At 49.7% G+C, this 67,481-nt stretch overlaps 6 protein-coding genes and 1 long non-coding RNA gene across 16 annotated transcripts; 5 read left to right on the forward strand and 2 right to left on the reverse strand.

The window, feature by feature from the left end:
• The first annotated feature begins 16,936 nt into the window (after positions 1-16,936).
• Positions 16,937-28,049, forward strand: ALOX12 (arachidonate 12-lipoxygenase, 12S type). Its single transcript, XM_081115708.1, has 14 exons — positions 16,937-17,145; positions 17,668-17,869; positions 19,033-19,114; positions 19,224-19,346; positions 19,463-19,566; positions 19,854-20,014; positions 20,907-21,050; positions 21,848-22,057; positions 23,985-24,071; positions 24,293-24,462; positions 24,935-25,056; positions 26,933-27,033; positions 27,156-27,326; positions 27,448-28,049. Exons 1-14 carry the CDS (start codon positions 17,011-17,013, stop codon positions 27,583-27,585), a joined length of 1,950 nt encoding a protein of 649 aa, XP_080971834.1. The 5' UTR covers positions 16,937-17,010; the 3' UTR covers positions 27,586-28,049.
• LOC308546587 lies at positions 21,962-29,773 on the reverse strand. Its single transcript, XR_013997356.1, has 3 exons — positions 29,334-29,773; positions 27,259-27,339; positions 21,962-22,117 (listed from the first exon to the last, which is right to left on the reverse strand). It is a non-coding gene; the product is annotated as an uncharacterized lncRNA (long non-coding RNA).
• Positions 29,774-32,952: 3,179 nt separating this feature from the next.
• Positions 32,953-34,490, forward strand: RNASEK (ribonuclease K). The gene is made up of 3 exons (XM_081161890.1): positions 32,953-33,037; positions 33,703-33,779; positions 34,198-34,490. The coding sequence occupies exons 1-3, from the start codon at positions 32,960-32,962 to the stop codon at positions 34,337-34,339; spliced, it is 297 nt and encodes a 98-aa protein (XP_081018016.1). The 5' UTR covers positions 32,953-32,959; the 3' UTR covers positions 34,340-34,490.
• Positions 34,491-34,610: 120 nt separating this feature from the next.
• Positions 34,611-37,510, forward strand: BACC1 (BPTF associated chromatin complex component 1). 6 transcript variants are annotated; one of them, XM_081161884.1, is made up of 6 exons: positions 34,611-34,838; positions 35,043-35,137; positions 35,713-35,814; positions 36,487-36,677; positions 36,891-36,995; positions 37,249-37,510. In XM_081161884.1, exons 1-6 carry the CDS (start codon positions 34,818-34,820, stop codon positions 37,251-37,253), a joined length of 519 nt encoding a protein of 172 aa, XP_081018010.1. In that variant the 5' UTR covers positions 34,611-34,817; the 3' UTR covers positions 37,254-37,510. The 6 variants fall into 6 exon arrangements, with proteins under 6 accessions (XP_081018010.1, XP_081018009.1, XP_081018012.1 ...); XM_081161883.1 differs by having other exon boundaries at positions 34,703-34,838; positions 37,245-37,510; XM_081161886.1 differs by lacking the exon at positions 36,891-36,995 and having other exon boundaries at positions 34,703-34,838; positions 37,245-37,510.
• Positions 37,511-43,015: 5,505 nt separating this feature from the next.
• Positions 43,016-48,967, forward strand: BCL6B (BCL6B transcription repressor). 2 transcript variants are annotated; one of them, XM_081162315.1, is made up of 9 exons: positions 43,016-43,163; positions 43,676-43,866; positions 44,087-44,308; positions 44,421-44,771; positions 45,081-45,205; positions 45,773-45,937; positions 46,031-46,161; positions 46,277-46,414; positions 46,845-48,967. In XM_081162315.1, the coding sequence occupies exons 2-9, from the start codon at positions 43,688-43,690 to the stop codon at positions 46,959-46,961; spliced, it is 1,428 nt and encodes a 475-aa protein (XP_081018441.1). In that variant the 5' UTR covers positions 43,016-43,163; positions 43,676-43,687; the 3' UTR covers positions 46,962-48,967. The 2 variants fall into 2 exon arrangements, with proteins under 2 accessions (XP_081018441.1, XP_081018442.1); XM_081162316.1 differs by lacking the exon at positions 44,421-44,771 and having other exon boundaries at positions 43,073-43,163.
• A 2,189-nt stretch (positions 48,968-51,156) lies between these two features.
• Positions 51,157-54,261, forward strand: SLC16A13 (solute carrier family 16 member 13). Of its 2 annotated transcripts, XM_081162480.1 has the most exons (5): positions 51,157-51,540; positions 51,686-51,829; positions 52,502-52,926; positions 53,065-53,239; positions 53,955-54,261. In XM_081162480.1, exons 1-5 carry the CDS (start codon positions 51,342-51,344, stop codon positions 54,152-54,154), a joined length of 1,143 nt encoding a protein of 380 aa, XP_081018606.1. In that variant the 5' UTR covers positions 51,157-51,341; the 3' UTR covers positions 54,155-54,261. The 2 variants fall into 2 exon arrangements, with proteins under 2 accessions (XP_081018606.1, XP_081018605.1); XM_081162479.1 differs by having other exon boundaries at positions 51,159-51,540; positions 52,502-53,239.
• A 596-nt stretch (positions 54,262-54,857) lies between these two features.
• On the reverse strand, positions 54,858-57,504 carry SLC16A11 (solute carrier family 16 member 11). Of its 3 annotated transcripts, none has more exons than XM_081162477.1 (5): positions 57,301-57,504; positions 56,812-57,019; positions 56,420-56,563; positions 55,485-56,252; positions 54,858-55,398 (listed from the first exon to the last, which is right to left on the reverse strand). In XM_081162477.1, exons 2-5 carry the CDS (start codon positions 57,011-57,013, stop codon positions 55,169-55,171), a joined length of 1,344 nt encoding a protein of 447 aa, XP_081018603.1. In that variant the 5' UTR covers positions 57,014-57,019; positions 57,301-57,504; the 3' UTR covers positions 54,858-55,168. The 3 variants fall into 3 exon arrangements, with proteins under 3 accessions (XP_081018603.1, XP_081018604.1, XP_081018602.1); XM_081162478.1 differs by having other exon boundaries at positions 57,289-57,354; XM_081162476.1 differs by lacking the exon at positions 57,301-57,504 and having other exon boundaries at positions 56,812-57,275.
• Between the last annotated feature and the right edge of the window lie 9,977 nt (positions 57,505-67,481).

Below are 67,481 nucleotides of genomic sequence, written 5' to 3' on the forward strand. Positions count from 1 at the left end.
ACAGGGCAGGAGTCGATCAGATGGCCTCTGGGGAGATGCACTACAGGAAGCAATCCTGTTAGGACCGGGACCTAGCTGGAGGGTCCCGCAGTGGCCACATCGTGGAACAATCTCTCCTCCACAGCAGACACGCTGCTGCTGCTTCTTTCAATTGTTTTTATTTGAAGAGGACATTTTTTAAAGCTGGGGGCAGTGAACCAAGAAAGGGCTTGCGTAGAAGAAGCAACAGGAGAGCGCCTAGGTGGGGCTGCTTTGACTCCCTGGGAAATCAGAGAGAAGGAGCCTGGGAGGCAGGGCACAGGCTTAGCCGGAGATGAGCTGCTGCGGCCCATTGCTCCCCTGGTTGCAAGTCTCACAGGGATCCTTAGAACTTCAGGAGAAAAAGCACGTCTGAGAAAGAGAGCGGGGAGAAAGGCGTGGGCATGACCCCGCAGGGAGCTCACCCAGAGATGCTTCTTTAACAGAGATTCTCTCTCAGTGTGGGTGGGAAAGACCAGCAGGTCTAACTCTGACTTGGTACTTTCTTCTCTGATCATAAAACATAACAATAAACCTGCAAGACTGAGCCCTGGCTGGTGTTGCTCAGTGGTTGGAGGGGTGTCCCACACACCAGAAGGTTGTGGGTTTGATTCCCAGTCAGGGCACACGCCCAGGTTGCAGGTTTGATCACTGGTTTGGGTGCCTAAGGTCAGGATGTGTATGGGAGGCAACTAATCGATATTTCTCTTTCACATCAATGGTTCGCTCTCTTTCCTCCCTCTCTAAAATCAATAAAAATTAAAAATAAATTTTAAAAAATGCAATACTGACAGGTCATGTTGATTCATAATAAAATGTCAAGGCATTAATTTCTCACATGCTTCACTTCAGAGGAAATTCACAATCTTTCTCTTCTCACATAAAGCACTCCTTGAGCCCAAGGAACAAACTCTTGAGGGAGCTACCCAACCCTGACTAAACAGAGGCTTTGGCAGGTGTAAGCAGGTGGAAAGCAAAGCAGGTTGCTATGACTCACTGACGGCCATCAGAACAGTTGAACACCTAGGAAACTATTTTGTTTTGACTCTTCCAGGCCCTTTGTACCGGATTATATTGGATCACATGCAGAATAGAGGCAGGCTTTCGCTGTGTTCTCACTTGCAATGCGTATTGCCTGCCTTAAGCTCTTCTGTGAAAACTGCTTATTAATTATTTAAACCCACTATTTGATTATTTTCGGCTATACTTTTTTTGTTCTCATTTTCAATAGTTCACTTTATCTCCAATGACTTTTCTGCCTTCATCTTTGCAGCTTTAGTTTAGCCTTGCATCCTACTTATCTTCCTTCTCCTATTAATTGAGCTTTTTTTTTTACTTGTTTTCTCAGGATTCTAACCCATGCCTCAGCTTTAATATGCCTTTAAATCTCTCAGTCTCTCAGCTAATAAATTTTCCAGAACTCCTAAGACTATTTAATTAAGTCATTAAACAGTGAAAAATGCCTCCAGCTCCTATAAACAATCCCAAGAGCCACCTGCTAAATGTAAACATACGTGTATGAGCCAGAGAGGTTTTCTGCTGATCACTACTGACTTACCCATCTGTGATTATGTGAAGACCTTAACAACTGAGCCATCCCCCCTTTTTATGGTTCCAGCACCAGCTTTTTAAAGTTATTAAATGATAATATGAACTATATCAAACACACAAAAGAATATAAGCATTTTATATAAATATCACAAGATAAATCTCTCATAACTCTCTTATATCTTATATTATTCTGAATGACTTACAGTTTCAATTTAAAAGATCTGGGGAGCCAGACAAACACAAATACTGCATGATATCACTTATACATGTGAAATCTAAAATACATTTTTTTGTCGAACTCATAGAAACAGAGAATGAAATAGTGGTTGCCAGGGCTGGGGGTCGGGACAAATGGGGAGAGACTGGTAAAAGGGCCCATGTTTTCAGTCATAACACCCTGGCTGGTGTGCCTTAGTGTGTCGGCCTGCACACTGAAGGGTCTTGGGTTTGATTCCTGGTCAAGGGCACATACCTCTGATGTCAGTTTGCTTCCTGCCCCCGTCAGGGTGCGTGCAGGAGGCAACCAGTCGATGTGTCTCTCTCACATCAATGCTTCTTTCTCTCTACCCCACCCCTTCATTCCTCCCTTCTACCCTCTCTGGAAAAAGTATCCTCAGCTGAGCATTAACCAAAAAAAAATTGAATAAAGTCTGAGGATCTAATATATAACATGTTCACTATAGTTGATAGTGCTGCCTTGTACAATTAAAATTTGCTGAGAGTAGAACTTAAGTGTTTATGTGAAAAAATAAAAGGTAACTATGGGAGGTGATGGGTGTGTTAACTTGACTATGGGATTCCTTTCACAATGTGAACATAAATGAAATCATCATGGTATACACTTTACATATATTACAGTTTTATTTGTCAATTATACCTCAATAAAGCTGGAAAAGTTTGGAGGCCAAAGTACTTCTATGGGGGTTGGCCGCTTCCTTACGTATCTCGCTGCGCACAACATGCTCCCCATTCTCTTCCACTGGCTTCTGATCCGGCATGCTAGCAACTTTCCCCTCATGCCAAAATAACCCACGTCCATTGTAGAAAATGAAGGTAATTTGGATAAACATAAAAGAAGATAATATAAAAATTTTCCGCAATTCTACCTCCCAGAGATGTTACCTTTTTGTACATTTCCTTTCTGTGTAACCAGGGAGGAGGCCTACAGTGCTAACTCTGCCTTCCAAAGGAATTTACCCTTTTACAGCCCCTGTTGCTGCTGCGTCTTAGTTTATGCCAGGTAACTGCATCCCACAAGTCCCTCAGATTTGACCAACGATGATGAACACGCTACTTGTACGAGTCAGGGTTTGGTCAGGAAAACAGACACCACCCTGGACTTTCCAAGCCAAATAAAGAAAATTGGTTACGCAGGAAATGGAAAAGCTCAGAGGCCAAACACAGGATGGAGATTAGCGACAGCTCTCATCAGAAGACACTCAAAGACACTGAAAAGACAAGCCACAGACTGGAAGAAAATATTTATAAAGCGTATAGCATCTAATGAAAAAAACTGTAACCAGATTGTATAAAGAACTTTTATAACTGCATAATAAGAAGACAAACGGCCCAATAAAACAAAATAGACCAAATATTTTAATAGACACATTACCAAAGAAGATCTATGAACGGCACATAAGCCCATGAAAGACAGTCAACGTCATCAGCCACCAGGGAAATGAAAATTAAAACTAGAATGACTAAGACTCAGAAGACTGTCGATGTCACGTGTTGGTGAGGGTGGAGGAAAATGGAACATTGCTGATTGAGACTAAAATGGCACAACTTCTTTGGAAAACAGTTGGACAGTTTCTAAGAAAGTTAAAGGTATAGTTACCACATGACTCGGCAATTCCCCCTCTAAGTGCTCATCCAAGAGAAATGAAAGCACCCGTCCACACAAAAATCTGATGATATATGCTCATAGAAACAGTGAGTCATCTTCAAAGCAGCATTATTCATAAAGCCAAAAACTGGAAACAATCCAAATGTTTATCAACAGGTAAGCAGATAAACAAATTGTGATATTTCTATACAATGAAATATCACTAGGCCAAAGAAAGGAATGGACTGAACAGGAGCTGGATGCAGGTCTCCTTATACTGCCCATTAAGTCAGCTCAGAATCCTGGGCATTATGTATAAAACAAACACAAGAAGACTCTAAACAGTAGAGATAAGAAGACAGACCTGCCAGGGGCCCTGGGACCTCAGGAATGACATGGCAGAGAGTTACCTGGTTTTCCTTTTTGCCTCATATAACTGGGTCTGTATGCTGGAGAAGCTGCCAACTGGGAAACACCAATTGGCACAAACAAAACCCCCCGAGAAATCTCTCTGGCCAAAGGAAAAAGAAAGGGGCCAATTAACAAGACAGAAAACTTTTAGGCATTATCGCTCTATCCCAGCCAAACATCACAGAAAGACCCACAGTCCTGTCACACACTCATCAGAAAATGCTCAATGGGGAGCCTAGACTTCCAGCCTTGCCTGGCTGTAAAGAGACACCTCTCAAGTCCCCCTCCTAGGGTGGTATCAGAAGACTGGGTGGAGATTTAGGACTTTCACCCCCGTTTGGTGTTGCTGAGGCCTCCCTTCCAAAATGTCGGGAGACCACATGGGGATCTAGACTTCCATCCCACCCAGCGATAACAAGGTGCCACTCTCCCTCCCCACCAGAGTCAGAGGAGGCCAAGTGGATTGGCAGAGAGGATTTGAAAACATGACCCAACTATAAGCCAGAGCACTAAGCTGAGTTTATGTGGGGGGAAAGCCAACCTCAAAAGGTCACATGTTATAAGATTCCATTTATATAACATTTTAGGAATGACAAAAGTATAGAGATGGAGAATGGATTAGGCATTGCCAGGGGTTAGGGACAGTGAAGGGTGGAGAAAGAGTGTGAAACCAGGAAGGGCTTTGTGTTAATGGAATAGTTCTGGGTCTCACTTGCAGTGGGGTTTACACAAATCTACACCTGTGATAGGGCATAGAACGACACACACTCCTTGTGTTTCTGTTGATTTCCTGGTTGTGCTTTTGTCCTGTAGTTATCATTAAGATGTGCATGGGGCCTCTGTCTGATCTTTGCAATTTTCTGAGAACCTATAAATATTTCAAAATAAAATGCTTAATGAACCACTAATACCCATAAGAATGTGGATAAATCACAAAGACATTATGCTGAATAAATAAAGCCACATGCAAAAGAGTATATGATGTATGATTCCATTTATATATAACTATAGAAAAGACAGATCTAACCTCTGGTGACAGCAAGCAAACATGGTTGCCTGGGAACAAAGAGGTTGAGTGATGTGGGGCACAAAGGAACACTGTGGGGCAATGAAAACTTTTCATACATTTATGTGGTCATAAATACAAGGATGTATAAATCTGTAAAAATTCATGGGAATGTTCATTTAAAATGAATGCATTTTGTCCCGGAAATAGACCCATGCCATTATGGTCAGGTTGTATTTGAAAAAGGAGGCAAAAGCATCCAATGGAGTAAAGACAGTCTCTTCAATAAGTGGTGCTGGGAAAATCGGACAGATACATGCAAAAAAATGAAACTAGACCACCAACTTTCACCATACACAAAAATAAACTCAAAATGGATAAAAGACTTAAATGTAAGTCACGAAACCATAAAAATCCTGGAAGAAAACATAGGCAGTAAAGTCACAGACATCCCACGTAGTGGACTTTTCACTGATATATCTCCTAGGACAAGAGAAACAAGAGAAAAAATAAACATATGGGACTATACCAAACTAAAAAGCTTCTGCACGGCAAAAGAAAACAGCCTCAAAATACAAAGGAACCCCAGAGCCTGGGAAACCATATCTGCCGAGAAAGTATCTGATGAGGGGCTAATTTTCAAAGTGTACAAAGAACTCATACTACTCAGCAAGAGGAAGACAAACAACCCAATTTAGAAATGGGCAAAGGACCTGAACAGACACTTCTCCAAAGAGGACATACAGATGGCCAAGAGGCACAGGAGAAAATGCTCAACATCACTAATCATCAGAGATGCAAATTAAAACCACAATGAGCTATCACTTCACATTGGTAAGAATGGCTACATCAACAAATCAAACAACTGGTGCTGGCCAGGGTGTGGAGAAAGGGGAACCCAGAACACTGCTGGTGGGAATGCAGACTGGTGCAGCTACTAAGGAAAACAGTATGGAGTTTCCTCAAAAAATTAAAAATGGAGCTGCCTTTAACCCAGTGATCCCACTTCTGGGAATATATGCTAAGAATCCTGAAACACTAGTCAGAAAGAATATATGCGCCCCTATGTTCATAGCAGCGCAGTTTACAATAGCTAAGATCTGGAAACAGCCCAAGTGCCCATCAGTAGATGAGTGGATAAAAAAGCTGTGGGGCATTCACACCATGGGATACTACGCAGCTGTAAAGAAGAAGGACCTCATACCCTTAGGGACAGTATGGATGCACCTGGGGAAAATTACGCTAAGTGAAATAAACCAGGCAGAGAAAGAAAAACATCACATGATCTCGCTTATACGTGGAATCTAAAGAACTTAATAAACTGATGAACGGAATAGATTCAATGACATGGAAGCATAGATCAGACTGACGAATATCAGAGGGATGGAAGAGGGCGGGTGGGTGGAAGGGGGGGGAGAGTAACCAAAGCATTTATATGCATATATGCACAACCCAAGGACATGGACAATGGTGGGGAGAGGGACCGGGGAGGGGGATGGGACAGGATGGAATGGGTCATTGAAGAGAAAAAGGGATATCTGTAATATTTTAAACAAAAATAAAAAAATAAAAATAAATAAAATGTGCATTTTGGACAAACAAGATGGCGGCATAGGTAACAGCTGCACCTGCTGCGTCTCGCGACTACATCAAAATCACAACTAAAATACAGAAACAGCATCACTCAGAACCTCCTGAAATCTAGGTGAAAAGAAGCCCCACAACCAGGGAACTGAAGCAGCACCAAGACCGGTAGGAGGGGAGGGGACGTGGAGGGATGGGGCTGAATTGGGGAGACACAGCTGCGAGCCCACACCTGGTGCCTCAGGTTAAACCTGGGAGGGTTCTCGATGGTGGAGGTTTCCCAGAGAGAGGGGTCCCAACCCCACAGCAGGCCCCCAACCCAGGGCTTCAGGGCCGGGAAGATATGTCCCCACAATTCCGGGCTGTGAAACCAGCGGGGACTGTCTCTGAGGGTCTCAGAGGCTGGGGGAGCCCCAGCAGCTCCTCTCAAGGGGCCCCGCAAGGACTCACTCGGACGCGCCCCCTCTGAGCCCAGCGCCGGGCAGCAGCCTGAAAGGACCTGGGACACTCAGGGAGGAACTAACCTGCCTGGAATCCGGGCGAGAACTGGAGGGGCGGCTTCCTCCCGGGCAGAAGGGCTGGCAGAGGCCATTGCTCCTTTGGCGAGTCCTCCCCGCACACAGCCACAGGCAGGCGCCATGTTTGAATCGCCAGCACCTGACTCACACCTTTGGCCCCGCCCCGTGATTCCCGGAGGTCCCGCCCCTCCCCACCTGCAGGTTCATCCAGGCCATTTCCAGGGGCTTTTCTGTCCAAGTGGCCTCTAGAGCCTTATGCTCAGGACTTTCCTAAAATCTCTCAAACAAGCAGCAGCGGGCCCCATACAGCTTGATAAGCGGCCCCAGGCCTGGCACTAGCGGCAGCCTGCACTGGCTCATAGGTTGGCCTCTCCTAGGCACCTCCAAACACAGCAGAAGTAGCAGCCAACTACGGTTTGCTGTGTAGCTCATGCTGGGTGGCCCTGGGCAAGGCACAGGCACAGGCTGACTTTGCACCTCCTGGGAGGGCCCCTAGATAGTGTACCTGGAGGTGAGACTCCACCACGCTGGATTACAACCTTGCCACATCCACAAGTGACACACTCAAGGGCATAGTTAGTCAACACCAAAGCTCCACTGATGTAAATCCTGCTCCATAGGGGTGTCTCCAGCACAGCAGCTCTTTGGCTGTAGTGGCAGCTGGTCCTCACAGCTGATTGGCTGGGGGGTCATTTCCTCCCAGTGACACCAACAGCAACCAAGGCTCAACTACAACAGGACAGTGCACACAGTCCACACAGGGGAGCACTTAGAAGGCCCAGCTCAGGTGACTGGGGAGGCTGAACCACTGGACCCTACAAGACACCTACTACACAAAGCCACTCTACAAATTCTAGGAGACATAGCAGCTCTACCTAACACACAGAAACAAACACCTGAAAGCAGCCAAAATGTGGAGACAAAGAAACATGTCACAACGGAAAGAACAGAAGAAATCTCCAGAAAAGGAACTAAGTGAAATAAAACCAAGCAGGTTATTAGACACAGAGTTCACAATTTTGGTTATAAGGATGATCAAGGATATTAGTAAGACTATTATGAAAACAACTGAGACCATCGATGAGCTAATGAAGTACCAATCAATAATAAAGGCTACATGAACTGAAATGAAGAATAATTTACAGGGAATCAACAGTAGAATAGAGGACACAGAATCAAATCAGCAATTTGGAACATGAGGAAACAAAAAACACCCAACCAGAAGAGCAAAAAGAAAAAAGAATCCAGAAATATGAACATAGCATAATGAGCCTCTGGGACAACTTCAAGAGGCTCAACATTCGTATTATTGGGGTTCAGAATGAGAAGAAAGAGAGCAAGAAACTGAAAACCTTTTTGAAAAAATAATGACAGAAATCTTCCCTTACCTGGGGAAAGAAATAGACTTACAAGCCAGGAAGCACAGAGAGTCTCAAACAAGAGGAACCCAAAGAGGCCCACAGAAAGACACATCATAATGAAAATGCCAAAGGTTAAAGACAAAGAGAGAATCTTAAAAGCAGCAAGAGAAAAGCAGTTAGTTACCTAGAAGGGAGCTCCCATAAGACTGTCAGCTGAGTTCTCAACAGAAACCTTGTAGGCCAGAAGGGAGTGGCAAGAAGTACTCAAAGTGATGAAAAACAAGAACCTACAACCAAGATTGCTTTACCCAGCAAAGCTATCATTTAGAAGTGAAGGTCAGATAAAGAGCTTCACAGATAAGAAAAAGCTAAAGGAGTCCATCACCACCAGACCAGCACTAGAGGAAAATTTGAAGGGTCTTCTTCAAGAAGAAGCTAATGAACAAAAGAATCTGACAAACTAAATAGTTCCAGAAACATTGTTGCATGTAAGAGACGATCATATTTCAGAGGAAAGAGGGAAGGGGGTGGAGGGTGGGAAGAGATTAACCAAAGAAGTTATATGCATATATGCATAACCCATGGACACAGACAGTGATGGGGTGAATGCCTGGGGAGCGGGTGGGAGCGAGGTGGAGGGGGTCAATTGGGAAAAATGGGACACCTGTAATACTTTCAACAATAAAGAAAAATAAATTAATAAACTACTAATGATCAACAACAACAAAATCTATATTGTGGGGTTTCTTTGCTATGGAGCTGAGCCTATACTTTCACTAACAAGAATACCTTTAAAATTCTGAGGGAAGTGTGTTTTCCATCTAGGACTCTATTCCTAGGCAAATTACCAATCAAGTGTCAGTTGAATAAGGCCTTTTTAAAATATGAATGATATAAAAAAAATGTACTTCTTAAGCACTTCTTTTCAGAAAATTTCCAGAACAGATGCTCCTGTCAAGCTCCATGTGCTGTGCTTACACAAGAAACAAATATGTAAGTACTACCTCACTAACCATGGTTCTAAATATTCACGGATACACTATGGTCCCTCACATGGGCCCATGATTTGTGTAATACCTTTTTTAAAAAAAAATCCTCACCTAAGGATACTTTTTCTGTTGATTTTCTTAGAGAGAGTGGAGTGTAGGGAGGAGGCAGAGAGAGAGAGAGGGAGGGAGAAAGAGAGAGAGGGAGAGAGAAACATCAATGTGAGAGAGACTTATCGATTGGTTGCCTCCAGCAGTAATGCATTTTTAATCACATTGTTTATATAGATACAGGGCCTGCAAAAAAATATTTGCTTGAGACCCTGCACATCCTAGAGGCGGACCTAGGCAAAGTAACAGAGACTTTTACAACAATGAGCACACAGGGATGCAAGAATGAAGAGGTCATAAGTAAGATTTAGGATAGGATTCATCACAGTCATTAAGGACAGAAGGTTTCACTGAGTGTCAGAGAATGGCTGATGACAATATGAACGAACGAACCTATGACACTTTCAGGGCTAATCCACCCATTCCCTTCCTCGAGCTTTATATCCCTCATTTATAAAGCAGGGATTACAAAATCTACTCTGAGTTTTGTAGGATTAAAGTAGACATTCATTCTCTTTTCACACACACACACACACACACACACACACACACCTGATTGTCAGCCATTTGCCAATTGTTGTTTAGAGATGGGGATGGAAGTGTATGAATCTCAAGAAAGTCAATCTTTGCTTCTTTCACTTTACAAACACTAATAAAAAAGACAGTGAAAGAAGAATCTCGTACCCTTTGGGACAGTATGGCTGGACCTGGAGAATATTATGCTAAGTGCAATAAACCAGGCAGCAAAAGACAAATATCACATGATCTCACTTATACGTGGAATCTAAAGAACTTAATAAACTGATGAACAGAATAGACTCAATGACATGGAAGCATAGATGAGACTGACGAATGTCAGAGGGATGGAGGAGGGCAGGTGGGTGGAGGGGGAGAGAGTAACCAAAGAATTTATATGCATATATACATAACCCAAGGACATGGACAATGGTGGGGAGAGGGACTGGGGAGGGGGAAGGAATGGGTCATTGGGGAGAAAAAGGTACATCTGTAATATTTTAAACAAAAATAAAAATTTAAAAAAAAAAAAAAAGACAGTGATGCCAGAGAATTAATTCTGAAAATCCTTTGTTTATGGTGCTAAAGTAGCAACAGGCCTATAACTATTTACAAAACATCTGAAGAGCCACTTTTGTTTTGGAAAGCCAGGAGGCAGAGCAGAGGAAAGGAGAGGAGACTATGAGAGACAAGTTGTTTTACATAATAAAGCAGGAATACTGACTCTCCTCAAGTATGCCATTGCTGGGGACAGGATGGAGGAGGGGAGGGGTGAGACAGCCTGGGAATCAGCCAAGGGAAGAGAAAGTACCATATTTCCACAACAAGGAACCTGTGGGCAGGCCGTGGGGTGCTGGGGCTCAGCTACAGGGAAATTTCTGGTGGCAGGAATGACTGCAAAAAATGTTAAGATTATAGATGGTAATTTCAACCCTTACAAATGACCCTGTCTTTATTTAAAATTTTGATATTTTGTTCTTCATGGTTATTACCTTGATTACTGGGGTTTGGTGGGCCCTTCAATGTTGCACCTGAGGCTAAGTGCCTCGCTCGCCTCACCCTGGTTATTACCCAGGTTGGTGCCTTTTCAAACCTCCCGTGTGAGTCTGTTAGGTGGAGCAGCTCTGGGTCAGTGAGAGCTTTTAAACCTGGCTGAGCACAGGGTGGAGCAAGGTCCTCTACAGTGGGCAAGACATAAAAATTATCTAAAATCAGTGTGAGTAAGAAATTTGCATAATGAAGGATTACATGGTAAACCTCAGAAAGAGGTGGAAACAGAGGGTGGGATGGTTGGGGGTGTTGGCAGGGACCCCGCAGAAGGAATGGGATTTCTCTATCCCCCGGACCCTCTGAGGGACCTCACAACTCACTCGCCCTTGATCCTTACTTCTCAGAAACGGAGCGGGAAGTCCAAGATGCTGTGGGTCTGTCGTGCTTGCTGGTGAGGCCTGAAATGAAAGGCCCCACATTGGATGCTGGGTCCCTGAGGAAAACAGGTTCCAGTGTGTGTGTGGGGGGGGGGGGGGACCAGGGTTAACCTTTCAACCTCTTTATGGAAACAATGAGAAGAGCAGCGTCAGAACCAGTTAATCCAAGTCATCTAGAGGTTCTAATCTCATGGCAAGAGGGTTTAGGAGGCTTATCTTGACACCACGTTTGCTTAAAACACAACTTGATAACAGATAAGAATGGAGCCTGGCGCCCATGCCTGCTCCGCCACTGAAGCTGGCAGGCTAAGGACAAGGGAGGGGCTCATGTCACCCCCTGCCCGACAGAGCCCCTGGATCCCTGTTCCACTCCCTGTTTTGGATGAACCCAACCTTTCATTTTCTTGTGTCAGCAACCAAGCAGCGAGCCCTGCTAGGGAAATCGCCCTGAGCCATGTTTCTCTACCTTTTTTCCATTACTGCCCCTTACAACATGTTTTTCCTAGTCGCTCTCTGCCCTGGCTCCATGCGCTTGAACACGTTGCCATGTCTGTTTATGTGCAGGGCCCTGGGAGGGCCACGAGCACTTGCTGTCGCCCCACTTTGAGAGTGGACACCCTGAGGCCAGTTCCGTCACACACTTTCCAGGTTCTGTCTCCTCCCCAGGGTCTTCTCATCACTTGCCCTCCTTCCCCTGCCCCTCAGCCTCTCCCTCTCGCTGGCTCTGCTGGCCACCCGCCTCCAGCTATGGCCCTTTCTCGGTTCCCTTCCTGGCCTTATTTCTTAAATATATTTTTTTTATTGACTGTAGAGAGAGGAAGGGACGGAAAGAGAGACAGAAACATCGATGAGAGAGAAACATCGATCGGTTTGCCTCATGCATGTCACCAATTGAGCATTAGGCCCAAAACCCTCATGTGAGGGCATGAGCCCTCACAGGGCATCATACCACGACCTCCTGATTCATGGGCCAATGTTCAACCACTGAGCAACACCGGCAGGGCCTGCCCTTATTTCTTGAAAGGCCGGCCGCACTCCCATCTGCATTCTGTCTGCATCTCTCTACTGTTCTCCATAATTTCACAAATGAACTGTCTCCCACACACGTGCCCTTTCTCCCAGCAATCCCAGGGGAAAGAACTTTTGGCAGCACCTGCTAGGAGAGAGCAAAACTGAATGCTGGTTGTTCACCACAACTGTTTCTGGCAAGCTGGAGGTGTCAAGTAACCATGGACATCGAGTAACACTGTCTTTAGTGGACCTAAGACCCCATCAGGTAAAGAACAACAAGACTTGTTTTCAACATGCACAAACCTGTGTTGTCAATCCAGCCTCTCCACGGAATAAGCTTAGAACTTTAATTAACATGAACATAATGAACACCCCCTTTGAAAATCCTTGACTTGTCCTGATCGGTTTGGCTAAGTGGTTAGAGCATCAGCCCTTGGACCGAAGGGTCTGGGGTTCGATTCCAGCCAAGGGCTCCTACCTCAGTTGCAGGCTGGATCCCTGGCCCCGGTCAGGGTGTGTGCAGGGTTAGGCTGGGGGGAACCAACCTCTCTGTCTCTCTCACATCGATGTTTCTCTCTCTCTCTCCCTTCCACCCTCTCTGAAAAGCAATGGAAAAAACATCCTCAGGGGAGGATTAGAAACAAATCCTTGGCTTATCCCTCCTCCTGACAACTCAGTCAGTCTTCTGCGGGCTGTGTCCCTCTGTCTGACAAGTAAGGACAGTCAGCTGTGTCGATTGTTCCTCTTTCATTTGCTTGTTTTATTTTGTTCCTGGTTTTTGGTATTTTTAATTCTGGTAGTCTTTTATCCTTTGCACCCTTTTCTTGGACTCTCACCCAGAGAAGTAAAGCCATCAAGCACATAAGGATATAAGTGCAAACATGCCCTTTGTAGCGCTCATCATGTCGTAAAAGTGGAAACCACTGAATGCTCATCAGCAGAGGAGTGGCTCAGTGCACCGTGGAGCACCGTGCAGCTGCGGAAAACAACGGGCCAGATGTGTACCTACTGAGCTGCAGAGGGTCCGGGAGATCGACCTCTAGGTGAGACAAGCAAGCTTCTGGAAAGTGTATACAGTGCAGCTCAGGTTTTGTTTAAACAACCCAAACCATCAACTCCTAGAACTGTATCCATGATTCAAGATGATTCTATGAATCCATAGAAACTTGAGAAGACTCTTTGGCCTTGACCGGGGCACACCAGCTAGGTTTGGGGCAGCAAAGGTGAGGAAACAGGGGGCCGGGCAGCAAATGGACAGGACTCTGCCAGCTTTTGTTCCTTCTGAATGGACACAGCTCCTGGAAGAAAACACTCTCTGACTCTTCCCTGAGCCTGACGGTCCCCTCTCCAGCACTCTTTTGTGGCCCCACAAAGACTGTCCCTTCCCCACCACAGCTGCCCCATGTCCCAACCCCCACTCCAATACTCCCTTGGGATCCAGAGTTGGTAAATGAGGAGGGGGGTGGTGTAAATCTGCATAAAGAGACTGAGACTTGAATTATTTTTTACATTGTTCCATACTAATCAAGTCCCTCTGAGAGATTGAGAAGGTTGTAACAGAGATCCACCAGCAGGAAAGACCCTAAGAGTACCAAGAGGGAACCCTCTGGAAGGAAGGTGGCCTGGTTAAATGACCAGGCTCAACAGCAAGGCCTAAGGTTTAAGAGGCTGAGGCTGGAGAGGGCCCTAGCACAGCCCCTTAGCGCTACAGTCAGGCTTAGGGACCTCGCCCAAGCCTGTGTGAACTAAGAGGTGGGAAGTTCAAGTGTTTGTCACTCATGTGGCCTATGCAGGGATTCCTGCAGCACTAGAAAATGACCCATTAGATTGTGAATGATAATGTTTCCCTGGTTACACCTTTGAACAAGGACAGGAGCAAGGAACAGCAGTCAGAGAGGGTAGAGCTGGTCTTCCTGCAAACAGGGATAGGTGGATCCTCAAATTAGTAATCAGAAAAACAGGTCATACAATTTCTACCCTGCAATTAGATCCTATATTTACATAGCTTAAAGTTTCGTACTTTATAATACCATGTTTGTATGCCCAATTTGTCCTCAAAGAACAAATACAAATTCATGGAGCCCCATGCCAAATGGGGGCTCCAAACACAGAGCAAGGACAATGGACTTGCCCTCTAGGTGGATGGCATGTGGAGCCACCTTGGCATAGGAGAAAGGGGGGCAGAAAATGATTCTCATGTTTAGAAAAACACTTTAGCAGTCTTCTTTGTCTATGAAATGTAAGGTCAATCCCCTCACCCATGCCCTCTGGGGAATAACAGTGAGAGAAACCTTGATCAAGAAGCTAAATTGTTCTGCAAAAAGAAGTAATGAGAAGGTGGGAGTCAGTTACTGGCACAGAAACCAGGGCCCTGGGAGTTGAGAGGAGAGTTTAGCTTGGGCACGCACGTGTGGCAAACGTGGGCTTCCCTCCTGCAAGAGGCCCAGGCAAAAGCAAGCCCTTGGCCCATCCTGTGGCATGCATAAGGAACAAACGGTAACTGCAGGGACAAATAAAAAATTTAAATAAGGGGCTTGATTCTCCCTATTGAAAATAGATTTCTCCCCACTCTCGCTTTTCTTAGAGCATTCACTTTAGAAAACTGGTAGTTGGAAGTTCTTTCTCTCTCTTTAACATGTTTGTAGCTCTTTTTAGAAGCTAAATAAGCTTCTTACCAGCTTTGTGACCCAGGAACATCTTTCCCAAGGACCTGGGAGCCATCTCTTTGAAATCAAGGAAGACAGCAGCCCTGTCTCCCAGTTTCTGTGAGAGGGTGGGAGACCAACTGAAATGGGCTCCTTGCTCAAAGTTGCAAAAATACACCTTGTGGTAAAGATATAAAAACTTTGTTTTCCCTGTGATTAAGCCCCTTAATAACACAGATGGCCCGGCCGGGCATGGCTCAGCGGTTGAGCGTTGACCTAGGATCCAGGCGATCCGGGTTCGATTCCCAGTCAGGGCACTTGCCCGGGTTGTGGGCTGCAGCCGATCAATGACTCTCTCATCATTGATGTTTCTATACCTCTCTCTCCATCTCCTTTCCTCTCTCTGAAGTCAATAAAGATACATTTAAAAAATAATAACACAGACGTTCACCAATTACCAGGTAAGGTTAGAATGAACTATGCATGACAAACAGTGCCATCAAGCCCCTTACTCGAGAACCAGTTAGGGTTTACCTTGAGAACGTGTGTGTAATGGGTTGTATCTGCTTGGCTACATAAAAGGGTGAGGTTTCTCTGTCTTTACAGTCTCTTAGTGCATTGCCTGTGACGCACATCACACTGGTTAATGCTTCTTCAGTAAAAATTCCGATCTCTTTCTTTCCTACCTTCATGGAGTGGAGTGGTTTTTCTGGGTGGAGAAATTTTGTTTTGAATTATTTGCCCCAATATAATGCATGTGCCTAAAAAGGAAAAAGAGAAAAAGAAGGGAGAGGAAGGGGCTGGGGGAGTAAGACCCCTCGTGGGAGGCTGGGGCCTGTGGAGGGACATGGGGAAAAGAGAATGTGGTGGGGAAAGGCAGAGGCATTTGTGGAAGTGATGCTGACATTCAGCTGGGAATTGTTTCCACTCTGTGAATAATAGAGTAATAGCAGCTCATACATACAGGGACTCTGTGCCAGGCACTGTTCTCAGTGATTTAAACATTAGCTCAGGTAGCTCATGCAGTAGCTCAGGCTACTGTTCTTAGGTGCTCACCCCCACCTCCCACTGCCCTGAGCCCTCAGAGTCCACTAGAGAGGGGAGAAAGGAATCACCACAGAGAAGCAGGCTGATGTAGGGACTGATTCTGGAGGTAGGGATGAAGCAAACTCTCTCTTCTAGGCCAAAGGGACCCCTATTGGGTGGACGTGGAAAGGCCAGGTTCAGTTACCGCATAGGGTGGGAATGTGGGCCATTCTGTTTGGCTATTACAGTTTTTTGTAATATCCAAAACTGGAGGAAATTGGGGGCCAGCCTGTGGCAGACAGCGGCCCTGAGCACAGAGGACACAGGCAAGATAAGAAGGGGAAGGGCACCCAGGAAGGATCAGACACTGGGGTGAGGTCTGGAGGCTGGAAGGCAGGGCTAGAGTCCCATCTACCCTCACCAGTAACCAATATGGAAATCTTTTCGAAATATATATATATGTTTTTATTGATTTCAGAGAGTGGGAGAGAGAGAGGGAAACACCAATGATGAGAGTCACTGATCAGCTGCCTCCTGCACGCCCCCTACTGGGGATCGAGCCCAAAACCCAGGCATGTGCCCTGCCCAGGAATGAAACTTCGCTCTCCTGGATCCTAGGCCAATGCTCAGCTGCTAAGCCACGCCCGGCCAGACAAAGATAAATGTCTTTAAATGTCTTCTCCCACCTCCCCACCCCACCTCCATCCCCGCAATCCAACCGCAACGTCCTGGATCATAGGTCGATGCTCATCCTCTGACCCACGCCAGCTGGGCGCCAAGTCATTTTTGAGGGTTTGGCTCAGGAAAGCAGATTTACGTTGCCCTGGCTGAGCGCCGGTTGGGCCTCGTCTGGGGCGGAGACCTGGGAACCCTGAAAGTTGTGAGGAGGGCGGGGACCCAGCCACCTCTTAAAGGCCCGAACTGGCCCTGAGGTGCCTAACTCACGCCGGCGGCCCTGGGGAGCCGAGAGTCGCAGGCCCGGCTCCCGCTCGCCTCGGCTCCCAGGAGACCGCCATGGGCCGCTACCGCGTCCGGGTGGCCACCGGGGCCTGGCTCTTCTCGGGGTCGCTGAACCGCGTGCAGCTGTGGCTGGTCGGGGAGCGCGGGGAGGCGGAGCTGGAGCTGCGGCTGCGGCCGGCGCGGGGCCAGGTCAGGGGGGGCGGCGGGGACCCCGATGCCCGGCGGCCGGGCCGGGCCGGGCCGGGAGGCGGGGCGCGGGGCAGCGCGCACGGGGCGGCGGGGCCTCCAGGAGCCGGGCGCCAGGCTCAGCGGGAGAGGGACGGAGCCCGGCCAGGGAGGGGCTCATCCCTCCCTCCCCGAGCGTGGTCCTTGCAGCCTCCGCCCCTTTCCCGAGTGACCCCAGGCCGCTGGCATTATGGAATCTGGGTTCAGGGGGACGGTCCCCCGAGGGCGCGGGCGCGGGGAGAGCTCAGCCAGCGGACGGGGCAGGTGACGAGGCTCCGGGTTCAACTCAAGACCCTGGGGCCTCGCCCCGCGTCCCTCGTCCTCTCGGTGCGATGGGGCGTCGGAGACCCGCCCGCAGGTGTTGGGAGGAGGCGGCGCCGTCCTTGGAGGCCTCGTCACCTGACTCCACAAAGGACCCCGCACCCCCAGCAGACGTCCCCTCCTGGGTCCCCGCTACTGAGTGTCACGGGGTCCTGGTCCCCACAGGTGGAGGAGTTTGAGCACGATGTCCCCGAGGACCTGGGGCCACTGCAGTTCGTGAAGTTGCGCAAACACCACTCCCTGGTGGACGACGCGTGGTTCTGCGACCGCATCACGGTGCAGGGCCCAGGCGAGGGCGAGGAGGCCGCCTTCCCCTGCTACCGCTGGGTGCAGGGCGAGGGCGTGATGAGCCTGCCCGAGGGCACAGGTGACAGGCTGCCTCGGGGACCTGGGTGCAGGGCTGGGGCGCCTGGGGGCTGGGGGAGGCAGGGGATAGCACTGAGGAGGGCCCGAGGGGCTTGAGAAAGGGCGAGCTCAGCAGGTCCCGAGTGGACAAGACGGGAACTGGGGGGAAATTATACAAAGGATTAAAAAGCCTGGAAGGGGGCTGGACAGGGAACTAAGTGATGTGTAGATCCCACCTCCCAAAAAGGCAAACAGGTCATGGGGGTGCAGCAATGCTGGGAAACAGAAGAGCCAAAGCCAAGTGGAAAGATCTCTCTGTGACTGGGAACAAGTTAGGGCAGGGACAGGTAAGGCTAGGACATGAAATGGGGGGGGGGGGTGACCCCTGAGAGGGGTCAGGTAAGGGAAGCAATAAATGACATGAGGTGGAACTGGCTTGGCTGTGAAATATGGAAGCAACTGTGGGGCAGGGAGCACACTGACGTGCCCATGAATGAGGACAGCTAACGTGGCATCTGTTACTGTGGGAAATAAGAGATGTATACAGAGACACATGAGGTCCAGGACCAGTAAGAATGGAAACATGAACTATGACTGATACAGGTGAGTGTAAGTGCTGCTAAGGCAGGAAGAAGTCAGTAGACTTCAACGGTAAGTGTAAGAAAGATGAAGTCAGGTAAAGCAAGCAAACAGTTCTTCCGAGGACAACTGAAGGTGTGGCAGGTGAGCTTCAAGAAGTGAAAATTCACCAAAGCAATATGTAGTAGAAAACAGGTGTGGGCATAGGGGTGATTAAGGTTTTATCACCTTAATTCAGGTGATTTATCCAACCATAGATATTGATGAAACAGGATCAGGTGAGGAAAGATGAATTCAGGGACAAGAAAAGGGTGGCAAATATGGCACTTTTGTCTCAAGGCAAGAGATGAGGGCTAAGATAAGTGAAACCAGGAGTGCATGCATGCATAAATAAATAAATAAATAAATATAAAAAATAAAAACAAAACCAGGAGTGCAAAGTTGGAATAAATGTTTCTGGGGAATCAATGAAATGAGGCACAGCCAGAGATCAAAACGGATCGTGACTGAAAACATGGACTATGAATCAAAAAGGAAGGTGAGGACAAGCAGGGAGAGCACAAGACAGCACAAAATGTGTGGCCAATTGTATTAATGTCTCCCCAGCCCGCCTGGCAGGAGACAATGCATTGGATGTGTTCCAGAAACATCGAGAGAAGGAACTGAAAGAAAGACGACAAATATACTGGTGACCACCTTCCCATATTAGATCCCCAAGTTCCACACACACCCTTCCCTGACCCTGCCCACATCACTGACCCGAACACCCACCCTGATGCCTTGTCCCCAACTCCTAGCTGGGCCACCTGGAAGGAAGGGCTACCCCTGACAATAGCTGCAGGCAGTGAGGATGATCTACCTCCAAATGCAAGATTCCACAAGGAGAAGAAACTGGACTTTGAAACGACACTGAGGGCAGGGTAAGGAAAAGCCTGGAGCTGAGAGTGGAATGAGGGCTGGGACATCCAAGAATGATGGTAAGTAGCGAGGGGATCAGGAATTGGCGAATGGGGTCACGCCTCAACACCTGTCCTAGGGTTCTGGAGATTGCCCTCAAGCGTGTTTACACCCTCCTGAGCTCCTGGAACCATCTGGAGGATTTTGATCAGATCTTCTGGGGCCAGAAGAGCACTCTGGCTGGTCAGTGATTCCCCCAGGTCTCTATAACCCCTTGATGGCCCCCTTTGATGCCCCCCTTTGATGCCCCGACCTTATACTCCATAGGCCCCCATAGCACCTTGCCAGATGAGACGTCATCTCAGAGAGGGGCTGGACACAGGGTAGTCTTTGCCTGAATCACTGGGGTAGAGCCTGCAGGAGGGACACTGAGTTGTGGTGAAAATCCTCCTCCTCTTGGAACACATAATACAATATACAGATGACGTGTTATAGAATTCAATTTACTATCCCCCATCCTGACCCCACAGAGAAGGTTCAGCAGCGCTGGCAGGATGATGAGCTCTTTGGCTACCAGTTCCTCAATGGCGCCAACCCCATGCTGCTGAGACGCTCCACCTCTCTGCCCTCCCGGCTGGTGCTGCCCTCGGGGATGGAGGAGCTTGGGGCCCAGTTGGAGGAAGAACTCCAGGTACACCCTCCAGTCCTGTTGTCTTCTGCTTGTCTGTGTGGGAAGCAAGTGGTGAAGGGGAGGGATCGAAGGTGAGTCTGAGAAGGGAGGCTGTGGTAACCCACTGTCCCTGGGTACAGACAGAGTCCTCTGCTGGAAAAAACCTAGAGATGATAAAATATGTAGGAGAAACTATGAGGTACTCCCAGCATGGATGTCCCAGGCACATACAGGTGGGGCCAGTGATGATACAGCTGGAACAATGACATTCCCTGGCTGATGTCAGTGCTCCCAACACCAGTGTTTATGGGCAGCAAGAAAGGTGAAGAATGCAGTCAGGTGGGGAGAACTGAGGTTTCCTGGAGGAGGAAAGCTGGATACAGAAAAGATGAACTGGATGTAAGGCAGAACAAGACAGGACGTGAGCATGTCCACTTGCACACGTCTGGATTCTGTGGCAGTGGTAGTCAGGGGAACCTCTGTGGATTACTTGGCAGAGGAGGTAAGATTTGGACAGAGAGTGAAAGAGCGTTTGCTGACCTGATGGGAGCCAAACACAGGGAGCAGACTGCTGGGTGATGATGGGGAAGGGGCACGGCCATCTTTTTTTTTTTTTAATGTGTATTTTTATTGATTTCAGAGAGAGGAGGGGAGAGGGAGAGAGAAAGAGACATCAATGATGTCACTAATTGGCCACCTCCCGCATGCCCCCTGCTGGTGATTGAGCCTGAAACCCAGGCATGTGCCCTAACCGGGAATCAAACTTCGCTCTCCTGGATCCTAGGTCAATGCTCAACTGCTGAGCAACGCCCAGCCAAGCAAAGATAAATGTCTCCCCCCGCCCCCCGTTTGCCCTGTCCCTCTGGGGGTAGACTTTGAACTCTAACCATGGATATGTTCTTCATTTCTCCAGAATGGTTCCCTGTTTGAGGCTGACTTCATCCTGCTGGATGGAATTCCAGCCAATGTGATCCGAGAAGAGAAGCAGTACCTGGCTGCCCCCCTCGTCATGCTGAGGATGGAGCCCAGTGGGAAGCTGCTGCCCATGGTCATCCAGGTGAGGTGCTCTGGGCACCCCCCTCCCAACACTGCTCTCTGTTCACTGCAACCTCTGCTCCTGGCTCTTGGCTCCCAAATTCCAATCTCACAGAGTGAGACCTGTCCTCATGTCACTCTTTGCTTGCAGCCTGGTTTTCCCTGGCTCACCCAACTGGAAGTACTTGTTCAAGAGTCATAATGGCCTTTTGGAGTCTCATCCTGTACTCAGTGGTTCTCAAACTTTAGTGTGCGTTAACACCACCTGAAGGGCTTGTTAAAACACAGGTTCTGGGTCCACCACCAGATTTTCTGATTCAGTAGATCTGGGGTGGCAACTGAGAATTTGCCTTTCTAACAAGTTCCAAAATTATGCTGATGCTGCTAGTTTGGGAACACACTTTGAGAATCACTATTTCATCTCTCAGTAGCCTTGACTCTAAATACCCATTGTTTCCTGGATATCTTTTCTCACAAAGCTCTCAACAGTCAGGAAGTAAGTACTGTCAGTATCTCACACATCCAGTTTCTCCTTTTCACCCCCGCCCTAACTCAGAAGCCCATCACGTTTCTCCCAAACCACTGTTAGAATCTTCCTACTGGACTCCTGCTTCTGACTCCCCTGCATTCAGCCTGGCCATCATGGCGCTGAGATGGCCCACAGCCAGTGTGAGGCAGGGAGGAAGGATCCTCTTCTTCCTACCAGATTATAACCTCCTGGAAAAGAACAATCGTACTTAGTTCTCCGTTTCCCCGAGAACGCTGACCTTATGTCATACATAAAGTGGAAGTTCAATAAATGTTTCATTTTTTTCCCAGATCCAGCCTCCCAACCCCAGCTTTCCAACCCCACCACTGTTCCTGCCCTCAGATCCTCCACTTGCTTGGCTCCTGGCAAAGTCCTGGGTCCGAAGTTCAGATTTCCAACTGCACGAGCTCCAATACCATCTTCTGAACACTCATCTGGTAGCTGAAGTGATCGCTGTGGCCACCATGAGGTGCCTCCCAGGACTGCACCCTGTCTTCAAGGTACATCCCCTACCCTCAGTGTCCCATATTGCTCAAACCCAAGGCCAATATCAAATGATACTGCAGCGAAAAGACAAAATATCAAAGATTTGGTGAAGGGAGGAAACAGCAGGTGCACATGCCTGGGAATAAGACTGAAGAGAGAAAGGTCACAGGTCTAAGCTGCAACAACTAAGAGCCCACAGGGTGGGTGTGTTGTAATTTTATAAAACAGCGAGTTCAGTATCTGCTGCTAGGCAGAAGGCGGGAAGTTAAGACTTGTGCTTGCTTGAAAGTATTCTCAAAATCTCGATGACACTTTAGGTATAGGGAACATGGCAGAGAAGGGACAACACTGATACAAGCTTATGAACCAGAACAACTGTCAAAAACAGCAAAGTCATGAGAGAAAGCCAGTCTGGAAGCAAACATGAAGTGTTCATATTAGGTACACGGAGTTTGAAATGTTGGCAAGATATGCAAATGAGTACCTAGGTAAGGAGAACTGAACTGTGTTTCAAGCTAGGGGCTTACACCCTGACCCCCCCAAACCTGGCCAATAGTAGCTATGGTCTCATTGAGTCTGGGGTAACACAGACAAGATGGAGACCAGTGTGATTAACATGATCTTGGCCTTTACTGATCTCATGGTGCTCTTGCATCACCATCTTCTTCTTACTCCCCTGGTGAAGGCCCTCTCCACACCTATATCCACTCACCAAAATGACTTCATCTCATGGCAAAGCACGGAGCTGCTATCGGGTCACACAGAACTAACCTGTAAATGTCATAAAGCTTATGTAGGCAGGCTGTGGATTCGGACTGCCAGGGTCTAAATCCTGAATCCTAACTCAGTATCTACCAGATGCTCACTCGCTTCGAAGAGGACAACGGGAGCTCCACCATAGGTTGTTGAGTGATAAAATGGTATAACAATGTAACGCAGGCTGCAAACTACTTATTAGGAGTTGTTTGTCCTCAAGTATCTTCCCTCTTCATGGGGACTTTGGGCTTTCTATGACATTCCGCATCTTTCATGAACTTTCTGAAAAGTTTCACACTAATGTGAGCTGCTTTGACGTCTTGACACCAGAGGTATCACTTGGGTCATTCCCTGTGTCCAGCATCCACAACTCAGATAAATACCAACACTGCATGGAACCTGTAGATAAACTGGGTGGAAATGAACACAAAATAGTCTGAGATAAAAGGAAATGTGAGGATCAGGTGACCTTTTTTAATACCTAAGAAAAGCTATTTTTTAAAAAGCTACTAAAAATAGAGAGGGCCTAACTGCCTAATTGGGGGTGGGGTAGCCCCTCTGCTGCTTAAGTAGGTAGCTCCGAATGGCTCCTCTTACTCAGACTAAAGGTACCCACCCCCAAAAACAACAGTGAAGTGAGCAGAGGATAAGGTGTGACTTTGGTAATGAGCAGAGAGGTAATTATAAGTTAATGAGGATGCAAATGATAGAAGTATAAAAGAAAATCAAAAGGGCCTGATTCTTTAAAATCACCAACACTCAAGGTGGAAATAATGAAGGTAAATGATAAAAGCTGAGACTTGAGGACTTGCGTGTACTAAACCCTCTTCATACATCACTCACCTAAGCATCACCACTGCCTCCTGAGATAAGAAACCCTATTATCACCCCCTGTTGGCAGATGAGGTGATAGATAGGGATGAGACAGATTAACACATAGAGGGTCCATTACCTTGGGAGAGGATCAAAGTGTAGACTGAAACCCAGGCCAGTCTAGCTCTAGAGACTGACTCACAGGGGAGTCAAAAGCATGAGAATGAGGGATCACAGAAGGGGAAGGAGGTCAGCCTGCAAAGGCACTAGCAGGGAGGAAAGCATCAGGAGGAGGGAAAGTCACCACTCCCTAAATAAGAAGGACCCAAGCATGTCCTCCATAAACCACCCCCTCCAACCTGCTCTACCCAGCTCCTGATCCCACACATCCGCTACACCTTGGAGATCAACACAAGGGCTCGGACCCAACTCATCTCAGATGGAGGTATATTTGATAAGGTAAGGAGGCAATGGAGTGTGGGGCCACCTAACCATCCAACTCTGCATGGCCTCCTGTCTCTTTCAAGATCCCAGACCAACCTGTGTGAATGTCCTGACCCTTAAGCTCAGGAACCCTGTCCCTTTATACTCATGTCTTTAAATGTGAGAATCTCACATCTGAACCTTTTGTATACTATGCTCTGAATTCTTCCCCAAGGCCTCTCATCTCTTTGTCCCAGGCAGTGAGCACAGGTGGAGGGGGCCATGTGCAGTTGATCCGTCGGGCCATGGCTCAGCTGACCTACCGCTCCCTCTGTGCTCCTGACGATCTGGCTGACCGCGGCCTGCTGGGAATCCCAAGTGCCCTCTATGCCCACGATGCTCTACGGCTCTGGGAGATCATTGCCCGGTGGGTGAGAGTGGGAGCTGAGAAATGGAGGGGCATTGGGGACAGTGAGAATGGGGCTTTGGCCTGAGATCAGCACTGGGCCAAGGGATCATGAAACTGGAAGATCCAGACAGGAGGAGCAGAGAACTCAATCCTGGGCAAGATAAGGAAGAGCATGGGGACAGTGGGTGGGGTCTGATAAGGAAGAGATTAGGATGGGGGTAGACAGCCTAGGCCGGGGCAGCTGTGGATGGGGAGACTGAGGGATCTGGACAAATCAGGGTTTTTGTTAGGAAGAATGGCTATCGACCATGTATAGAGAATTTCTATACTAATGTGTAGAAAGAGCTGGGGAATGTCCCAAAAGGTAAATCTTGAAGGATCTATACTCAGACACAGTGAGAGTCAGCAGGACAGAGGCCATAGAAAAGGAGTAGTGGTCAGAGGCTACAGCCTTTTACTCTCATGCTCAGCTCCCTTCTCCTCTGAGCAGGTACGTGGAAGGGATCATTCACCTCTTCTACCATGGCGATGACATCGTGAGAGGGGACCCTGAGCTGCAGGCCTGGTGTCGGGAGATCACTGAGGTGGGGCTGTGCCAGGCCCAGGACCGAGGTGAGATCTCTCCCCAGGGAAGGGAACTCCTCTGACTCTGCCCAGAGCCCCTTGTCAGCCTTGCCCTTCTGGGGACATGACTCCACCCTTCATCACCTCTCTCCCTCCACACATGAAGCATCTGAATCCCATTCCCGCCTCCTAAGACTCAGGACAGTCCTATAAAGCCAAGGATTGTCCTCCTCAAAAGAACCTGACCATCAACCTCTATGTCCATCTCCCATTCCTAGTCATAGATGCCCCCAACCTGCCATAGCATGGGGCCCAGTGGGTCCAGAACCACAGCTAGTGGGGGATCTGTCCAGGCCCTACTGGGGCCCATATCTCTCTCCATGGTGTCTATTTTCCTACCTGAAGATATGAATGGGAAGATTTTCCACCAAATCCCACAATGACTCACTCTGTCTTTCCTCTCATCTCCTTCCTGCTACTGTCCAGTACACACAGAGGGCCCAGTGATACTGCACACTTTACACAGTGCTCATTTCTAGGTGCAAACTCAATACTGTACATGTTTTGGCTCAAACCTAAACTCAGTTCCCTGTCCCTTGAGGTTCACATTCCTTTGGCCAATCCGTCCTCCCCCTCCCCCTGCCTGGATCTAGCCACTAGCTTAGGATCTAGCCAGTAGCTTAGGATCTAGCCACTAGCTTTAGCATCCCCTACCCACATTTAACCTGGGGAAGAAACTGTCTTTCTTGAGCTCTCCTAGGTTCATGCTCCTCTCTCTAGCACACATCAACCAACTTGGACTGCTTCAAATCGTCCTTCAGCCCCTGCTCCTCACACTTCACACCAACATCTCTGCCTCTGTGGGACACCTACAGACATTTACTGGGGAGCCATTGTGGCCAGACCCTGGGGATGCAGTGAGCAATAAACCAACACCTGCACTCTGGAGGAGCCTCTCCCCGGGGAATCTGAGGCTGCACCACTCCCACCCTCCCAGGACCGAGCTTCTTTAGACATCTTGGTACTGTCCCTTAGGCTCCACATGACCCCAGAAGTCTCTTCTTCCTCTCCCTGGCCATCCTTTCCCCAACTAGAACCAACTACTTTTGGAAAATAAAACTTCCACATGTTCACTTTAACCTCCACTAACTGCCTCTCATTCTCTCTCCCTCAGTTCTCATAGCTGACTTTTGCCTAATTTTCCCAATAGACTTGCGGAGGAAATGTGTTAAGATGAAAAACTCCGAAATTAACCGTCAGAAACCCGAGTTCAAAGGCCTCTGCCTTTTCCCAACTGTGTCCTGACAAGCAGTTTATTCTCTCTGGTCTTTGATTTTTTTTTAAATCTATAAAAGGGGAGTGGTTATATTTGTTCCATGTAACTGAATTGGGTCCCTGAGTCCCCATCTCCACTGTAAAATGAGCAGCCTGGGACAGCTTTCATGGAAAGCCCATTGGCTGTGACACTAGAAATCCATAGTGTCCCTTATTCCTTACCTTATACCTCAGGCCCTTGTAATTCCCTGTCTGAGAACAGGAGGAAGCAGCCCTACATTCTTAACCACTTTTTAAGGCAGAAGATATTTGATCACTTGACCTTTTCAGCCCCCAACCCTTCTATAATGACAATAATTATTATTTACTAAGCACTTGTTACATAACAGGTGATTTTGATACATTATCTCATTTATAAGGTAAGTAGCACCCACACTTTACACAAAGAAATTGAGGTTCAGAGAAGTTAACTGGCCTGGGTATCCAAACTAGGTGGCTTGAGCCTGAACTGAAACTTATGTCTGATGCAAATATATTTGATAAATGAACCAACACCCACCAATTCCAAAATACAAACATCCCAAAACATCGGCCTTTATTTCTCTCCTCTCCTGCTGTAGCCTCTAAATCTTGTTCCTCTCTTGCCCAGGTTTCCCTGTCTCCTTCCAGTCTCTGAATCAACTCTGCCACTTCCTTACCATGTGTGTGTTCACATGCACTGCCCAGCATGGGGCCATCAACAAGGGCCAGGTATGGACAGCTAAAAGCCCAGGTCCCTGAAAGCAAGTGTCTGGACCTTGGGATGCCCAAGGGAGAGATAGGGATTCAAACCCTAAGTACCAGGATCCTAGAGTTGTACTTTCTTTCCCCAGCTGGACTGGTATGCCTGGGTCCCTAATGCCCCATGCACAATGCGAATGCCCCCACCAACCACCAAGGAAGATGTGACAATGGCCACAGTGATGGGCTCACTACCTGATGTCCAACAGGCATGTCTTCAAATGGCCATCACATGGCATCTGGGTCGACGCCAGCCAGACATGGTAAGAGAGGACTCTAGGAAAAGGGAAACAATAACGGAAGGGAAACATCAGAGTGAGGGGCTAGGCTCTAGGTGTTTCTGCCTTCAAACTAGAAACTGACTGATCCTTTGTTCTTTCTTAGGTACCTCTGGGGCATCACAAAGAAATGTATTTCTCAGGCTCCAAGGCCAAGGCTATACTAAACCAATTCCAAACAGATCTGGAAAACTTGGAAAGGGAAATTACAGCCCGGAATGAGCAACTTGGCTTAGCCTACTAATACTTAAAGCCCAGCCACATAGAGAACTATCTGAGCTCTAAGGTGTCCCCACCTGGAAAACTTTAGCTCTCCCAACTAAATCCCCTACATCAGTATCCCATTTGCCCAGGGTGGGCAGCAAACCTTTTCTGTAAAAGGCCAAATAAAAACTGTAGGCTTTGTAGGCCACACAGTCTCTGCTACAACTACTCAGCTCTCCCATTGCAGCAAAAAGCAGCCACAGACAATATGAAAATGAATGAGTGTGACTGTGTTCCAATAAAGCTTTATTCATGGACAGTGAAAGAACTTAATGTGTCACAAAATATTCTTCTTTTGGTTTACAACCATTTTAAAATGCAAAAAGCAGCCCTAGTCAGTTTGGCACAGTGGTTAGAGTGTCGGCCCAAAGACTGAAGGATCCCAGGTTTGATTCCGGCCAAGGGCACAGATCTCAGTTGCAGGCTCTATCCCTGGCCCTAATCAGGGAGCATGTGAGAGGCAACCAATCAATGTGTCTCTCTCACACTGATATCTCTCTCTCTCTCTCTCTCCCTCTCTCTGAAAAGCAATGGAAAAAAATAAAATATCCTTGGGTTAGGATTTTTAAAAATGCAAAAAACAAACAAACATCCCTGCGCTTTGGTAAAGAGGTGCACAGGCTGCAAGCTGAATTTGGCCTTCAGTGGCAGTACCTGAACAAGGGTGCACTGCTCTAGCCTGAGGCACTGACCCTACTTGCAAACATCCAGAGAATGCTCTCAGGGGTGGGTGGGAAAGATTTCTTGGAGAAATGAACTACCTCAACTAATTCTCCTTTCCCAGGAGCTAGACTTCATGCTTGGTGAGCAAGTTAAAAATTCCTGATTCTGTTCTTTCACAACTTTCCTTCCACCCCTATTATTCTTATTCACACATCTACCCCCCAAAAACCCTGGAATAAGAAAGGTACTCCTAGAGCAGAATAAAAACTTTTGGCTTCCTTCCCCAAACAGTCTCAACAAAAGAGACCTGTCTCAAGGCCACTTTCTCAGCCCCTTTAATACACTGGAGTCTCTGCATGTGTCCCAGGTTCCACATTCTCTCTCACTACCCTTTTCAGAACAATATGCATGGGGTAGATCCAAGATGGCAGCGGACTAAGTGGAAACTTCACTGAACTCTCCCAGGACCAAACTGGAATTACAACTAAAATATATAAAAATCACCCTGAATAATCAACTCAACTGAAGACTAGCTGGAGAGCACCCTCATAACCAAGAATGAAAAGTGGAGACTACACTGAGGCTGCTTTTGCCTGAGGGGGAAGCAACACCCTCCCCCTTGCTGGAAAACCTCAGGCCCCACCCTGTGGAGTTTCTACAGCCTGAGGCTCATTAAGAAACTGCATAACAGCCTCTGGGTACTTTGAGCCTTTGACTGATCTGCTTCTGGACCCAGGGCTTGGAAAAGCAGATCTTGATGAGCATCTTGGTCCTGTCCAAACACACCGAGCCCCAGCAGAAGAAACTAGAAGCTGTGGAGTGTTGAAAACTTTAAACAGGGTACTCAAGGCCAGTCACAAACAGCATCTGACATTGGCCTCCACCAGAAACAATCCAGAAGACTGGGAGTCCTACAGATCTACCTAATGCATAGAAATAAATCCAAACAGGCAGCCAAAATGGGGAGACAAAAAATCCCCAGCTCTAGCCAGTTTGGCTCAGTGGTTAGAGCACTGGCCCACAGACTGAAGGGTTCCAGGTTCTATTTCAGCCAAGGGCACATACCTTGGTTGCAGGTTCAGTCCCCAGGCAGGGCAAGCGTGGAAGGCAACCAATCCATGTATCTCTCTCTCCCTTCCACTCCCTCTGAAAAGCAATGGAAAAATATCCTCAGGTAAGGATTAAAAAAAAAAAAAGCCCCAAATGAAAGAAAAAATTCTCCAGAATAAAAGCTAAATGAAATGGAGATAAGCAATCTATTATATATGGAATTCAGAATACTGATCATAAGGATGTTCAACAGCATGAAAAAAGTATGGAAACTATGAAGGAAATTAAGAATGACACAGTAGAAATTTTAAAAACATTGGAAGGAATGAGCAGCAGATTAGGGGAAGCTGAGAATTGGATCAGTGAATTAGAAGACAGGGTAGAAAAAAATCACTCAATCAGAGAACTAAAAAGAAAAAACAATTAGAAAACAGGAGGACAGTTTAAGGGACCTGTGGGACAATATGAAATATTCACATCATAGGAATGCCAGAAGAAGTAGAAAGTCAGCAAGGGTTAGAGAACCTGTTTGAAGAAATAATGGCAGAAAACTTCCCTAACCCAGTGAAGGAAAGTCACACAAGTTCAGGAGGCACAGAGAGTTCCAAGCAAGAAGAATCCAAAGAGGCCCATGCCTAGACACATCATAATTAAAATGCCAAAAATTCAAGACAAAGAGAGACTCTTAAACGCAGCAAGAGAAAGGCAATCTTTTACCTACAAAAAAGCTCTCATAAGGCTGTCAGCTGACTTCTCACCAGACATTACAGGTCAGAGGGAATAGCATGCAGTATTCAAGGTAATGCAAAACAAGGATCTGAAACCAAGAATACTCTATCCAGCAAGGCTATCATTCAACATAGATGGTGAAATAAAGAGCTTTCTAGGCAAAATAAGGCTAAAGGAATTTATCACCACCAAACCATCATTGCAAGAAATGTTAAAGAGACTGCTGTAATAAGAAGTTGAAATAGAGAGAATGAGAAAGATAGGCATAAAGAAATAAAATGGCAATAGATAAGTACCTATCAATAATAACCTTAAATATAAATGGATTAAATGTCCCAATCAAAAGACATAGGGTAGCTGAATGGGTAAGAAAATAAGACCCAAATATATGCTGGCTACAAGAGACCCACCTCAGAACAAAAGACTCACACAGGCTGGGGGGCGGGGGGGAGGGGGAACAAAAAACTTCTGGAGGACTTTAAAGGAGAGGTAGACAGCAATACAGTCATAGTAGGGGAATTTAACACCCCACTGACTTTACTGGATAGGTCTTCCAGACAAAAAATCAACAAGGAAACAGTAACTCTAAATGACACACTAGAACAGATGGATTGACATTTACAGAACATTCCACTCCAAACCTGCAGAATAGGCATTCTCCTCAAGTGCACATGGGACATTCTCAAAGATAGGCCACATGTTAGGACACAAAACAAGTCTCTACAAGTTCAAGAAGACTGAAATATCAAGCATCTTCTTGGACATTTACACCATGGACTACTATGCAGCTGTGAAAACAAAGGATCGCTTACTCCATAAGACAGCATGGATAGCCCTGGAGAGTATTATGCTAAGCGAAATAAGACAGTCACAGAAAGACAAGTGTCACACGATCTTACTCGTGTGTGGAATCTAATGAACAAAATAAACCAATGAACAAAATAGATCCAGAGACATAGAAGCATGAAACAGACTGACAAATCTCAGAGGGAAGATAGGGGTGGGTAGGGGGATGGGTGGGGAGAGGTTAACATAACCATTTATATGCATATATGCATAACCCATGGACACAGACAATAGTGGGGTAAGGGGTACAGGGACACAGACTGGGGGGAGGGGTACAGTGGGGAGCGGCTCAATGGGGGGAAAAGGGGGACATTGGTAATACTTTCAACAATAAAGATAAATTTTTTAAAAACTTCAACTATAAAAAAAAAACAATATGCACAAAATAAATGGAAAAAACAACAAAGATATGCTAACCACTGTTTCTTTGTCTAGTTCCAGGGTCTTGGGATCAAAATGACCCCTCTCAATTATGCTACGATCACTGTCTTCACTAGACTGGGTACAACAAGCTCAGAACAAAACTCTGCTCTTCTAACACCTGTTTCCCGAGATAATTATCACAAACCTGTCTTTTACCAATGAAATATACAAACTTTTTCTTTGGAGTGAATCATCTATTCATATTTTTTAAATCTTGTACCCTACCTTATTCAAAGGTCCTATAGTCGGTTTCCTTAGTTTACAGCAGGGAAGCAAAGTGACATTTTCTGTATTATTTCTCTCTCCCGCACATTTAGCAGGACCACTCACCTTCACAACTCAGTCTACTTTCCCTAGGCTTTTCCTAACGCCCATATTTTTCCTGGGTTTAGCATCCAAAACCATTTAGTATTCCACATTTGGTAACAAAATGTTACTTAAGAATTTCCAATGCCAAGAACAATCCGCAATTTTTTTTTTAATATATCTTTATTGATTTCAGAGAGAGGGAGAGGGAGAGAGAGAGAAACATCAATGAGGAGAGAGTCGTCATTGATTGGCTGCCTCCTGCACGCCCCGGACTGGGGATCCAGCCCGCAACCCAGCCATGTGCCCCGACCAACCGGGAATCAAACAGCGATCTCCTGGATCCTAGGTGACGTTCAACCACTGAGCCCCGCCCCGCCGGGCCCTCCGCAGTTTTAAAGCCTTCTGGCCATGCCCAGCAGGTGTGGTTGGATGGTTGAGCGTGGACCCCCATGAACCAAGAGGTCACCAGTTCGATAGGGGGTCAGAGCGCATGCCAGGGTTTCCGGCTGGATCCCCAGTAGGGGGAATGCAGAAGGCGGCCAATCGATGTTTCCCTCTCATCGATGTCTCTCTACCCCTCTCCTTTCCTCTCTCTCTAAAAATAAATAAAAGCATATTTTTTAAAAAATAAAAAATAAAGCGTTCTGGCCACCACAGTACGCTTGACCTCAGGAAGGTCTCCTATTTCCTTTTACTGTGTCAGAATATCTATTTTTATAGAGATGAAAGGAGATATAGGCGATCTCTCTTAGCGTGAATTTCTGTCTCACTTATCATTTCCCCACCACAGGATACCACCCGAACCTACAGTATCCGACAGAAAAAAAATCAGTTCCAATCCTCTGCTCCTAAAAGCCCACCGGCCAAGGTTACCAGGAGCTCTGCAACCTAGACTCTTTCCCCAAACACCAGCTACGCAGGCGGAGGTTCCTCATCACATGACTTTCCAAAATGGGTCACGTGACTTGCCGGCTGTTTCCATCCCAACCTAGAGAGGGGGGACAAAGAAACCTACGCCCTTGCTACTGCAAGACTCGCACCCCAGCTACATGAGTCAATAAAGAAGTCTGGAGGTGCTACTTTGGTTTTAAACACCGCCTTTTACTACCAAAAGTTTGGAAAGGAGCCAAAGTCACCCAGAGTCCTCCACCTGGAGCGCCGCCCCCCGCACGAAGGTTGGGTCCGAGGCCACGCCCCTCGGCCGACCTCCAGTCCTGTCCTCCGCGGCGCGAGACCCCGAAATCAGCTCGCTTTTACCCTTCTGGCGAGTCGCGGAATCGTTTCACCGCCTTTCCACCCGGCCCAGATCTAGGCGACCTCCGACTCCCATCTTCATGGCGTCGCTTCTGTGCTGTGGGCCCAAGCTGGCAGCCTGCGGCATCGTCCTCAGCGCCTGGGGAGTGATCATGTTGGTGAGGGGACTGGCCTGCGAGAACTGGAGAGGACCTGCGGGCCCCGGTGTTGGAGGCCTGGAAGGCAGCAGGCAGGCTGGAGGGGGTGGTTGATTAGCCGCTGGAGAGCAAGACAGAAGTGAGAATGAGAAATAGGAACTAGAGCGGGGCGGGTGGTGGGGGTACAGGGAGCTGGAGCTTGGAATGGGAGCCCGGGCTGGTAAATATGGTGACCACTCAAGATACGAGGAAGAGCTAGGTTCCTGAGAGATGCTTAAACTGAATGGAGGGCCGTGGACGAAAGAGAGCGCTTGTTCTCGAAATGTGTAGCTGGGGCCTTGTTTCCCAGCACTCTGCCCGCCCCACTCTAGGAAGAAATAATACGTGCTGATTCCCCCTGACCCCTCTGCCCTGTCCCGTGATAATGACGCCTCTGGAAAGGAGAACTATCTGGGTTACTGGGTTACTCACTATTTCTGCCCTTGCCCCAGCCAAGTCGTCTCTTTGTCACCACTTTATGCCCTGTTCGGGGTGACTGAGTACGAATCCAGCAACAGCCACCTCTAATCCTAGCGCATTCTCTTAATTCCCAAACCCAGATGTTGTGGCAACATTAGAAGTGGAAGGAGTTTAGAGAGTCACCAGGGCAGGTGCCTGAGGTCAAAATCTACCTATTCCGTTTTCAGATAATGCTCGGAATCTTTTTTAACGTCCATTCCGCTGTGCTAATTGAGGACGTTCCCTTCACGGAGAAAGATTTTGAGTAAGTGTCAAGTGGGAGAGGCTGGGAATAGGTGGGAGGTGGCTGAGCCTGTGGTCACAATTCTGGGGGGGAATTACAGGAGTCTGGATGCTTGGGGCCCAGGGGCTAGGTAACTGAGTGCGGAGAACTGCTCTCTTTAGCATACAATTTGTATTGGTCTTGGGAGTCAGACCTCAGCAGCCATCCTAAACCCACCACTTCAGTTGTGGCTTCTTTACGTATTTTGCTTGACTTTCTGTGCCTACCTCCCCCCCTGCAAAGTGGATGCTGTAATAGAACTCGCCCCATAGGGTGAAGAAAATTGAGTAAGGTAATACATGTAAAAGCACTTAGAACCCGTTCCTAGCACATAGTAAGTACTCAGTAGATATTGGCTGCTTTAATGTCTGACATTTCTCTGCCTAATCCCCACCCCTAGGAATGGCCCCCAGAACATATACGACCTTTATGAGCAAGTCAGCTACAACTGTTTCATCGCTGCGGGCCTCTACCTCCTCCTCGGAGGCTTCTCTTTCTGCCAAGTTCGGCTTAATAAGCGCAAGGAATATATGGTGCGCTAGAGCACTGTCGCGTGTACCCTCGTCAGCCCCCTCTTCTATTTAAAGACTCTCCCCACCCCCTCCTGGTCTTCCTTCTGGGGCTGGCTGTCACCTGTGCCTCCAGCCCCCTCGCCTTTTTCCGTACCACAATAAAGAGAAACTGCCCTCTTAAGCCCTGTGTCTGTTCTTGGGGTGGGAGAGGCAGGCACCGGGGGCTGGCTCTCGGCCTCGGAGTGGGGCGTCCCTACCCCTCGACGGAAGTGCAGTGAAGCCGGACCGGAAGGGAGGAGGTGTCTTCCACTCCCTTCTTCGCGCCGAGGCAGCCTCAGTAACTGTAGCTGGCAAGGCTCTGAGCGGCCTAGTTTGAGCCAATCAGCTGCGTGGAGGGGCGGGACTTCCTGCGCGGGTAGGAGCGGTTGGGTCGGCAAGCTCTCGGTGGTCCCGGCTCCGCGGTGGAGGTGGCGGCGGCAGCGTCTCCGAGCCGGAGACGCACGGGGCCATGACGTCAGCGTCCACAAAGGTTCGACCTCCCTTGCGGACAGCGCTCCCTGGCGGCCACGGGAGGGCGTCCCCGCCAGTTGGCTCCGGGCTCTTCCGCCTAGGGTGGGGTTTGAGGGGCGGGAGGCAGGCGGGAGTCGAGTCTGGGGTGGGGCTAGGGGTTCCGGGCGGGGCGGGGCGGCGCGGGGGTGTGCTTCGGCCCCCCGTAATGCTGCCCCACCCCCAGGTCGGAGAGATCTTCTCCGCGGCGGGTGCCGCCTTCACGAAGCTCGGGGAGCTGACGATGCAGCTGCATCCCGTGGCCGACTCTTCCCCTGCTGGGTACGTGAGCCCGGGCTGGGACGTGGACGCTGAGTGCGGGCGCTTGGACTCGATCTCTGACACGGACACTCTCTGGGGCAGGGACAGATGTTCGTTTTAGTTTGCTTTTTGCCTGGCACAGCGCAGAGTGGGTGTTAATAAATGATTGTTGAATGAATGACAGATAAAACCACAGACTGAGGCTCAGAACCCGAACCCACAGACCGTAGGCCACCACCGCTACCCACCCTAGTCTTGTGGAATTGCCTCAGATTGCTGCAGACTGTGTTCAGGTGTTCTGTTTGTTGAATTGGTTTCAGTGGGCAGTTTACAGCAGTTGTTTCACGATAATGGGGAAGAGGCTTTCTTATGAGGTGGCGGTTGTTGCAGTATCATGAGGTTGGGGGTCCTCGGGGTTCCCACGGCGTCTTAAGAGATTTTGGGTGTTTTTTTTAAGGAGGACCTCTTTATGGACCTATGGGAGGGGCCCCAGGGATTAGGGGGAGGAGGCTGGCTGCTGTGGAATGCCTAGCCTGGGGGCCGGCTCCACACCCCTCCTCCTCCCACTTTTGCTATTCCCCTCTCCCCTCTGACAGTGCCAAGTGGACGGAGACGGAGATAGAGATGCTGAGGGCTGCTGTGAAGCGGTTTGGGGACGATCTTAATCACATCAGCTGTGTCATCAAGGAACGGACAGTGTGAGGGAGGGGTGGCTGGTAGAGAAAGAGGGGGGTGGGCAGCTTTCTTCCTCTGTACCCATTGTTCCATCTTCCCCAGAACACCCTTCCAATTCAACATCTTTCCTACTTTGTTGCTAGTTTTGTTAGCATCCCCTTGAGGACTGAAACATAAAGGAATTGTCAAAATCGGTCAGAAGTTACTCAAATGCTTTGGTAATTAGGACATTCCAAGAATTTGATTTTAGCTTGCCTGAGATACCCAGTAATTAAATTTGGTAATGGGAGTTGCCTGGTTATTTATACAGATCTTTTGAGACTCTACTGCTGTGTTTCCAGGGATATTGTGGTCCTGAGCTAGTTGATCAGAATCTACCTGTAGATCATCAAGGATTACCAGTTAGCCTTTCACATCCATACTTCTCTCCCAGAAGAGAATTAGGAGATGGGCCCTTCCCGCTACTCAGTTCAGGGAATCCGCTTTTTACACTCCATCTGCCCTGAGTGAAAAGATTCAGTAAAATGAGACCCTACCAAAGTATTGGGGCCCTAACTTGGATTCTTATCCAGATTCTGAAGGGGGGGATCCCCAGTATTCCTTCTGAGTGTCCCATTATCCCTGCCCCTCCCCTCCCTTCTTTCTTCAGTCTCTCTGATGATGACTTCCTTCCTAACCTGCTCTCTTTTCTTCAGGGCTCAGATAAAGGCCACTGTGAAGCGCAAAGTATATGAAGACTCTGGTATCCCCCTTCCAGCTGAGTCACCCAAGAAAGGGCCCAAGAAGGTGGCATCTGGTGTCTTGTCGCCTCCTCCAGCTGCCCCTCCACCAAGCAGCTCCAGTGTCCCTGAAGCTGGGGGTCCCCCCATAAAGAAACAGAAGGCTGGTGAGGGCTGTGGAGTTGTTGCCTAGGGGTTAAAGTCCCACCTGCGGTTTAGTGAGAGAATTGGGCTTGGGTCAAAGAAGGACAACTCTCTTCCTCTCCCAGTGAAGGTTCCCGTAGAGTGGCTAGGGTGGGGGTAGGAGGGAGAGCTCGAAGCTTTGGAAAGCCAGGGTGGCAGTCAGGGAACCTAGAACCTAGCTTATGCCCCCCTCTCAGATGTGACACTCAGTGCTCTGAACGACTCCGACGCCAACAGTGACCTGGTGGATATTGAAGGGCTAGGAGAAACTCCTCCATCCAAGAAACTCAACTTCGACCAGGGTAGGAGTCCTTCTCCTCCCACACCAGCTGAAGGGGTCGGGGAGGAAGTGTCACTTGGATGGTAGGGGAGGATCTTATAAGGAGTCCCCTCCCTTGTATAGGGGCTTTGGAAGAGTAGGTTCTCTCATACACAGTGCAGGCGGTTGGATCAGTTAAGAGTGGGGGAGGGAGGCTTTGGGGAGGCAGGAATTGTCTTCGAAGCATACTTGGGGCTCGCTCCATCTCGGCCCATTTTACTTCCTGTTCCAGACAGCCTGACCCTGGATTCTGGCCTTCTCATGACCTCTGCTGACCCTCCTCTGCTGTCTCGCTGAGCCTTCCACCTCTGACCCCTCTCACTGTTCACCCTGGACCTGTGGATCGCCTAGGACTCTGAGCAAGGCCTGCATGAGAGAGTGTCAAAAGACTGCTGGGGCTGCCCCCTTGCTGTTCCTGTATAAGACTCTGCCCCCTACCCTTTTGATGTGCATCTGATGGACATTTTTATACAGAAAACAATAAAGATTTCCCTCTCAGCTTGGTGCCTTCACTTGACATTATTGGAATATAAGGGACCATTCCCTCTCTCCTTAACCCCCATGGGCTCAGCCCTCCTCGGCAACTCTCACCACCCTGCCTGGAGCAGCTCAGCCAATATTGGCAGACTCTCTTCCCAGTGCCAATATTTCTGTGCTGCTAGAGCCAGGGGAGCTGGGTGTGGGGAACAAAGACTGCACTTTGCTCTCTGGAGGCAGAATATACTCCCAGGGTCTCTAGCAGTCAGTATTCCTGAAACTGCCCTGGGGATTTCAGAGGGGCTGTTTCCGGTGCTTTCATACCTCCCTTCCCCCAACCCCCACCCCCAATCTCACAAAAAGGCCCCAGATGTCTTTTATGTCACTTCTCCAGGGTGGCCTCCTGGGCCAAGCCTCAGCGATGCCTCCCCCACCCTCGCTCTAACACCACAGTGTGGTTTGGACGTGGCCACAGTGCCGTACAAACCACAGTGTGCTGCTGGGGCGGGAGCAGGACTGGGGTGTGTTGAGAGGAAGGGAGCATGAGACAGTGCTGGGAAGACCCCACCACCAAGAGCAGGGAGATAGAGAATGTATAAAAGGCGAACATGGCCCCAAGAATGGTTGGGGAAAACAAGAAACCAGGGCTAGGAGCTAAGCAGGCAACTAGAGGGACAGGGGCCTAAGGGGTGAGTCTGCATTATAATAAGACTGGAACCATCTTCCCTCTGTAGAAACTCTGCTCAGGGGATCCCTAGGGTGGGGTCAGAGGCGGAGGAATAGGGAATGACTATGGGGGACCAACAAACTCTCCTGAGTCAGCAAGGGCAGGGGCCCAAGGCTTCCCGTGTCCGTTGCTCCCCCTCTGTGGGTCAGAACCCAAGAGAAAGCAAGGAGGGACAGGAGGCCAAAGACAGCAGGGTTGGAAGCTGGCAATCCAGAGGTGGTGGGGCCGGAACATGGTTGGGAGAGGGGGGCCGGAAGTGGCCCTGGGCCCTGGGCCTGCCACAAGATGGAGGCCAAAGGCAGGAAATGGAGGCAGGGGGAAAGGAGGGCAGCAGGCCCAGGGAGAGGGGCCTCTGGACCTGGGGGCCAGGTATTCAACCCCCAGCTCTGTTTCCACTCCCCATGGTCCCCCAGGACCCAAGTCCCACCCAGGGCAACAACCCCCATCAGCCCATGCACCAGGCGCAGGAAGGTGGGCCCATCCCAAAAAGCCACGTTTAAGCTGAGACAAACATGCCTCTCCCCACCCCCACCCTGGGCCTTCCCTCAGCCTTTTCTCCTGTCCAGGATTTGATTTTTTAAAAGCACACCCCAGAAATCAATCCAAGGGCCAAAATCCCTCCTGCAAATCAAAATAATATCCTCTAAAACCCAAAAGTTATCCTCCCACCTCCCATCCCACCCTTTACCACCCTACCTTCCGACACACCCCCCAGAACTCTTAGCAATCAAAAAGATCTAAGATGGTAGGTGTAAGCAGTCTTTTTAGGCCCTGGGGATGCCAGACCCCTCCTTTGACACCCCTCTCTCTCCTACACCAAGTCCTGCCAAGGCCTCCTGCTCCTCATTCCACCCTCCACAGCCCCCAAACTGAACAGCTGCCCCCAGCTCCCATCCTCGGCAGAACCTTTGTAGGGGTGAAACAGAAATCAAACACTTTACTAACGGCCGGGGATGTTGGGGGGCCCTCTGGTCTCAGCCTTTGGTTTCCACCTGGGGGACTACAGTTTAGGGCCATAAGAGAAAGCCTCTCCAATTACCCCCCCAGTTCCAAGATTGACAAAGCCCAACCCCACCCCAGCACGCACCTCCAAACCTCCCCCCCAACCGCCACGTCTCTCCTGAAAACAGGGGACACTTTCCTCCCCACTTACCTCAGCTACTCTCCCCTGAGATCCTGGTCCCCTATTTTGAAGGGGAAAAAATTGGGGGTGCATCCCTCACATTTGGGGTGCAGGAGAAAGGAGCCGCCCCAGTCGCATCGCTGGCCTCCTTCCTCTCGGCTGGCTCAGGGAGTGGGGAGTGCCCTAGGGAGGGGGGACCCCCACAAGAGAGCTCAGGAGGGGGTTCCTCCACTCTCAGTTAGAATTGGGGACACCCCCCCAAACCCGTCCCAGCCCATCCGTGTCCAACTCGGCGGGAGAGGCAGCTGCAATGCCCCAGTCAGATTCCCCCAACACTACATTCCTCACCCCATCTAGAGAGGTCCCGGGGGCCCCAAAAAATCCCCAAAAAATCTAGGATGTTGGCAGGACGGTCCTGGACTAGCTCTCCAAATTTGGGGTCCTCAGATACCCCCGTTTTTCCAGGAAAATTCTGTCTTTCTCCTGCCTCCCGCCAGCCCTGCTCTGTCCCGATGCCAATTTTGGAAGTCACTCCCTCCTTCCTCCTCCCCGGCTCTCCAGGCCCCCCCGCTCGGGGGCTAGGGTCCAGGACACCTGGCTTCCATACCGGGGGGCACTCCTCGAAGGGCTAGGGGCCAGGAGGTCAAGCTCATAGCCCCAGTCTTAGGGAAGCAGGAAAGCCCGATCCTCCCTCCCCTCCCCCCTGGCTGGTCTCGGTGGTGGTTCAGGAAAGCCTGAAGGATTGGAATCTGCCATTGCTGTTGCACAGGCAGTTTTTTTCCCTTGGGTTGTGGGGGTGGGCGGTGGGAGGGAGAGAGGGGAGGAGAGCCGAACAGAGCAGGACCCAGGCGTGCAGAGCCGGCCTGGCTTACCCTCTAGCCCCTGCTGCCGTGGGGAACCCCTCCCCCATCTCACCCACACTCCCAGTTCTCCATCGGCTTTCTGTTTGGGGCTCTTATTCTAGAAAATCAGGGTACAAGAATCACCTCCTTGTACCCAACCACCACCTCTCCTTGCCACAGTTCCAACAGCACTGGCCTATTCAGGGGTGTCCACTTTACCACAAGACACCCCATTTTCTCCACCTTCTCCCATACTGAGGTGTACTCCCTTAAGAAATTGGGGTTCGGAGCCTGAAACCACCTTTTCTCCCTCAGATCTATTCAAGCCACATAGAAATAAGAGAAAATACATTCCCTTTCCAAATTTCTCTGGTCAAATCCTGGGCATATTTGGGGTTCACTAAAGAAAGAGATTTCTAGAATCTGGGGTGAAAGGGAGCTATAAGCAAAGGAAATCCCAAATCAGTTGTGCTCCAAATTAAGTAAGCTCCCTAAATCAGTATCACCTTTTGATCCATCCCTCAGCTTTGCCCAAATAGTTGCAAAACACCCCAAAATAAGAACACCCCAAAACTTTAATTTTCCACCCTGGGACTCTCATCTTCCTCTGGATAACGCTTCTTGGCTATCTGTGCACACACAAGAACATCCCCTCCTCAAAGTAAGTTTCCACAACATTCAGTGTAAAGCTTGGCCCCCCTCACGGACCCACAATCATAGAAGGCCTTCAAACACTCTCCCAGTTTCCACTGTTCCACCACATAATAAGAAAAAAACTCCAAATTGAATTTCATGCCCCCAAATCTACTCTGAGCCTTGAAACTTATATGGCTCCCCAAAACATAATGCACCCCCAAATCAACATAACTATTGTACTCGAAATCAGATTGTCCATATATTCCAATGATTATGAATCCCTAAAACAAAACCCTCATTCACTTCCCCAAGAGCACCTAGCAGGTTCTCCTGATATTCCAAGATGACAATCTCCAAATTGGGGGTGTCAGAATTTCCAAAACTAATGTAGTTTCAAAATCAGCTCCATGCCTCAAATTTACCATTTGCCCTCAAGCCTGAATGCAGCCCCCAGTAACCCAGAATAATCAGTTACTCAACATCCCGTAATAAACAGGTATCCCACAATTGACCAGATAACACAAAATCAACTCCATCCTGATACCAAAGGGAGCCCCTAATCTAATTCCCACCTCTGCACTGGGCAGAGATCAAAGTGACCAACATATCAAAAGCCACCAAATGGTCCTGAGTCCTTACTGGTCCCCAATTCCCAGTTTCTCAGCAGTTCTGTGCATGCAAATAAAGACACCCTCAAATCTGAAGGGAAGGGCCTCAGGCCTGCATATGTAACTTCATGTGTAATCCTTGGTCATTCCTGGGCAAAGGGAGACTCCTGAGCCCAAATCCAAGTCCTGCTTTGCAGCTGGACTCAGCTCTGGCCTCCCTTCTCCAAATGAACCTTGTCACCTGCAACCCAACATCCCCTCAAACAAAATATGAGGGTTTAATCCGTGCCTATCTCTCAGATCAGGGACTTAAAATTGGGGTTATCAGCACCCCCTTCTCTCCCTTCTTTTATCCTGAAAACCTCCCTGTTTTCCCTTCTCTTTGTTCACCCCATCCAGTTTTCATATTAATGTTCACTAAAAATTCACCTCTAAAACAGATTATAGTGTCTAGACTAATTAAAAAGGAAAATCCTGTGCTCTCAGGGATCAGACCCCCGCACACTCCTTGTCTCACCCATTTCCCTTGTACCCAAAGCCGTCAGATTTCTCACCCCAGGTAGGAGCCCCAGCCGCGGAGGAAAGTCACTTGTATCGCCTAACTCTCCCTCCCTCTGCCCAACCCTTGTTGCCTCCTAGGAAATAGAGGGGCAAAATAGACCAGCGCAAAGGGGTCGAGGTCGAAGGTTTCCACGGTTCAGTCTGAATTGATCCTGAGCCCCTGACAGAGTGACCCCCCCCCCCCGCCCCCGCCCCAAGCAGGGTGAAGACGACCGGCGAGGCGAAGCTAGTGCTCGCCCGCCCCCTCGTGGAAGAAGCCAAACATTGCCGAGCTTCGCTCGCTTGCCGCGCTGGACCCCGGCGTCCCGCCAGCCTCCTAGCCAGCGGACCCGCGGGTGCCCGAGGCCCTAGTGGGCTGGGATTGGGGGAGGGCGAGCGGGCTTTGGGTGTGAGTCTGTCTCTCTCTCTGGATCCCTAAAAGGATTCTGAAGGGAGTCGGGAGCGAGAGTCCGGACGCTTAGGTCTCCTGAGCGTCTCTCGGCTCCCACCCGGGACTTTCCCCACCTCCTCGAGGGGAAGCAGCTGGAGGAGCCGTCCGGTCGCAGGACAATGGAAGGAAACAAACTAGAAATCATATCCGCCCTTTCCCTACCCCGCCCGGTCAGAGTCCCCCTTCTGGTAGGCCATGCTAGAGGGACCTGTCATTCACACCACCCCTCCTCAGCCTGAGACCCCACGGGAGCCCCACTATAGCCTCCCCAAATCTGGCGCGCCGTCGGGCTCTCCTTTACGCCCCGTAGTGCTGTGCTTTGGGGAGTTTCGCTGTGTTCACTCTCCCGCAACAGGCTCCTGGTACCCCCTTCCAAAGGCCAACACACCCATTTTCGCGGCCCCAGATTCCCACCCCCACGACCCAGTCACCCCTAATGCCACCCTCGATGTCCCCGGTCTTCTCCCCAATTCGAACGTCCCATCCCCGATGATTCCACCTTCGGTGACCCAAGACCCCTTAGGTTAACGACCACCCAGCGTTTCTGAGGTCCCGCCCCAGAGCCGGAGACCCCGCCCCGGGCTCGCCATCTGGAGAGCGCCGGAGGAAGGAAGGATACCGACCCAGGCGTCCACCCCACCTCCACCCCCGCCCCCGACATCCCGGCCAGATAAAGGAGCCGAGGCCAAAAGGGGAGAGAGGCCCCACCCCCTTGAGAAGAGCAGCCGCAGCCCCTGCAGGACGGGGGTAAGAACGAGAGACTGAGGGAGCCGGTCTCCTGGGTCCCCGGAAAGGGTTGGTAGGAAGACCGAGGCCCCCAAATTGGGCTGAGCTAGGGATCCCGCGCTAGAGTGTAGTAGGATTCGCGGTTCGGGGGAGGGAACTTCGATGGGGATGTGAAGGTGTGTGGACCGCAGAGCGCCTGGGGCCCCCAGGCGGGGTCGGACCCCTGAGACTCGGGAGCGCAGAGCAGCGGAGGGGACTGGGGGGTGGGTAGCTGCTGGAAGGGCTCTGGGAGTCGAACTAAGGGCGTTGCGGGCCGGAGTCCCCACGCTCGCCATCGACGCCGCAGAGTGGGAACCTTCAAATCCAGAGGGGAAAGCGAGCAATGATGTGATCGAGGGCAGAAAGAGCAAGAATTTCAGTGAGGCTGCGTGAGCCGGGGCCGGGGGCTTGGCTATAGTTGCCCCTCAGGAGGAAGGGGCAGAGTGCGGAACGGAAGGCGACTCAGGACTGCCCGGACCCCTTGGCACCCGCAGGCCGGCGTCGGGATGGGCTCCGCCGCTTCGCCGGAGGGAGCGCTGGGCTACGTCCGCGAGTTCACGCGCCACTCCTCCGACGTGCTCGGCAACCTCAACGAGTTGCGCCTGCGCGGGATCCTCACTGACGTCACGCTGCTGGTTGGCGGGCAACCCCTCCGAGCTCACAAGGCAGTTCTTATCGCCTGCAGGTTCGAGGGGAGCCTCTGGGGGTGGAGTGGGACCCAATGGGAAAGGGGCGGAGCCATGAGGTCTTCGGGGGGGAATCCGGAGCTAAGCCTCCCAGAAGCCGCCCAGGAGGCGGGGCGACAGTGGGGAGGAGGCGGGGCTCTCCACGGGGCGGGGCTTTCATAGCGGCGCATCTCTTCCTCGGTTCCCTAGCCTAATGTGCCCTATCTGCCCTTTCTCCAGTGGCTTCTTCTATTCGATTTTCCGAGGCCGTGCAGGAATTGGGGTGGATGTGCTCTCCCTGCCCGGGGGCCCCGAAGCCGGAGGCTTTGCCCCTCTCCTGGACTTCATGTACACTTCGCGCCTACGCCTCTCTCCGGCCACTGCGCCAGCTGTTCTTGCGGCCGCCACCTATTTGCAGATGGATCATGTAGTCCAGGCATGCCACCGCTTCATTCAGGCCAGGTGAGAAGCCCCAGCTCCGTGTTCTCCGTGGGTGAGGTGGTTGGTATCCCAGGTTTCAGGGGCAGAGGCCAAGATTAGGAGATAGTACTAACGTCCATCGCACTTTTCCCAGCTATGAACCTCTGGGCATCTCCCTGCGGCCCCTGGAGGCAGAACCCCCCACGCCCCCAACGGCCCCTCCACCAGGCAGTCCCAGGCGCTCCGAAGGGCACCCAGACCCACCTACTGAGTCTCGAAGCTGCAGTCAAGGCCCCCCCAGTCCAGGCAGCCCAGACCCCAAGGCCTGCAACTGGAAAAAATACAAGTTCATCGTGCTAAACTCTCAGGCCTCCCAAGCAGGGAGCCTGGTGAGGGAGAGGAGTTCTGGTCAACTTTGCCCCCAAGCTGGGCTCCCCAGTGGAGATGAGGCTTCCAGCAGCAGCAGTGGCAGTGAAGAAGGACCCATTCCCGGCCCCCAGAGCAGGTACAGAAACTGGAACCCCAAGAATCTGCAGTGACCAACCTCAGCTAGGAAGCAGGGAGAGCCATTGGGCCTGGGTGGTCAGGAGCAGGGAGTGAGTGGGTGGGTTCCAGAGACACTAGCCCACCTTAGGAAGTTGGCCAGAGGCCCAGCCGGTCAGGCTTACTCAGTGAAGTGGGTCTTTGGCAGCACAGTTGAATGTGGCTCATTGGTCAGTATTGGCTCACTTCCAGAGTGTAGGCCTTTGGCTTCAAGTTCTCTAGCAGAGAAGCTCCCCCATACACACATAATCTCTCCGTTTACTCTGCTTAGGCTCTCTCCAACTGCTGGCACTGTACAGTTCAAATATGGGGCTCCAGTCAATACCCCCCATCTCACACCCCGGGCTCAAGAAACCACTGCATCATCTCCCACTGGGCGGGCTCGGCCACCGCCAGGTAAGAGCCCCCCCTTTTATCTCCTTCTGGGCTTTTCTCCTATGGCCGGTCAAAGCCAGTTTGGGCCAAAAGACCTCAGGAAAGACCAATTCCAATTACATACTGCAAATTACAATCACCTATGGAGCTTTTTAAAATTCTGTTTCCCAGGGCACACCCCATAGATCAAAATGTCTAGAAGTGGGAGCCAGGCTTTAGTATTTTTTTAAAGCTTCCAATGAGCAGTAGTGTTTGGGAACTTCCGGCCTATTGCCATTCAGCCCAGAGCTCAGCAAGGCCTTTCTGGCAAGCTGTCATCCAGAGTGGTGCAAGAGAAGAGAGAAACGGAAACTTCCACCCACTAGTAGGGACCTCCACCTACCACCACTGCCATTGAAGAGATTAGCAGAGTACTCTGAAGACAGATAGACATGGAGTCAGATCTTGGCTTCCCCTCTTATGAACCCTGTGACCTGGAGCAAGTCAAAGGGGCCCCAGAAGTCTTAACAGTAAATTGGGGAAAAGAAAGCCTACTACTCTGTGGTTTGAGGATTCTCTGGTCTTTTCATTACCCACCCCACTTTGCAGGAAGTGAGTTTTTCAGCTGCCAAAACTGTGAGGCTGTGGCTGGGTGCTCATCGGGGCTGGACCCCTTGGCTCCTGGAGATGAGAACAAACCCTACAAGTGTCAGCTCTGCCGGTCTGCATTCCGCTACAAGGGCAACCTGGCCAGTCACCGCACAGTGCACACCGGTAGGGGAGGAACAGGGAGGAGAGGCCCCTGGCCTTCGTGCCCACAGGTGACCTAGGGCAGAGTCCCTGACTTCCCTTCCTCCCTGCCTCCAGGGGAGAAGCCCTACCACTGCTCCATCTGTGGAGCCCGCTTTAACCGGCCGGCTAACCTAAAAACGCATAGCCGCATCCATTCAGGAGAGAAGCCCTATAAGTGTGAGACGTGCGGTTCCCGCTTTGTACAGGTACAGAGCCAGTCTCAGAACTGTCTCAAAGGCAAATTTGAAGAGGGCAGAGTGGCCCTTTGGGGAGGGTTCTGTATTTCCCAGAGGCCTCATCTGAGGCCCCCTCCCCTCCCAGGTAGCACATCTGCGTGCGCACGTGCTGATCCACACGGGGGAGAAGCCCTATCCTTGCCCCACCTGCGGGACACGCTTCCGTCACCTACAGACCCTCAAAAGCCATGTTCGCATCCACACAGGGGAGAAGCCTTACCACGTGAGTACCGGACCTGGCCTGGCCCAAAGCCTTAGCGTTATCTCCCGTTTACCTAGGGGTGGGGCCCCAAGAGGAGGGGGCCTGGGTCCCTAGATCTCTTCCAAATGGGCAGTGCCCTGGAAGAGTCCTGGGTGCAAGGGGTGGGGCCTAGGGTAGGAATGTGGGTAAGGGGCGAAGATGGGGGTAGGAAGGGGCAGGTATAGAAGTTAGGCTCCTTAACTGGATGCTAGCTCCCAAAGAGGAGCTAAGGGATGGACAATCCTTTGCCGAAGAGGGCAGCACCTATCTCCTTGGTCTCTCCCTGAGGATTTGTGAGGACATCAGGACTGAAGAGCTTCTCCTGGGCGGAGAGCTAACAGTTCTCCCTCACTCAACACCTAAAAGGTGGTTATGGATGGAGAGGGACCTGATCTGGCTGTCCCCTCCACAGTGCGACCCCTGCGGCCTGCATTTCCGGCACAAGAGTCAACTGCGGCTGCATCTGCGCCAGAAACATGGAGCTGCTACCAACACCAAAGTGCACTACCACATTCTGGGGGGGCCTTAGCTGCGCGGCGGCCCAGAGCCCGGTCACTTTCTGGAAGCCAGGAAAGCTGCTGGCCCACACCTGGCTTCTCTGTCAGATTTGGGCATGAAGGTGTGCAAGGCCCCTCCATTCTCAGAAACTGCTACCACCTTAATTTCTCGCTGGGGAGAGCAGGGGTGGCAGGTCCTGTCTCGATCTGCCTCTGTTTTGCTGGTCAAAACCTCTTCCCCACAATCAACATTGTTTCTGAGGAGAAAGCAGGCTGGGAGCTGGGAAGAGGAGAGGTTGGAGGCCTAGTTTTCTTAGGGAACAGTCCTCCACCTGCAGTCCCTATCTCATTTGGTTTATCTGTAAATATAATTTATTGAGGCCTTTGGGTGGCACCAGGGCCTTCATTCTACTGCATTTCCCACTTCCCTCTTCCCAGTGTGATCAAAGTGACCTGAAACACAGAATGTGAGATCTCTTCCCTATGAGATCTGAAATTTTGTGTTCTCTTCACAGCTCTGCTGGCAGAGATTAGCACTTGGCTGTGTCCCTCGGCTTGAGTGTTCTATGTTGTTATTGCCATAACTTCTGTCTTTAGAATTGTTCTTTCTCCTATTTGTTTGCTTGTTGGTTTGTTTCAAATGGAGAAATGGGTTTCCTGTGTCCTGCCCCCCTAATTCTAGGTCTGGAACCTTTCTTTGTCTAGGGCAGCTCTGGGCACACGTGGGTTTGTGGAATCGGGTCAGGAGCCCTCTCTGGTATCCTGGATATTATAGGTTCTCTAGCAGGCTAGAACTGGGTAGTCTTTTCTCTGTTCTTCAGGGTTATGGAAACTGTGTGGTAAGCCTGAAATGGAGGGAATAAATGTCTCCCGAGGGCTGGGGGTGGGGGGCTTTGTCAGTCTTGGAACTGGGGGGATGATTGGAGAGGCTTTTTCTTATACCCCTAGCTGTCCCATTCATTTGTTCACTTAGGTCTGACACCACTGTGTCTGTCACGATAGAGCCCACAACCCTCCCACTAGGGCCTGTTCTTAGCACTGAATTGGTCCCTCCATAGGGAAGAGATCTGAAATTCCTTATTAGAGATGATGCAGCCTTTTCTGATTCTGCCTCATCTCTAAGAATGTTATGATGTAGAGGAACATTACAAAACTCTTTATCTTGGCTAAGCATGTCATGACCAGTCCTTTGATGCTGAGGCATCTGGGCTTGAATGTCCCTTGGGGCTCTCTCTACCTGAGAGAAACTCCTTCCTTCAGTGGGTTTTTGGACGTGTTCTGGCAAATGTCCAGATCCCAGAAACTTCTTTGCCTCTAGAAGCCACAGGTGCTTGGTAACTTTCTTTCCTTAGAAAAGCTGGGTCTGTGACCCGGTCTTTCCATCACTGCATTCCTGTCTGGAACTAGTGAATGCACTAGAACCTTCCACAAGGAGAGTAAAGGGGCTGAGTTCCATTTTGGGTTTGCTATAGTTTGGGATTATGATTGGGATTACTGTTGGGGTTAGAGGTTTAGATTTAAAAAAGTAATTGACTGATGGACCTCCTAGTAGACCAAGTATCCAGGTAGAATTAAGAGACTGGTTGAGGGGTGCAGTTTCTGGTGTAGGCCAAGCAGGTAGAAAGTTAGGAATGGGGTTGCCTCTTAACTAGGCAGAAGGTCTGGAATGTTAGATGATGCTCTGAAGCCTTGATTTACAGTCCTGCCCTTTTTGCCATGGAGCCTATTTGATTATGGGGCATGGGGAAGAGGGTAAGAAGCACTTTGAATTTGTGGGGTAGAGCTTCCTCAAGATAGGTTAGTACTAGTGGCTGTCATTTGGAAACTGGTGAGAAAGCTACTCTTCGCCCTCTTATTCTCCACTGCAGGCTTGCAGGAGGGAGGGAAAGAAGAAGAGAGATGCAAGAAAGAACTATGATTTTTTATTTATTTTTTAAAATTTTTTAGCAGAATGGATGGGCAGGTGGAGAGTGCCTAGGGGGGAGATGTTAGATCTTGCAAGATCAGAATCATGGAATAAAGAAGCCTCTCTGTGTTGCCTGCTGTGTCCTGGGGTTCTTGCCTGGGGGATCTGGGGACTGGGAAAAGCTGGAGAAAGATGGTTCCTCCGTAATACCATCTTGGATTTTGTGCCCATTCCACCAGACATTTCAAAAGGTCCCTGTTCCCTCCCCTGCCCTTGCCTTCTGGCTCATTGTGTAGGAACCAGTGACTTCATGAAGTTCTCCGGAGCCACCTGCATCCGCTGCTCTGAAGTCACTTCCTGCCTGAAGTGTGGAGGCGGCAGGGAGAAACCAGGAAGCCACTAATAATACCAAGAGACTGGGGGATGCATCTGTGCTGGGACACCCCCTACCACCGCCATAACCACCAGAAAAATGGATAGGACTTGGGTCCCCTGAGGACAATAGGGGCTGGAGGTGGCAGTGAGACAGCTGTGTGGTTAGAGCCAATGTGCTAACTCTACCCCTCCCCCAGCAATGGTGTCTTGGAATCTATCCATTGCCTAGTGTATGCTTCTCTCCCACCTTGACCCCTGTCCTGTGTGTGTCCTGGGTGCACAGCTCTGTTCTGCCCTGTGGACAGAGGGTAGAAGGTCATTAATTCTGATAACTTACCTTCCTTTTGGACTTAAATTACTTACCTGTGAAATAAGTCCATTAACATGGTCTCTGCAGCTCCTTCCAACATTTAGAGTTTGTGGTTGTTTCTTAGTCTTTTAAAGCACATGACCTGGATTACTTTATTAAAAAGTAAAAAGTGAAACTTAGAAACTAAAACCTTCCTTCTCCTCCCACTGCAGTTTATCCCCTGTTGAAAATGAGACCAGCTAATATACTCCTGCTACTTGTCAGGCCCTCAACTAAGCATTTTAGTGCATAGGTTTTTCTAATTCAACTCCCCTGACAACCTAAAAAGTAGGTGCTACTATTATCCCCAATTTACAGATAGGGAAAACAACTAAAAGATTCAATATCTTGGCCAAATTAGTAAGTGATGAAGCTGAGGTTGGAACTATGATTCTATAGATTGCTCTTAACTACTATGTTATGTAGTGCCACACCAATTTCTAGATCATTGGCATATTCCCCCACCACCCAAAATTTTGACTCCACTTACCAAAAGAAGGTTTTTGGGTATGATTATTTTTATTTTCCACATATAAAATTATAAGGCTCAATATGCTTTTTAAAATTACACAGCCTCCCTTCATCCCCTATGTCTGGGTATACATCCTTGAGTCCGAGTTTCAAGGTCAGGGTCCTGGGGAGCTTGAATTATAGTGAAGAATTAGGAAGCCAAGCCATTGGTGCTATAGGAGGTGGAGGAAGTGGGTAGGAGGGGCTGATTCCTCCAGAGGTCATGGCTTTGGTCTGTGGATAATCGTGAGATCAAAAACTGGTTAAGAAGTGGTTTTTACTAGAGGGACAGAGGAAAGGGCTCCAGTCCCGCTGAAGAAGGGGTAGGTGATGCTGGTAGGCTCGCCCTTCCTCTCCCCAGTTATTTTTGGTCTCTGTGACCTGTAGGTTTCCTGTTAGTGGGAACAGAAGCAACATTGCAGAAATTAACGCCAGGAGTCCAACAACCCATTCCCCCTTATCTCTTTCTTTTGGCTTCAGGGATCCAGGCATCTAGATTCTAGTGACCTCAGGAGCTTGGGGCATTTTGTTTGAACCTCATCTCTTACTCCCTTCGCTGGCCCCCACCGGGCCTTGCAGCTCCTGGGCAACTCGTTAAGCAAGTGAACATTTTCCTCCCTGAACCAGTTTACCCACCACCAACCCCTATGTACTCCTTACATGCGGGACTAAGGGCTGAAATCTGGACGAACTGGCCTGCTAGGTGCACCGCAGACGGAAGCAGCCTCTCGGCAGGTTCCCGCGTCACCTGGGGCGCATCTCATTGAGGTCCCGAAGTTCCCTCTGCGCACCTCGCTGCAGGGGTCCAGAACAATGCTCTAAACCCCGCCTGCCCCTGGCTCCGCCCCTGCGCGGGCTGGCCAGGTGCGGACACCGGCAACCACAGACCAGACAACCCTCGCGGAGGACGGCGCGCCTCGCGGGTAGGGCCCGAGCCCAGCGCCGCCTCCCGGCTCCTCCGCGGAAGCTCGGCCCCCCCCGCCCAGGCCCGGACTCTCCCCGCAGCCCGCGGAGCCACGCCCCCGGGCGCTAATCGCGGGGGCCTGCAGGGGCCTGTTCTCCCTACCAACCCCCCCCCCCCAGGAGAAAGGCGCAGGCGCCTCACGCAGCCTCTCTGCAGCTTCAAGCGCTCGTCAGTACCTTCCCTTTGCCACCCCTTCCTGCCCCGCGCGGCCCCGCGCCCCGGCTGGCCGGCTGGGTGGGCGGCGGGGGAGCGCCCCGAGCCCCGCTCCCACGGCGCCGCTTAGCGGCGGCGGCTCCGTTCCCTCCCCGATGGCGCGTAGGGCCGAGCCCCCCGACGGGGGCTGGGGATGGATGGTGGTGCTCTCGGCGTTCTTCCAGTCAGCGCTGGTGTTCGGGGTGCTCCGCTCCTTCAGCGTCTTCTTCGTGGAGTTCGTGGCGGCGTTTGACGAGCAGGCGGCGCGGGTCTCCTGGATCGCCTCCATAGGGATCGCTGTGCAACAGTTTGGGAGTGAGTGCTGCGCTTGGGTCGGGTGTCCTAGGACCCTCGGGAGGGGGAGGGGATGCGGGGACAGTAAAGGGGGAGGGCGAAGACGGAGGGGATGCTGGAGTAGGACGCCTGAGGACTTCTCACAGAACTCCTTCCTCTTCCCCAGGCCCCGTAGGCAGTGCCCTGAGCACGAAATTCGGGCCAAGGCCCGTGGTGATGGCTGGGGGCATCTTGGCAGCGCTGGGCATGCTGCTCGCCTCCTTTGCTACCTCCTTGACCCACCTGTACCTGAGTATTGGGCTGCTGTCAGGTGAGACTCTGGGCAGGGTCAGGAAAGTCAAATGCCTGAGTCTTCGGCCTCTAGACTATCACCTTCCTCCTGATCCTTCCAGAAGACTTTGGGAGAAGCTGAAAGTTTTGAGTAGCACCTGTGCCCCAAAGGGAATTAAGAGTGATGACAACATTAATAAAATTGGTGGGGCAATTAGGACATTCAGAGATAATGAGACCAGACTGTGCGAACCCAGGGCTAGTGGGACTGGAGTGTAAAAGGAAGAGTCACGTACTATAAAGCTGTGTCAGGCGCTGTGGCTGTGAAATAGATATCTACCCTATTTGCAGATGAAGCAAGGCTCTAGGAGCTTAGGGAACATGGCATATGAAGATCACACGGCCAGAAATGGTAGAGCCCAGGTGCAACTCCAAAATTCTGTGATAGTTACTTTAAAAACATTATCTCTAAGCCCCTACGGTCCCATAAAGTATATTACCCCCCATTTTACAGATGAAGAGATTGAGATTGGGAGATTTAAGTAAAGTCATACAGCTAGAAAGTATCAAAGTATCAAGCTAGGATTGGAATCAGACTTGTGCTACATTCTGCTGCTGGGCAGTATTGGGATTACTGGGTGCCATGAGCTCCCTACGAGTCCCCCAACCACAATTTGTCTCTTTCTTCTTTCTTTTTTTTTTTTTTTGACAGGCTCTGGGTGGGCCTTGACCTTCACTCCAACACTGGCCTGCCTGGCTCGTTACTTTTCTCGCCTGCGATCCCTGGCCATGGGGCTGGCACTGACTGGTGTGGGCCTCTCCTCCTTCGCCTTTGCCCCACTCTTCCAATGGCTGCTCAGCCACTATGCCTGGCGGGGCACCCTACTCCTGGTGTCTGCCATCTCCCTCCACCTGGTGGCCTGTGGTGCTCTCCTCCGCCCACTCTCCCTGACTGAGGACCCTGCCATGGGTGGCCCTGGGGCCCAACTTGCCTCCCTCCTCCATCATGGCCACTTCCTCCGTTACACTGTTGCCCTCACCCTGATCAACACTGGCTACTTCATTCCCTATATGCACCTGGTGGCCCATCTCCAGGACCTGGATTGGGATCCACTGCCCGCTGCCTTCCTACTCTCGGTGATTGCTATTTCTGACCTCGTGGGGCGTGTGGTTTCTGGGTGGCTAGGGGATGCAATCCCGGGGCCTGTGGCACGACTCCTGATGCTCTGGACCACTCTGACTGGGGTGTCACTGATCCTGTTCCCCGTGGCTCAGGCTCCCACAGCCCTGGTGGCTCTGGCCGTGGCCTATGGCTTTACATCAGGGGCCCTGACCCCAGTGGCCTTCTCCATGTTGCCTGAACTGGTGGGGACTGGAAGGATATACTGTGGCCTGGGACTGGTGCAGATGGTAGAAAGCATCGGGGGACTGCTGGGGGCTCCTCTGTCAGGTAAGAGGAATGAGGTTTCCAGGTGGCCAGAGATGCCATGTCATACCATTTGGGGAGGGAACTATTCATGTTATAGTGGACGTAAATGTTGCCCTCTGTTATGGTATACTACGTGGCCTGGTATACTACATGGCCTGTATAACCAATCATTGCAATGCCGAAGTGGGTCCATGGGGCAGAGAAATTGGGGCTGAGGAAAAACTAAAATAAGCTATGTGGAACCCTTGATAGGATACCTGTAGCTTGGATTTTCACACTTGGCCAGACCTGGCCAGACATAACATGCCCTTTCCCTTGGCCCATTTAGCCTCAGTTCAGATGTCTGAGACATGTGGTCAAAATCATGCAGCCTTCAGATGCCAGAGCCTTCAGATCCTTAACGTTTTCCTCTTAACTATTAACTGAAGGTATGGATGGCAGGGCCACAGCTGCCAGAAAGAAAGGCACAGGTGTGCCTGACTCGATCTGCATCCCCAAATCCCCACTGGCTGATTTGGAGGTCCTTTCTGAAGGGAGGAAAGTCATTGACATTACCTTTTGAAACCCCTTGGGAAACCAGAGTTCTCAAGCTCATCCAGTCCTACCTTGGGAGTTCTAACTTTTCCAAGATGGTGGGTTAGAGATTGTTTTCTTCCCTCCACCCAAAAATATGTCTGAGCCATCAGTCCCAGGAAACAGATCGCCCATGTGTCTTCTTTTTCTCTCTTGGACATAGGCTACCTCCGGGATGTGACAGGCAACTACACAGCTTCTTTTGTGGTGGCTGGAGCCTTCCTTCTTGCAGGGAGTGGAGTTCTCATCACTCTGCCCCACTTCTTCTGCTTCTCAGCTCCTGCCCCCAAACCCCAGGACCTTGTTACAGAGGCACTGCATACCAAAGTCTCCCTGCCCAAGGAAGGGCTGGGAGAGGACTGAACTCCAAAAAGACCTAGAAAGCCATAGATTGGCAGCTCCAGGTCTTCTCCTCCTGCCCCATATTGATGCCCAGAGAACCACAGTGCCTTAAGCATCTTGATTTGTCTTCCACCCCAGCAGGCCCGGGCTCCTTCGATGTGTGTGCCAACCCTTTGTATTTTGTTGAGGAATCCTACCTCTTCTTTGCTTCCACAACCTTTTCTGCAGAATCCAAGAGTTTAGCCTGCTCCACTGAGCTGTGAATCAACTGTGAAAATCAAAGGCCAAGAGACTGATTATGTTTTACAAGTGATCTCTAGTGTTGCCTACTAAGTTTCTTCCCTGAAGACAGATGTTTGGGGAAGAGGGATGCCTCTTTGAGATAAACTGAATAAGAAAACTGGATAATAGTCAGAACCTCAGAAAGAACTGGAGCCCATATGCTTGGGTTGGTTGAATGGGGTCATGGCTGTGGGGTAGAGGGGAGGCATCGGGAGCTCTGGTGACTCAGAGCGTTTTTACCCTGGACTCAGCTCTCTGGACCACATTTCCTCCCACTTGCCCACTAACCTCCCTCTATCCCTGTGACTTAGAAAAGAAATTAAGAGAATGGTGGGGACACGGTGGGGAGGAGGGTGTAATTTGGTAGGGGGAGCTGAAGCTGAGAGAGCTAAGTCTGGGTCTAGGATTCTTGTATTTCCCTCAGGCCAGTAGAAGGAGAGCTTTGAGTAAAAGGAAGGGTAGATAGCACCCACGAGCCTCCCTCTCCCCCAAACAAACTGAAGCTGACAGGCAGACAACTTCTCAAAGATTCCCTGTTACAATGGTAACATCTTGGGCAAAGAGAAATGGACTGGCCAGACAGGCAGCTACCCCTCCCCTCACCTGGAGCTTAATGGGATCCTGTTCCTTTCAAGCAGCCTTTTGAATATCTTAAGTAGAAAGTTTTCAGTGTCCTAGATTGGCTAACAATTGGAACTTGCAGGAAAACTGGAAATTTTTATTGAGGGAGGGGCTCAAACCAAAAGAAAATGGTCAACAGGTGGTGTCCAAAGTGGAGTGAGGGCCTCCTGGGGACAGCAGGGCAACCTGAGGAACTGGGAGCAGCTCCCCGCTCTCGGGGGGAGGAGTGGCTGGAGGGGAAGCTGGGCTGCAGGAGGGCAGCGCCCCCGGCAGCCCCAAGTAGACCAAGCTGCCTGAGAGGACCAACGAGCCGCACGTGAGGAAGGAGGCGGTGAAGTCTCCGGTCTCATCCCTTAGGAAGCCTGAGGGGAAGGGGAAAGGAATTTAGGGGCCTGGGACCCAGGGGCAGAGGGAGGTGGCTAGCGGCTCTGCTGGATCAGGCCCTCACCTGACAGCGGAGGGCCCAGAAGCCCCCCGAGGCTCATCAGCATCATCACCAGACCCGTGGCCTGTACAACACCTGCGATGCCCACCAGCCCGGGGAGCACTCCGAAAACCAGCGGGGCGTAGCTGCCGGCGCTCAGCCCGTAGGCCCCCGCCGCGGCCAGCAGGGAGCCCCCCCAGCCCTCCTCTCTCCCCACCCCCGGCACCAGCCCTACGGCCAGCAGCGCCAGCCCTGTGAGAGCCCCGGACACCGCCAGCAGCCGCGGGAGGGGCACCCAGCCCTGGTCCGCCAACCACCCGCAGACCAGCCGGGCGCCCGCATCCGCCACCGCCGCCGCCGCCACCACCAGCGCTGCCCTATAGCCGCCCAGGCCCAGGTCTAAAGCGTGAGGGGCCAAATGCACGTAGGGGACGAAGTACCCGCCCCCAACCAGAGCCGTGCCCAGAGCGAACACTGAGAAGGCCCTGCGTGTGAAGAGACCCAGGCCGAGGGCAGCTAGGGGCCCACTGGGTGGGACCGAAGGGTCACCAGGGAGCTCCAGGGGTCGCAGCAGGGCGCCACAGGGGGCGAGGTGGAGGGTAATGGCACCAAGGAGGAGCAGGGCCCCCCGCCAGCCGAAAGTATCCAGGAGGAGCTGCAAGGCAGGCGCCAGGAGCAGCGAGGAGGCCCCGTTGCCGGTGAGTGCCAGCCCCACGGCCAGGACTCGACGGCGGGAGAAGTAACGAGAGAGGGTGCCGAGGGCGGGGGCAAACACCAGGGCCCAGCCGGAGCCTGCGAGAGCGCAAGGCCGGGTGAGACAGCGACCTGGGGGCCTGGCCTAGCCATCCCAGCCCTGCTCTTCGGAGGACGCCCCCACGCCCCCGCACTGTTGGCCTCCAGCCCCCAACAAGCTCCTGTCTCCAGCATCACCCCTTAAGGACCGAATCGTCTCCCCTCACCAGCAAGGACCCCCAGGCCGAGGTAGAGGTGCAGCAGACTGCCGGCGAAAGCCGAGAAGACGAAACCCAGCGAGGTGAGGAGGCCTCCAGTCATCACGACGGGACGCGCCCCCCAGCGGGTGCTCAGGGCGCTGCCCACCGGGCCTGGAAGGAGGCGGGGCCCATGGAAGACACGCCCCTCAACTCGCTCAAATACTTCTCATTGGCTGCCTGGCCTAAAACTCTTCCCCCAGCCTAACAGCTCCTCCTCTTAGCCTCAAATCACTCTTTTCTAGAACTTGGTGCCTCCCGTCGTCCTTTCTCAGGTTATCTGGTAACCAGGTGGGTCCTCCACCGCTACACTCACGGCCCCTGCACCCCGGTTCATGCCCCCCACCTCGGGGGGGGCTCACTGGCTGCCTGCTGCACAGCCAGGGCCAGGGAGCTGACCCACGCTGTGTCCTGAGAGGTTCGGTCGAAGTGCTCGGCGATATCAGGGAGGGCGAGGCCCAGGGACCGTAACAGCCCGTAGGAGAGCCCGTTCACCACGAAGGCTGCGGCGGCCACCACCCAGCCCCAGCCCCCATCCGGGGTTCCGGCAGGCTTGGGGGTCATCACCGTCTGGGGGAGAAAGGAACACCTGTGAGTGATGCCTCCACGTCCGTCCCTGCTCTAGGGACCTGAGATCCAGCGGCTGGCTGCTTTCCCAGGGAGGGCGTGTCACCCCAGCACCTTAGGGCGGCGGCGGAGGGAGCGGGAGTCGGGCCTGGGGATGGAACTCCCGGGCCGGCGAGAGTTACCTGTTAGATACTGGGGACTGGGGGACTGGGGGACAGGGGACACTCCTGGCCTGGAACTCCCCCCTGCCCCGCTGACCCCCTCCCCCTTACCCTTTACCCGACCTCTCAGGGCGAGGAATGGCTCGGCCTGATTTCTCCCAGCTTCTTAGGCGGGTGGATGCGGGGGTGCAGAGGGGAGCGAGTGCAGAGATGGAGCCCCACCTGGACCGGCTCTCTCTGTAAACAGAGATCACTGCGGGGCCTGAGCCACCTGGGACGCGGTGGTGGGGAGGGCGGGGGCCAGCGGAGACAGCCAATCAGCGGAGCCCAGCCGAGGGGAGGGTGAGGCCAGGCACGGAGTCCCACGGGGATTAGGTTATATATATATATATATATATATATATACACACACACACGCACACACACACACCCTGAAAAGGGAGCAGCCTGGAATGAATGCCACAGGCGCCCGCCCACCGCCCGGCACCTGCTGCCTGCTGCTCACCGAAGGGACACGTGGACCGACTGCAATCCCCAGCAAGCCCAAGGTCGGTAGCAAACCACTGAAACAGGGATGGTTCCCCCAAGGTCTGAGGGGATGAGTAGTTTTATTTTCAGAAAATGTTGCTGGAAGACCAGGAAAATCTTGGCTATCAAATCACAGATCTCCACTGAATGCTTGTTGTGTGCTCAACAATAATTTGCCCTCAAGGACTTAGGGGAAGGAAGAGGGACTCCCTTATGCTGAGGAGCTGTGATGTGCCAGGCACTCTTCACACATGTCGTCTTTTCATCCTCACAATAACCCTGGGAAGACGGTGTCATCCTCATTTTACAGATAAAGTAATTGAAGCTTCCAGAGATTAGGTGACTTGCCCAACCACCCAGTTAAAAGATGGTGGAAACATGTATTTGAATTTTGGGTTTGTACAACTGTGGGACCCATACAAGGAGAACAGACCTAGGACTGAAATAGGATCTGTCATAGTGAAGGGAAATGGCCTGGAGACAGTTTGATGCCAAACTGACCTGGAAATGCAGAGTCTTTTCAGGGCCAGAGAATTTATGATTCTAAGATAGGGGCACTGGGAGAACACAAAGGATATTTGCAATCAAAACTACTAAAGATTTAGAGATTGGAATTTTAAATACAAAGTAAGAAATCCAAGAACTGAACCCAGGTATTGATGTTTTAATTAAATTTTTAAAATTTATTTATTGAGTTTAGAGAGGGGGGGATGGGGAGAGAGAAACATTGACTTGTTGCTCCACTTATTTATGCATTTATTGGCTGATTCTTGTCTGTGCCCTGTGCCCTGCAACCTTCGTGTATCTAGACGATGTTCTAACCAACTGAGCACCTGGCCAGGGCTTAGGTATTGATTTCTCAAAAAAACTTTATTAAAAGTATCATTTAAAAATTATTTATTTATATGTAATTAGCTTACCTTTAATGTAACTTGGGCAATTCTAAGCAATGTATAGATTTTTTTAATTTAATCAAAAGTATATATATATATTTTTTACATTCAATATTATCCTGTATTAGTTTCAGGTGTACAGCATAGTGGTTAGACAATCATATTCTTTTTAAAGATTTTTAGAATTGATTTTAGAGAGAGAGAGGAAGGAAGAGAGAGGGAGAAAGAGAAACATGAGTTTGTTGTTCCACTTACTTATGCATTCATTGGTTACTTCTTGTATGTGCCCTGATCAAACCTGCCAACTTGGCATATTGGGACAACACTCTAAACAACTGAGCTACCAGCCCGGCCGGGTGTGGCTCAGCGGTTGAGTATCGACCTAGGATCCAGGCAATAGGGGTTTGATTGCCAGTCAGGCCACATGCCCGGTTGTGGGCTTGATCAATGACTCTCTCATCATTGATGTTTCTGTCTCTCTCTCTGTCCCTCTCCTTTCCTCTCTCTGAAATCAATAAAGATATATTTAAAAAAAAAACAAAAACTGAGCTACCAGGCTAGGGCAAAAATCATATACTTTACTAAGTGTTCCCCCTGATACTTTCAGTACCCCCTTGGCACCGTGCATAGTACAATATTGTTGACTATACTCCCTGTGCTGTACTTTACACCCCCGTGACTATTCTGTAACCACCAATCTGTACTTCTCAATCCCTCCACCTTTTTCACCCAACCCCCAAGCCCCCTCCTCTCTGGCAATCATCAGTCTGTTTTCTGTACCTATTAGTCTGTTTCTGTTTAGTTTGTTTATATTATTCTTTAGATTTCACATATAAGTGAAATCATATGGTATTTGTCTTTCTCTAATTAACTCATTTCACTTAGCATAATACCCTCTAGGTCCATGCATGCTCTTGTAAATGGTAAGATTTCATTCTTTTTTATGGCTGAGTAATATTCCATTGTATATATGCACGGCAGCCTTTTTTTTTAATTGAATTTATTGAGATGACATTGGTTCACAAAACCATATAGGTTTCAAGTGTACAACTCAACATTGTGTGCCCATCACCCAAAGCAAAGTCTCTTTCCATTCCCTTTTATCCGCCCATTGCCCACCTCCACCTACTCCCACCCGCCTTTCCCCCTGGCTATCACAACACTGTTGTGTGTGTGTGTGTGTGTGTTTGCTTAATCCCTTCGCCTTCTTTCACCAAGCCCCCCAAATGCCCACCCTTCTGACAGCTGTCAGTCTGTTCCATGTATCTATGCCTCTGTTTCTATTTTGTTCGTCAGTTTATTTTGTTCATTAGATTAAACATATAAGTGAGATCATACTGAATTTGTCTTTCTCTAAGTTGCTTATTTCACTCATCAGAATAATCTTTAGGTCCATCCATGCTGTCACAGAAGGTAAGACTAAAAGAAGGAAATTTACATTCACTTATTTACATTTACATTTATTCCATTGCGTAAATGTACCACAGGTTTTTTATCCACTCATCTACTAATGGGCACTTGGTCTGTTTCCAGATCTTGACGGATGGAAGGTTATTGTAAATAATGCTGCAATGAACATAGGGGTACGTATATTCTTTCAAATTAATGTTCTTGGATTTCTTTGGATATACTCCCAGAAGTGGGATTGCTGAGTCAAAAGGCATTTCCATATTTAATTTTTTGAGGAACCCTCTTACTGTTTTCCACTTTGGCTGCACCAGTCTGCATCCCACCAACAGTGCACGGGGGCTCCCTTTTCTCCACACCCTCACCAACGCTTGTCATTTGTTGAGTTATTGATGGCAGCCATTCTGACAGGGGTGAGGTGATACCTCATTGTGGCTTTAATCTGTATTTCTGTGATAATTAGTGATGTTGAGCATCTTTTCCATTTGCTCTATGTAATCTCTTGGCCATCTGCGTGTCCTCTTTGGAGAAGTGTCTATTCAGGTCCTCTGCCCAGTTTTTAATTGTATTATCTGTTTTCTTGGTGTTGATTTGTATGAGTTCTTTATAAATTTTGGATATCAGCCCCTTATCAGATGTACCATGGGGGATATGTTCTCCATTCAGTAGGTTGTCTTTTTGTTTGTTGATGGTTTCCTTTGCTGTGCAAAAACTTTTCAGTAAAAATATCCTTTTCACATCAGAATTAAGGTCACCATTGCTTTACTTCAGCTATTTGAATCAAGAGACGTGTTCTTTGGTTTCATTATTAAACAATATCAGAAAATTCGGCAAATTACCATTTGAACATGCATCACCCAAAAGCCACATGATGGCAGTGTTTCCTAATTGTTGAGAAGTATCTGCAACTAAGGAAAAAAACCCAGTTTCTTAAGTAGAGAAACTGTAAACCTAACAGATACAGCATGACCTTTGATGGCTCTCCACTGCCTATAGGAGGAAAAGAAATCAGATTTCCCTACTTTGGGTATAAGGCCTTTCACAACCAAAAGTGGACCCAGAATACTTTCCCGTTCCATTCCCCCCTCCTCACACACCCTCCATCAGCCCCAGTGCTCCCCGTCTCCGTGGCACGCGTGTCTTTTTCTCAGTCCTGAATGTTTACATATGTCATGCCCTCTGCTGCTCCTGGGTGGGGTACAGGAGTCCCTGAAGGGTTAAGGTCCTGCCAAATGCACCTGAGAAAAAAGCGGTCTCACTGGTTTTCCCAGCCTGGGTTGCTGCTGTGAAAGGCCCCTGGGGGTGAAGTCAGCAGAGCCTCTGCCACCCAGGAGGGCAGGGAGCCCACTTCCTAGATGGGGGGGGAGGATTCTGTTCCAGGCTGAATGCAGTCAACTGAAACCAGCCTCTCCCTCTCCGTGGGGAAGTGAAAAGGAGACTGGGCCTTCTGGGTCTGGGAGCTCTACAGTTATGTTGAGCACACTTAAAGGATACTTACAAACCCAGCAGGTGTCCCAGAGCCTGGCACTGGGGTGATTGGTTGTGAAAGGGCACAATCCTCTTCTACCTCACGTTCCCTACATTCTTAGCTGAAATTACCATCACTATACATCTTTTGCTCATTGAGGTAATATAGCATTGAGGTTGGGAGAATAGATTCCCCAGCTAGACTTCTTTAGTTTGAATCTCATCTCAGCCACTTATTAGTTACTCGATCTCTCTGTGCCTCAGTTTTCTCATCTCTAAAATGGGGATAATAATAGTAGCTACATGATAGGGTTTTGATGAGGATTAAATGAGTCACTGTGTATACATGTATTAACAAGGAACATAAAATGGTCCCTGGAACATGGCACATGTCAGCCCCTATTGCTGCTATTGTGACTGGAGGAACCTGACCAGACGCTGCAAACACCACTGTGCTTTTGCCACCTGGCTGTATCTTAATGCCTGAAGGTCTAAGCAACTCATAGGTCTGGTGAGATCTCAGTAGAACTACACCAGTTATGTCAATGGCTACAGAAAGGGGTTAAGTGGAAGTAGGTTTTTTTCCTATGTGGTGAGTGGTTTTCTTAGCATTTTTCAAGGTTTATAAGAAAATGCTGGTCTCCCTATGTTGACTCTACAAATAAAAGAGAAGAAAGGAGTTGAAGTAAGTTTTGTTCAATCATCCCTTCATACAAAATGTTTATAGATACCTACCATGCCAGATACTATGCTTAGGGCTAGGGATACAAATATGAATGATGCAGTCTCTCCCCTCCAAGCTCTCACAATCAAATTGGGGCAGGGGGGGAGGGAAATAAAGAATTCTCAACACAAGGAGAGATACACAAGCAACTGACTCATTCTGCTTGGGCCTGCTGGGGTGGCTTCACAGATGAGGAGCCATTTGAGCTGGGTCTTGAAGGATGAGTAGGAGTTTGCCAGATGGATGTGTGGGCAGGGGCATTCCAGGCAAAGGGAGCAGCTTGTGGAAAAATCACAAAGGCATGAGCCAGCTTGGCACAGTGTTTGTTTGGGGAGCTGTAAATAGCTGCTGTGCGGAGGACAGAGAGAGTGTAGGAGGACAATGTAGAATGAAGCTGCTGGGGCAGAGGGTCCCATCGTGAAAGGTCTTGCAGGCCAGGCTAAGGAATTTGGATGTTTTCCCAGAGACTTCTCAAAAATTCCCCCTGATGTAGCATTCACTAATATTTGCTGATATTGGAAGCTGAACACAGAGGAAAGAGGACTCATACCAAAGTCAGAGGGGTCAGGAAAGTCTGGGCTTATAGACCTTTTATGTGTAGGAAATGTCTCTGAAATATCTTGTTTTACATTGAAAATGTGTGTGGAATTTTACATCCTACTTTATTCTACTTCATAATTTGTGATGCATTTTTCATAGTCAAATAATGCTTTATGAATTATTTTTCCCCCAAGTCTTCTCCACTGACGAAGTCACCTGACCACACCGACTCCTCATAGGCATTAGATGCCTCCCCCTCTTTCTAATCAACCCTCATCAGAGCACTTCTCAGCCTGTGGTACAATCATCCAGTTTTTTTTCTTTTAAATCTATTTTTATTGATTTCAGAGAGAGGGAGAGAGATAGAAACATCAATGATGAGAGAGTCATTGATTGGCTGCCTCCTGCAGGCCCCCTGCTGGGGATTGAACCCGCAACCCAGGCATGTGCCCTGACCAGGAATTGAGCCGTCACCCCCTGGTTCATAGGTCGGCCCAATCATCCATTTTTGTCTTCTTTCCCTTACTCCTACATTGCCCTGGAGGTGGAACCTTGCATTATTGATTCTGGATATTTGACACCCTAAGGTGCCAAATGTGAATAATAAATATCTGAGTGAGAGAAACACTGAACAAGGGACTCATTGCATGAGTGGACTCAGAGCCTGCTGCTCCATGGATACGGAAATATCACAAGAAGGGGTTGTTGATAGACCAAACCGCTAATGTTTGCCCTCATGAAGAAAGCCCTGGAAGCAGGTACTGAGCCAGGTAGGGCCTTTAGGGAGATCAACAGAGTGGGTCTGTACATAATTTGCTTTGGGGACCACAGGATCAGGAGTGTGTCTGTGTTTGTGAACTCAAAACTGCTTTGGGGTTTTCTCATGGGAGCCCCTGTGGGAGGTTTTGGGGGGTCAGGGATCTGCAACCTTCGGAAAGCTCTGAACTGAGCTCAGCCACTCCTTGGATACACCCACTGGGGGCTCCCTCTTCAGATGGGAGGGAAGGAAACAGGCAAGGATGGATGGCATTACCCACAGGAAACACTGCTCTATTCGAGGCACACAAAAATATAAGACTTTCTGGCATTTGGCCCAGCTGATCTTGGGCTTCTAAATGCCTAATAGAGCTGCCTCTCACCCCTCACCCACCAGATCCTCTCCTTCCCCAGCTCACCCAGAGACCAGGCCATGGGAAGTTAGCATAGACGTCAAAGCCCAGACCCAGGGTCTGGAAAAGTGGGGGGAAAAACATGACCCAGGAAGGGGATGAGATCACAAGGTCAGGGTTTGTGTTTTGGGGTCAGAGGAGCACATCTATTGAGATGCTCTGATATGGGGGCATATCAGAAGTGAGAAGGTAAAAGCACAGTGGGGCTCATAGTGTTCAGGGAACAAGTCTGCTTGGATGACCACACATGAATGGAGAACTGAGCTGGGTCTCGGGCACCTTGTGCTAGAACCGAGACTGGGTAAGGGGTCTGCTGAGTTTAGGGCTGGGAGAGGCCATGGGCAGGCTGAAGGTGGCACAGATGAGACATCTGAGGCTAGAGCTAGAATACAGCCAAGACCTGGGATGGGACGGGAGTCCTACCCCACATTACTTCTCTCTTAACCCCCTTCGTCTCCAGTGCCTCTTTCAGTTCACCCCCCATCCCTTCCCTCTGTCACCCCCACCTCTCTAGCCCCCTTAACTTCTGAAGACCTGGAGCCTCTGGCTCTTAGATCTCTCTGGACAGGCTATTCTCCAGGACAGGTGATCAGGATGGTGGAGGAAACCCAGCTAATAGTCTCTCAACCAGTCTGTGTCTCTAAATATCCAAATTTGTCTTATCTGACATTTTCTGCTTCTGGAATTTTGGCCAGTATCTGCGTCAGAGTTCTTAGTTGTAAGCCATTAGGCACCGTGATTGTTTAGGGAGAGAACTGATTGATTATAGGATATACTGGGTACCTCTCAGAATTATCAAGACGGCTACAGAAATAGGTTTGGAAGGAACACAGACTGCCACAGGGCTAAACAGGTTGCCAGGGCTGCTGCTGTCACCGTTAGATGTCGCTGCTGGCCCTCTGCATTCACAGGACCTAAAAAATGCTGCTGCGCAGAACTCCTCTGCTTCACTCACCAGTAGCTCTAATCCAAGGCCAGGGTCAGTATTCCTGACGACCTGCACCTTGGTCATGAGCTCTCATCCTAGCTGGCAGGGACACCAGGAAAGTGAGCACCTGGTGTTTTCAGTGTCTACAGGTAGGATGAGTTCTGCCTCCCATCAGAAATAATAAAGTGGGACATGTCAATCATAGCTCAATAAAATGAAATAAATATAATACTAATTGACATTTCTCAAACAAAGGAAGAATTTCAAGTACAAGGCAGTCCCAAATGGCCACTAAAAACAGGTTGTGAGGATGGGATTTGAACGGAGACAGCAGTGTGCGTGCATCCTGCAAAAGCAACTGGGACATGGAGAATTAGTTAAAAGCATAGTTCTTGATTCTCTTTTTTTAAATCTTCACCTGCGGATATGCTTTTTTTTGTTAATTCTTAGGGATAGAGGAAAGGAAAGGGAAAGAGAGAGAGAAACAACAATTGGCTGCCCCTGCATGCGCCCAGGCTGGGGATCAAACCTGCAACCTGAGCCTGTGCCCGACGGGAATCAAACCCACGACCTTTCAGTGCACAGAACGACGCTCTAACCAACTGAGCCACACCACCAGGGCCATAGTTCTTGATTCTTAGTGCCAGCATTTTCTAGGCATCTAGATTGCTGGTGAGATCAGTGAAATAAGGCTTGGAAAAGACCCGCTCAACTCCAGGCACATGGTGGGAACTACAAATGGAATTTCTCTTCCATTTCATTTCCTCTCATTTTCTGGCCACCGGTAGTCACCCCTTCATCTCTACTTCAGTCCAATCTCTACTCCAGTTCCCTGTGCTCCTCATGTCTTGATTTGAGAGGGGGAGTCACACCAGAAGGGGCAAGAGGTGATATCTGTCCTTTCCCTTCTGCAGTACTCAACTTTTTAGCTACCTCTGGATTTTCTGGGTGCACCGTCTGTCTTTCCAGCCTCAGCCTGGGACCTCACATCTGATTTAAAGGGACTCAGCCTCTGAGGGGACTCTGTTGACAACACCCAGATCTGCTACAGTGGTGCTGGGTGTTCAGAATCTGTTTCCCAGCTGAATAATGTCAACCAGGACCAAGGGGCAAGGTGGGAGGAGACAGGGAGGCAGGCAACAGGTTTTCCTGCAGCTGTAGGAATGTAAATTAGACATTCTGGAGATCTAACATGTGTAAGGCAGAGGGGTTAAGGCCTGTTCTCTTTCCACAAGGAAAAAAAATCCCTTCATGGACACTGGAAGGAGTGAGGTGGGGACTGACTGGGCCCTGGGAAAGTCCTGAAGCCACTGGTAGGGTCTGTGAACTGAAAAGGCTCTGGCTGCTGCTGCTAATACCACACAAACCTCTTCTTGTCCATGCACAAGCTGGGTTTTTTTCCTTTCAATGCCCTTTCTTCTGAACAGGGTTCCTCTTATTTGCCTCAAATCTCCTCTGCCCCTGCCAGCACTTCAGTGCTTTTCCTTTTCCTTCACATCTATGTCCCTCCCCTCGCTTCCTTCCTCTTTCTAAAATCAGTTTTAAAATGTTTTTAAAAATTCAAATCTGATCCATTCACAAAGGCTCTCCCCACACCCCTCAAGACAAACTCTGGACTCCTTAGCCAGAAGCACAAGGCTCCTTGTCATTTGAATCCAGCCTGAAAACCACATCTTCAGAGCCCTCTCGTATCCGTAGCTTCAGCCCACAAGAGGGAAAATGACTGAAGCGGGAACACATACCACATGGCTAACTAGCAGATGTAATATCACTCCAATAAATTCTGAGGAGGCACTGGAAGCACTTTAGCAGCCATTTTCTAATTTTAAAATTAAGTAAAATAGAAATATAAAAAAACTTCTTAAATTTTTTTAAAGGCCATTTCTCAAAGAAAGCAAATATCCTAAAAAGAAAAATCATTAAATCTATTTCATTAAAAAGCAAGGATATCCATTATTACCCAATAATACCCAGAGGTTCTAGCAAGTACAAAAATGAAAGTACAGCCTGGCCAGAGTGGTTCAGTGGGTTGAGCATCGTTCTGTGCGCCGGAAGGTTACCGGTTCGATTCCAGGTCACTCACACACCTAGGTTGTGGGTTGTATCCTCAGTTGGGGCATGTATGGAAGGCAACCAATTGATAGTTCTCTCTCTCTCTAACTCCCTCTCTCTAAGTATGTCCTCTGGTGAGGATTTTTGAAAAACGAAAGTACATATTATAAGACTGAATACCTGGTAGACACAACAGGCTCTAGTATAAATATACATATCAGAATTAATAAGAAAATTTGGCAAGGTGGCTGGATAAAAGACATATAAATGTAAAACAGTAGCTTTAAGTTATTTTTCTAGTAATAGGGCAGATAAACTCGCACTACAAAATGCCTAAAATTACTGGATAATGAAAGAAAATGTTTCCCCCTAGCTAGTTTCTCAGTAGTTAGAGCATCCCCCCTCAGACTGAAGGGTCTCCAGTTCAATCCTGGACAGGGTGTGCAGGAGGCAACTGATCAACACATTGATGTTCTCTCTCTCTCTCTCTCTCTCTCTCTCTCTCTCTCTCTCTTTCTCTCTCTCTCTCTTTTCCTCCCCCTTCCACTCTCTCTGAAAAGCAATGGAAAAAATATCCTTAGGTGAGAATTTAAAAA

The sequence above is a fragment of the Miniopterus schreibersii genome (assembly GCF_964146895.1).
Source record: "Miniopterus schreibersii genome assembly, chromosome: 16".
In the NCBI taxonomy this organism is placed as follows: Eukaryota; Metazoa; Chordata; class Mammalia; order Chiroptera; family Miniopteridae; genus Miniopterus; species Miniopterus schreibersii.

Excerpts from the sequence above, each read along its gene's own strand:
- ALOX12 (XM_081115708.1), top strand. The coding sequence starts at position 17,011 with ATGGGCCGCTACCGCGTCCGGGTGGCCACCGGGGCCTGGCTCTTCTCG. Across the intron at positions 25,057-26,932 it reads GTGCCAGGCCCAGGACCGAG|GTTTCCCTGTCTCCTTCCAG; the intron begins GTGAGATCTCTC and ends TCTCTTGCCCAG. Across the intron at positions 27,034-27,155 it reads GGGCCATCAACAAGGGCCAG|CTGGACTGGTATGCCTGGGT; the intron begins GTATGGACAGCT and ends TTCTTTCCCCAG.
- RNASEK (XM_081161890.1), top strand. The coding sequence starts at position 32,960 with ATGGCGTCGCTTCTGTGCTGTGGGCCCAAGCTGGCAGCCTGCGGCATC. Across the intron at positions 33,038-33,702 it reads CCTGGGGAGTGATCATGTTG|ATAATGCTCGGAATCTTTTT; the intron begins GTGAGGGGACTG and ends TTCCGTTTTCAG. Across the intron at positions 33,780-34,197 it reads TTCACGGAGAAAGATTTTGA|GAATGGCCCCCAGAACATAT; the intron begins GTAAGTGTCAAG and ends CCCCACCCCTAG.
- BACC1 (XM_081161883.1), top strand. The coding sequence starts at position 34,818 with ATGACGTCAGCGTCCACAAAG. Across the intron at positions 35,815-36,486 it reads GTCATCAAGGAACGGACAGT|GGCTCAGATAAAGGCCACTG; the intron begins GTGAGGGAGGGG and ends TCTTTTCTTCAG. Across the intron at positions 36,996-37,244 it reads GAAACTCAACTTCGACCAGG|ACAGCCTGACCCTGGATTCT; the intron begins GTAGGAGTCCTT and ends TTCCTGTTCCAG.
- BCL6B (XM_081162315.1), top strand. The coding sequence starts at position 43,688 with ATGGGCTCCGCCGCTTCGCCGGAGGGAGCGCTGGGCTACGTCCGCGAG. Across the intron at positions 44,772-45,080 it reads ATTCCCGGCCCCCAGAGCAG|GCTCTCTCCAACTGCTGGCA; the intron begins GTACAGAAACTG and ends TACTCTGCTTAG. Across the intron at positions 45,938-46,030 it reads TCACCGCACAGTGCACACCG|GGGAGAAGCCCTACCACTGC; the intron begins GTAGGGGAGGAA and ends CCCTGCCTCCAG.
- SLC16A13 (XM_081162479.1), top strand. The coding sequence starts at position 51,342 with ATGGCGCGTAGGGCCGAGCCCCCCGACGGGGGCTGGGGATGGATGGTG. Across the intron at positions 51,830-52,501 it reads GAGTATTGGGCTGCTGTCAG|GCTCTGGGTGGGCCTTGACC; the intron begins GTGAGACTCTGG and ends TTTTTTTGACAG. Across the intron at positions 53,240-53,954 it reads GCTGGGGGCTCCTCTGTCAG|GCTACCTCCGGGATGTGACA; the intron begins GTAAGAGGAATG and ends TCTTGGACATAG.
- SLC16A11 (XM_081162477.1), bottom strand. The coding sequence starts at position 57,013 with ATGACCCCCAAGCCTGCCGGAACCCCGGATGGGGGCTGGGGCTGGGTG. Across the intron at positions 56,564-56,811 it reads GGCTGTGCAGCAGGCAGCCA|GCCCGGTGGGCAGCGCCCTG; the intron begins GTGAGCCCCCCC and ends GCCTCCTTCCAG. Across the intron at positions 56,253-56,419 it reads CGGCCTGGGGGTCCTTGCTG|GCTCCGGCTGGGCCCTGGTG; the intron begins GTGAGGGGAGAC and ends GCGCTCTCGCAG.